Source organism: Gorilla gorilla, chromosome 21 (genome assembly GCF_029281585.2).
Source record: "Gorilla gorilla gorilla isolate KB3781 chromosome 21, NHGRI_mGorGor1-v2.1_pri, whole genome shotgun sequence".
NCBI classification, from domain to species: domain Eukaryota; kingdom Metazoa; phylum Chordata; class Mammalia; order Primates; family Hominidae; genus Gorilla; species Gorilla gorilla.
Genome location: NC_073245.2, coordinates 26,896,321 through 26,968,409, shown reverse-complemented (window position 1 = coordinate 26,968,409; position 72,089 = coordinate 26,896,321). Strand labels below are relative to the sequence as shown.

The 72,089-nt window shown below is 40.7% G+C and overlaps 1 long non-coding RNA gene across 2 annotated transcripts; it reads left to right on the top strand.

Moving 5' to 3' along the window:
• The first annotated feature begins 13,680 nt into the window (after positions 1-13,680).
• On the top strand, positions 13,681-69,274 carry LOC129529015 (uncharacterized). Of its 2 annotated transcripts, none has more exons than XR_008674388.2 (4): positions 13,681-13,797; positions 24,090-24,320; positions 55,592-55,676; positions 68,744-69,274. It is a non-coding gene; the product is annotated as an uncharacterized lncRNA (long non-coding RNA). The 2 variants fall into 2 exon arrangements; XR_008674389.2 differs by lacking the exon at positions 13,681-13,797 and adding an exon at positions 15,893-15,924.
• Positions 69,275-72,089: the final 2,815 nt, after the last annotated feature.

Here is a 72,089-nt window from a genome sequence, read left to right as displayed (position 1 = left end):
TCAAATTTATCATCCAAACCAGGACACTTTGAAGTTTAAAGGTGGACTTTTGGTAATATTTCAGGGTATAGTGACTAAAATTATATCCTCCCAAAAGATATGTTCAAGTCCTAGTCCCCACTACCTGTGAAAATGACCTTATTTGAAAATAGGGCATTTGTAGGTGTATTCAAGTTAAAATGAGGTCATACTGGGTTAGAGTGGGCCCCAAACCAAATGACCTTGTATTCTTATAAGGAAAAGAAAGAGACAGAGACACCCAGCAGGAGCACTATGTAAAGACGGAAGCAGAGATTAGAGTGATGTATCTACAGGTGCCAAAGATTGCTTGCAACCACCAGAAGCCAGGAGGCAAACATGAAGTAGACCCTGCCTTAGGACATCCAAAAGGAACAACCACACTGACACCTAGATTCCAAAGCTCCAAACTCCAGAACTCTAAGAATATAAATTTCTGATGTGGTATTTGGGAATCATTGTAAACCAGCATAATGCTACCAATACTGGGGCATGGCCATCCAAGTTGAAAATAATTTTCGTGTTTCAGGTCTGCATGACCAAGATGATAACAATATTAGCCATGTTTTGAACCAACTAGAGTTACAGCTTCTGCAGAAAAAAAAAATGCTGAGTTGGATTTTGGACACTGAGGACTGAAACACTAATGGATATTCACCTAATTAGAGTTGAAGGTGGAAGCTCAGAAAAGTTTTATACAAACCAGCAGTGCAGGAGAAAGGCCAACCCTTGAGGCTTTCTCATGCATGACTACATTGCTAAACTGGCTTAGTATAGAACTCTTATTTTTCAAAACATTTTCACATCAATTATCCCCATTTGATTTTAGCAGGAACCCTGGGAGGTATAATAATCTTCAATTTATGGATAAGTAAAGTGAGGTTTTGAGAGGCTTAGAAACTCATCCATAGTTATATAAAGAGCTGAGTTATCAGCAGAGTAAGAAGAGGGACCCAGAATATTTCCTTCCTAATCAATTTTAATTTCTACTCTTGTCATGCTGCTCCCATTAATGTTCAAATTCAGAATACTGTAAAATTTTGCTGATTTGGCCAATAGCCACTGAAAAAAAGAATAATGTGAAGTTCTTGAAGAACAAATAAAACAGTTATCTAAACTAATGTGCTTTCAAGTAAAAAAATAAGAACCCTTTATTAAACTATCGAAATTTTGTAGCAATTTCAAATGGGTCATGAATTATAAAACCAGGACTTGAAGAAGAGGCCAAAATAAAGGGAAGCTTCACCAGGAATTTACGTATGACAAACACAATAACAGAAACTCAGATGCAGGTGAGTGAGGCAGGAGAGGGCTAGGGTTGGGTGGTGGCAGTGCTGGGAAGCAAAGTGGGAGGATCTATGAAAGAAGTTATGAAAGCATTAACTCTCTTAGAACACATGAAAGACAGATAGATAGATATCTGGATATTTTGGAGTAGATAGATAGGCAGATATGAGCAGGGCAGGATACGACCCCAAGGAATGTCAGGTGACCATCAGGTGACTGTCATGCCATTGTGAGGCGGCCTCTTCAGGACTGATGGTCACAGCTGGTGCCAGGGAGGGGAAATTTTCCTAACAAACAGGAAACATCTTGAGCTTCTGGGCAATGACTTTCTGATAAGATCCTAGGAATTGAGCAAGTGTGTCCAGACATGCACAGTAAGGGACAAAATGGCAGTTTGACTGGTATATGACCTTCCTTAGGGAGCGCTAGACCAGTAAGGGAAAATTTCCCTAAGAGAGCATGTGTTTAATTTCAACTACCCAATGGCAAATGCGGCCCCTCCCAGATACTGAGGAGTCACTGTACATGCAGCAACTAGCCAACAGCCCACCCAAGGGGAAGGAGGAAGGAAGAAGACCAAGAGAAATAAATAGGAAATAGTAAATCTATAAGATTCCTGAGCCAAAGATGGGGGGCATTCAACCTTCCTAGTTGCCCAAATGTACTTTTCTTTGCTTCAATAAATTCTCGTTTCTGCCTCAAATCTACGTCTGTCTCTTGGTCAAATCCAAGAAGACAAGAACCAATGACTGAAGACACCTCCTAGACTTGCTGCTGGTAACAAAATGAGAACCACTGCAAAAGGTAAAAAGCATAATTCAATAAACCATTTACAGTTTCTGTAAATATACTGAATTCCACAGGAAGGTCTTCTAATTTTATACTTAATTCAACAATTGAAATTCAATTTTAATTTGATTTAAAATACTTATTAATCAGAACTCTTAGGCATTATGGGAATAGACAGGAGAGCATAAGACAGTGATTCTACCCCAGAACTTGCTTTTATTGTGCAGTCAAGGCCTCAAGCTGGTAACAGAGACTACATAAAAAAACCATTGATTTTCCCAGCACAGGTAGTTTGCAGGACAGGGAGAAAAAAACAAACAGCCTCTGTAAGTCCTCTTGAAGAGTCATTTTCCATAGGACCTGAGGTGTATTAACAAAGATGAATGGCTCACACCAGATGAACAATTTTATATCATTGAATTATGTCTATTAAAGTACATTTCATGCCTCTTAATTGTTGAATTAAAGAGGTCTCTTAGAATAGCGATAATATACTCAAACTGGTCATGATTCCTGCTTCAACAGCCATTTTATTAGAGCAATAACTCATAAGGCTGAACTAATCGCTCATTAATTAATACTTAACATTTTTTTTGAGATGGAAGAATCAAGGTGTTCTCAGAGTAATTGCAATGCAGTTTGTGGAATGTGTACCCCAAGCAGCACCCTGCTGGGACACTTCTGTCAAATCAGTTCAGCATTTGCTGTGTATTTATTCAACTGTGTTTGTCCTTACTGGTGGCCTTTTCCCCATGACTACTTGTCCATTATCAGAGATGTAGTGAAGAACTGCAGAGTGATGAATTCCTGGAAAAGAGATTTGTGGTCATAAATATATTCCTTCCTTTTCTGAGGCCCAGAAGGAGCAAGGGAAAAAACATCAGGGAAGCAAGTGGAGAGCTCGGAAAAAAAAAAAAAAAAAAAAATTAAATAAAGACAGAAAAAGAGTTAGAAAGTTAAAAATCAAAGGCAAAAATCAAAGCTAAGGATGAAAAAAAATTGTGGCAAGAATCAGTAGTGTTTATTTAGTTCTACCAGACCTAGACCTTGGTATACAAGGGCCAGGAACAGCTCCCAATGGTCCTGGGAGATGGTGGAAGTACAAGTACAAACACCAGGTTTTGAATCCTCTGTAAACAGAGGCTGTGCTATGCATGAATAGTTAAGGACAAGTACCAGTTAAGGAATTCTGCCTCTGTTATTCTTAAACTAGTCACAAGCTGAGAAATGATGTGTTTCCAGTGAGACCGAGAGACCATGTAACAGTATTTACTAAGATCCTCTAATGGAAGCCAACGTCGCAAGTATAACACAGAAGAATCCCTTGCATCTGTGGTTTGCAAACTATTTTCTGCTGAGCAGAGATGCCTCAGGGTACACTAGCTGAGAGAAAGAGGGAGAGAAGGAAAGAGTGAACCTCCTACTCTTCTCTTTCTCCTGCTTCTGCCTCCACCAAAGCAACCAGCTCCTATCTGTGGGCCTTATGTCAGATTCTGTGCTGCTCAGAAAGAAAATAATTTGAAGAACACTTTAAAAAATATCTGTAGAGAAATGCACCTTCCACACACATGGTATTATTATTATTGTGAATTTTTTTGATGTTGTCACTGTAAGCAACCTAGACTGATGATGGAAAAAACAAATTCTGAAAAATATACTTTAAAAGGCTTATTCTGAGACAATATGAGTGACTGCAGGGTGGATTACACAATCTCAAGAAATACTGAGAAAGTGTGCTGTTTGGTTTTAGTTACAGTTTTTTAGTTGCAGTTTGGTTTTATACATTTCAGGTAAATCGTAAATCAACACAAGGAAGATACACATTGGTTCAGCCCAAAAAGGTGGGACATCTCGAAGCAAGAGCTTACAAGTCATAGGTGAGTTATAGGGATTCTTAAGTTGACAATTGGTTGGGAGAGTTAAGCTATTGTCTAAAGACTTGAAATCAGAGAAAGGAATACCTGAGTTAAGATATGTGGGTTGTGGAGACCAAGATTTTTATTACGTAGGTGAAGCCTCCTAGGTAACAGCCCTCAAAGAGAATAGATGGTAAATGTCTCTTTTCAGACTTTGAAAGTGTCAGACTCTCAGTTAATCTCTCCCAGACCCAAGAAAGGCCTAGAATGGGAGAGGTCTGGCTACATTAATGGAGATTTTCTACAGACACAAATTTTCCCCACAAAAGAGCTTTGCAAGGCTATTTGAATATGTTAACTCTGTGGCAGCCATTTCAAAATATGTCAAGGAAATATATTTTGGAGTTAAATCTTTTTATTTCTTTCAGCATCTGCTATCTGCCATGTGATGCTATACCAGAGTCAGGTTGAAAAGTAAGTCACATTATATAGTGTTAATAAAACCCATCTGATGAGATTTTATGGTTTGTAGGGTGTGACTCCCCATGTCCCTTTGACAGGAATTTGGAGAAGTGAAAAAAGGTCAAAGTTTAGTTCTTAAGACAATTTGCAGAAATGAAGGTATGATAAAAACAATACAAAAGCCTAAGCTTCCAAATCCAATATTTTTCCCACTCTGGCTTTCTGAATCTTTAAAAGGATGCTTTCATTACCTTTTGGGCAGTTAGGAGGGAAAAGTAGAGTTTTTATTTAGTTGAACTTTTTTCCGTGTTTATTGAAATGTCCAGACTTTAAGTGTACAGTGTAAGTTTGCAAAATATAAACACTTCTGGAACTATTACCCAATCAAAATATAGAACATTTCTGTCACCTCTGGTAATTTTCTCATGCCCATTTCTAGCCAGTGGTCCACAGAGTCAACCATTGTTCTGATCTGTATCACTATGAATTAGTTTTGTCCTTGACCATCACATAATCAGATTCACATTCTGTATACCCCTTAGATCTGACTGCTTTCATTCAGCATTTTGAAGATTCATCTGTATTGTTGTTCACATCAGTAATTCACTCATTTTTATTGCTGAGTAGATTTCCATTTATGAATATGGCACAGTTTGTCTATACATTTACCTGTCGATGGACATTTGAGTTGGTTTCAGTTTGGGGCTACTACAAACAAAGCTGCCATGAATATTCTTGCAGTTTGTGCATGTGAGTGTACACGTGTTTTAGTTTATCTTGTGTAAATGCTTAGAAATGGGATTTCTGGTTCACATGATTACTATATGAAAATTGCCAAATAATTCTCCAAGATAACTAGCATTTTACAACCTCCTCCACAGAATTAAATGAGAGCTCCAGTTGTTTTACAACCTTGACAAGATTTGGTGTGAATAGTCTCTTAAAACCTTTAGTCTTTATAATTGGTGTAGTGGTATTTCAGTGAGGTTTAAATATTTTATTTCAGTAGTGACTAATATATATTTAGCCCTTTTTCCATGCGCTTATTGGCCATTCTTACATCTTCTTTTGTGAAGTGGTTATTTAAGCCTTTGACCACTTTTATGGGGTTGTTGTCTTTTTATTATTAATCTGTAGGTGTTCTGTAGCAAGTACGTCTTCCTTTTCCATAGTTTATGGGTTGCCTGTTCACTTTCTTAATGACATCTTTGTCGAGAAGTTTGTAGTTTTGTTGACATTAAATTTTACTTTTTTTTTAACTTTTATACTTAGTACTTTCACAAAAAAAAAATAGGCTACTCCAAAACAGTAAAATATTCTCCTGTTTTTCCTTCTGGAAGATTTATAGTTTTAGCTTTTACATTTAGGTCTATAAACAATCTCTAATTTGGAGGTATGTATGAGGTAGGGATCAAAGTAATTTCCATACAGATATCCAGTTGTACCATTCCCATTTGTTGAAATGAGTTTCCTTTGTTTTTAAATCTCGCTGGATCTTCTGTTTGGAATCATTTTGCCATATATGCACATTCCTATTTCTAGGCTCTCTAATGTGTTTCATTTATTTATGTGTCAATCATTATTGTAGATTTATAATAAGCCTTGAAATCAAGGAGTGTTAAGTCCTCTAATTTTGTTCTTTTCCAAAATTGTAGGTTTTTTATTTTCATAAAAGTTTTGCATTAGCTTTTCAATTGCAGTAAAAATTCTGTTTAGATTTTTATTAAGATTACATCAAAGCTATTGATCAATTTAGAAAGAATTGCCATTTTTAACAACATTGAGTATTCCAATGTATAAACAACACATATCACTTCATTTATTTAGGACTTCTTTAATTACTCACAGCAATATTTGTAGTTTTCAGCATAGTATAGTTTTGTACATCCTTTTTTTAGCTTTTATTTAAATTCGGGGGTACATGTGAAGATTTGTTATATAGGTATACTTGTGTCAAGGGGGTTTGTTATGCAGATTATTTCATCAACCAGGTATTAAGCCTAGTACCCATTAGTTATGTTTCCTGATCCTCTCCCTCCTCCCATCCTCCACCCTCTGATAGACCCCAGTGGGTGTTGTTCCCCTCTATGTGTCCATGTGTTCTCATCATTTAGCTCCCACTTACAAGTGAGAGCATGAAGTATTTGGTTTTCTGTTCCTGCATTAGTTTGCTAAGGATGATGACCTCCAGCTACATCCATGTTTCAGCAAAGGACATTATCTCATTCTGTTTTATGGCTGCCTAGTATTCCATGGTGTATATGTATCATATTTTCTTCACCCAGTCTACCACTGATGGACATTTAAGTTGCAATAAACATACACATGCATGTGTCTTTATGATAGACCGATTTATATTCCTTTAGGTATATACTCAGTAACAGGATTGCTGGGTCAAATGGAAGTTCTGTTTTTAGATCTTTGAGGAATTGCCACACTGTCTTACACAAATAGTTGAACTAATTTGCACTACCACCAACAGTGTGTAAGGGTTCCTTTTTCTCCACAACCTCACCAGCATCTGTTATTTTTTGGCTTTTTAATAGTAGCCATTCTGACTGGTGTGAGATGGTATCTCATTTGTGGTTTTGATTTGCATTTCTTTAATGATCGGTGTTGAGCCTTTTTTCATATACTCACTGGCTGCATGTACGTCTTCTTTTGAAAACTGTTCATGTCCTTTGCCCACCTTTTAATGGGATCATTTGGGTTTTTTTTTGGTAAATTTGGTAATTTTGGTAAAATTTGGTAAAGTCTGTTATAGATGCTGGATATATAGACCTTTGTCAGATGCATAGTGTGCAAAAATTTTCTCTCATTCTGCAGGTTGTCTGTTCACTCTGTTGATAGTTTCTTTTGCTGTGCAGAAGCTCTTTAGTATTTTTATTAGATCTTGTCATTTTTTTTTGCTTCTGTTGCAACTGCTATTGGTATATTCATTATAAAATCTCTGCCCATCCCTATGTTGATGTGATTTGGCTGTATCTCTACCCAGACCTCATGTTGAATTCCCATGTGTTTTGGGAAGGACCCGGTGGGACATAATTGAATCACGGGGATATGTCTTTCCCATGCTGGTCTCATGATAGTGAATAAGTATCACTAGATCTGATGGCTTTAAAAAGGGGAGTTGCCCTGCACAAGCTCTCTTTTCTTGTCCACTGCCATGTGAGACATGCCTTTCACCTTCCACCATGATTGTGAGGCCTCCCCAGCCACATGGAACTGTAAGTCCATTAAACGTCTTTCTTTTGTAAATTGCCCAGTCTTGAGTATGTCTTCATCAGCAGTGTGAAAGTGGACTAAAACAGTAAAGTGGTACCAGAAGAATGGGACATTGCTAAAAAGATATCTGAAAATGTGGAAGTGACTTTGAAACTGGGTAACAGGCAGAGGTTGGAACAGTTTGGAGGGCTCAGAAGAACACAGGAAAATGTGGGAAGGTTTGGAACTCCCTAGAGACTTCTTGAATGGCTTTGACCAAAATACTGATAATTATATGGACAACGAAATCCAGGCTGAGGTGATCTTAGATGGAGATGAGGAGCCTTTTGGGAATTGAGCCAAGGTGACTCTTGTTATGTTTTAGCAAAGAGACTGGCAAGATTTTGCCCCTGCCCTAGAGATTTGTGAAACTTTGAACTTGAGAGAGATGATTTAGGGTATCTGGTGGAAGAAATTTCTAAGCAACAAAGCATTCAAGAGATGACTTGGGTGCTGTTAAAGATGCTCAGTTTTGTAAGGGAAGCAGAGTATAAAAGTTCAGAAAATTTGCAGTCTAACAATGCAATAGAAAATAAAATCCCATTTTCTAAGGAGAAATTCAAGCTGGCTACAGAAATTTGCATAAGTAACAAGGAACTGAATGTTAATCCCCAAGACAATGGGGAAAATGTCTCCAGGGCATGTCAGAGGTCTTCATCGAAGCCCCTTCCATCACAGGCCCAGAGGCTTAGGAGGAAAAAGTGGTTTTGTGGTCCAGACCCAGGGTCCCTGTGCTGTGTGCACCCCAAGGATTTGGTGCCCTGTGTCCCAGCCACTCCAGCCTTGGCTGAAAGGGGCCAGCTTAGAGCTTGGGCAGTGGATTCAGAGGGTGCAAGCCTCAAGCCTTGGCAGCTTCCACGTGGTGTTGAGCCTGCCAGTGCACAGAAGTCATAATTGGGGTTTGGGAACCTCCACTTAGACTTCAGAGGATGTATGAAAACTCCAGGATATCTAGGCAGAAGTTTGCTGCAGGGGTGCAGTCCTCATGGAGAACCTCTGCTGGGGCAGTGTGGAGGCAAATGTGGGGTTGGAGACCCCAGACAGAGCCCCTAAGAGGGCACTGCCTTGTGGAGCTGTAAGAAGAGGGCCACTGTCCTCCAGACCCCAGAATAGCAGATCCACTGAGTGCTTGCACTCTGTGCCTGGAAAAGCCACAGACACTCAACACCAGCCCATGAAAGCAGCCAGCAGGGAGGCTGTACCCTGCAAAGCCACAGTGGGGGTTGCTGCCCAAGACCATGGAAACCCACCTCTTGCATCAGCATGACGTGGATGTGAGACATGGAGTCAAAGGAGATCACTTTGGAGCGCTAAGGTTTGAGTACCCCACTGGATTTCAGACTTGCATGGGGCCTGTAGCCCCTTGTTTTGGCCAATATCTCCCATTTGGAAGAGATGTATTCCCCCAATGCCTGTACCCTCATTGTATCTAGGAAGTAACTAACTTGCTTTTTATTTTACAGGCTCATAGGCAAAGGGATTTGTCTTGTCTCAGATAAGACATTGGACTGTGGACTTTTGAGTTAATGCTGAAATGAGTTAAGACTTTGGGGGACTGTTGGGAAGGCATGATTGGTTTTGAAATGTGAGGACATGAGATTTGGGAGGGGGCAGAGGTGGAATGATATGGTTTGGCTGTGTCCCCACTCAAATCTCATGTTGAATTTTCAAGTGTTGTGGGAGGGAACTGGTGGGAGGTGATTGAATCACAGGGGCAGGTCTTTCCCATACTGTTCTCATGATAGTGAATAAGTCTTTAAAAATCTGATGGTTTTAAAAAGGGTAGCTTCTTTGCATAATCTTTCTTCTCTTGTCTGCTGCCAATGTGAGACATGCCTTTCACCTTCCATCTTGATTGTGAGGCCTCCCCACCCATGTGGAACTGTAAGTTCAATAAATCTCTTTCTTTTGTTAATGGCCCAGTCTTGGGTATGTCTTTATCAGCACCATGAAAACGGACCAATGCAATGTCCAGAATGGTATTGCCTAGATTGTGGTCCAGAGTTTGTATAGTTTTGGGTCTTACATTTAAGTCTTTAATCCATCCTAAATTGATTTTTGTATACGGTGTAAGGAAGGGGTCCAGTTTCAATCTTCGGCATATGGTTAGTTAGTTATCCTAGCACCATTTATTGAACAGGGAATACTTTCCCCATTGCTTGTTTTTGTCAGCTTTGTTGAAGATCAGATAGTTGTAGGTTTGTGGTCTTATTTCTGGGTTCTCTACTCTGTTCCATTGGCCTGTGTGTCTATTTTTGTACCCGTACCACGCTATTTGCTTACTGTAGCCCTGTAGTATAGTTTGAAGTCAAGTAGGATGATACCTCCATCTTTGTTCTTTCTGTTTAGGATTGCCTTGGCTATTCAGGCTCTGTTTTGGTTCCATATGAATTTTAAAATAGCATTTTCTATTTCTATGGAGAATGTCATTGGTAGTTTCATAAAAATAGCATTGAATCTATAAATTGCTTTGTACAGTATGACCATTTTAACAACATTGATTCTTTATATCCATGAGCATGGAATGTGTTTCCATTTGTTTGTGTCACCTCTGATTTCTTTGAGCAGTGGTTTGTACTTCTCCTTGTAGAGATCTTTCACCTCCCTAGTTAGCTGTATTCTTAGGTATTTTATTATTTTTGTGGCATTTGGAAATGGGATTGTGCACCTGATTTGCCTCTTGGCTTGACTGTTGTTGGTGTATGGGAGGGTGAGTGATTTTTTTACGTTGATTTTGTATCCTGAGACTTTGCTGAAGTTGTTTATCAGCTTGAGGAGCTTTTGGGCAGAGACTATGGGGTCTTCTAGATATAGAATTATGCTATCTGCAAACAGGGATAATTTGACTTCCTCTCTTCCTATTTGGATGCCCTTTATTCTTTTCTCTTGTGTGATTGCTGTGACCAGGACATCCAATACTATGCTGAATAGGAGTGGTAAGAGGGGACATCCTTGTCTTGTGCTGGTTTTCGAGGGAAATGCTTCCAGCTTTTGCCCATTCAGAATGATGTTGGCTGTGGGTTTGTCATAGATTGATCATATTATTTTGATGTATGTTCCTTCAATGCCTAGTTTACTGAGAGTTTTTAACATGAAGGAATATTGAATTTTATCAAAAGCCTTTTCTGCACTACTGAGATAATCATGTGGTTTTTGGTCTTAGTTCTGTTTATGTGATGATCACATTAATTGATTTGTGTATGTTGAACCAACCTTGCATCTCAGGAATAAACCCTACTTGATCATGGTGGATAAGTTTTTTGATGTCTTGCAAATCTTTCATTAGGTTTATTCCAATGTAATGTTTTTTGATAATAATGTAAATAATACAGTTATTCTTACTGTCATTTTCAAAATTGACGTTTCTGGCCTAGAAATACATTTGATATTTTTACATTAAACTTACATCCTGTGATCTTGATAACTTAACATATTTGTTCTGAGAGTTTATTAATTCTTTTAGATTTTCTACATATACAATATGCTGTCTCCAAATAAAGAATAGTTTTACTTCTTATTTTCCAATATCTTTAATTTTTATTTATTTTTTCTGCCTTAATGTATTGGCTAGGACTTACAGTACAATGTTAAATAGAAGAAGGAGGGACAACAAAGAGTGCCCCGGACATTTCTTTGCTGTCCTCCCAGAAGGAGGGAAGAGGTCAGCTGGAACACACCCTTTCCTACTGTGTATGGTCTGCTTGGCCACCTTTTCTACACCTCCAGGCCCATTCACTTTCCAAAACACAGTCCCCTGTAAGAACCTCCTTATCATCCTTGGTATTTCAACTTAAATAACATCCTCCCATAGATTCCTTACTTGACAACCCTATCTAAGTAGCATCTGTCTATATATTGTGTGTGCAAGGCACCACACCCCCGATAAATTTTTGACCATAATTATCATTTTTATTTAGTTAGTTGTTTATTATCTGCATCTTACACAAAATTTAAGCTCCCCACAAGCAAGAACTTTGCTTGTCTTCTTTACTAATGTATCTGGGGAACCTAGCAGAGAACCTGCTGTCTAAACAAACGTCTAGCAGACGAATAAATGTGCCTTTTACAAAATACTTGTCCTGCTCAGAGGAGAAATCATAGACACTCCCTTTGCTCCATACAGAGGAAGACAACGAGGAGAGGGGACACATTGCATAAGCCTTGAGCACATCGCTGACAAACCTCAGGTATGAAAAGTGTAGATTTATGTCACAACTTTCCTCTGAAATGTCGCAGGTCTCACGTGAAGAACAGAAACAAGGATATGTGTTCTGCTTCAAGATTAGAACAGGAGGGAAGAGAACTGGTTAGGTCATTATTAGTCAGGGTTCTCTAGAGGGGCAGAATTAATAGGACAGAGGTATATATAAAATGAAGTTTATTAAGGAGTATTAGCTCACATGATCACAAGGTGAGGTCCAACAATAAGCCATCTGCAGAGCAAGGAAGCCAGTCCGAGTCCCAAAGCTGAAGAACTTGGAGTTGGATGTTTGAGGGGAGGAAGCATCCAGCATGGGAAAAAGGAGTAGACTTGGAGGCTAAGCCAGTCTAGTATTTTCACATTCTTCTGCCTATTTTTATTCTGGCCAAGGTGACAGCTAATTAAATGGTGCTCACCCAGATTGAGGGTGGGTCTGCCTTTCCCAGTCCACTGACTCAAATGTTAATCTTCTTCAGCAACACCCTCACAGACATACCCAGGAACAATACTTTGCCTCCTTCAATCCAATCAAGTTGGCACTCTATATTAACCATCACAGTCATGAAGGGACTTGAGGGTCAAGATATCATAGGATTTTGAATGAGGGACTCATAGAATTATATCTGGGCTTAAGAAGGTTGTGTTCAGGGGCCACATGGGCCAATTTTAGAGGAAGCAGCATGCCAGTAAGAAGTCAATGTCTTGGTCCACTCAGTCCATTGGTCCAGGCTATACTAAAATACCATACCTTGGGGGGCTTATCAACAACAGAAATTTATCTCTCACAGTTCTGGGGGCTAGGAAGTCTAAGATCAGGGTGGTGGAAAATTTGGAATCTAGGGAGGGCCTGCTTTCTGTTTCATAGATGGTGCCTTCTTACTCTCATCCCATGGTGGAAGGGGCAAGACAGCTCTCTGAGGCCTCTTCTGTAAGGGCACTCACTAATCATGACCTAGTCACCCTCCAAGGGCTCCATCTCCTAACATCATTACACTGGTGATTAGGGTACATAAACATTTAGACTATAGCAGCCAACAACAAGAGTAAAAGGCAAGGAATAGCGATAGAGTGACAGTGGATGTGGAATCAAAGGGAAATCATCAACAAAATCTGCGATCAATTCAGCATGGGGGCCAAGAGAGCAGAGTAGAGTTAAAAGTGTTGCTTAGTGTTAACTATTAAAAAAAAAAAGTGCAAGGCTCAAATCGTCCTAATCTAAACTGCCCTCTTGACTTCTAGCACAATCTCCAAGCACAATTTGTTGGAAAATCAGGGCTGCCTTTTTGCAACTGTCCTTTGCTTCCTCACTGTTGGAAGTTCTTACAGAAGTCTAAATGAATCCCACATAATGTAAAGCAAAAGGAACAAATAGCTAACTTAAAACTCAGACTTTTTTTTTTTTAAGATTCAGGGAGTACATGTACAAGTTTGCCATGAGTGTATTGCATGATGCTTATGTTTGGGCTTCCAATAATTTCATCACCCAATCAGTAAACCTATAACCCCATAGGTAAAAATTCAGATTTTTTTTTTAATACGATGTTACTTTTTTTTCTTTCTACCATCCTTAGGAAAAGAGAAAACCTCAGTGGCTTTCTTTCTTCTTCACCACATTTGGGTTTTCTTTGGGGAAAAAGCTCAGGATAAAATCAGATCTGCATTAAGCACCTGTTTCTCTGCAAAGTCACAGACATAGCTCTCTGCTTTAGCAGCACTTTTTTTTTTTTGGTTCCCTCCTCAAGAGCATTTGGATAATAAAAGAAAAGGCCATTACCCTACACACACACCCACTACCAGCTGCATTGAGAACACGAATGTGGATTCTGTCAAGTAGTTGGCAGAGGAAGCCTAGCTCCCAACTCCAAGCAGCCACACCACAAATGCCGTCACCTTCAGGCTGTATTTTGTGCCCTCTCTGAGGTGAGTAGTTTGTTTTCAAACTATGTAGATGACGCTAGTATTCAGGTTGGTTTTTCAGTGCTGTCTGCAGGGACTGAAGTTTCAAAAATGAGAAAAGAGGGACTGTCTGAGGGTAGAGGGGGCCATGGGATGTTCAGAATCCTGGTGCCTGGTCTGGCACCAGTGGGCACAGCAAGGCTGGAGCATGGGGTCTCCCTGCCATGGATGCCCAAATAAAAGGATTCTGAGGGCAAAAAGTTGACTTCAAACTTTCCGACTTCGTCACCTTCTCACAGTATCTGGTAACCTTGAGTCTCTTTCAGCTCACATTAAAATGACTCTGCTTCTTTAAAGAGATGTAAAAATGAAGGTTGAATGATGGAACATTACTCCTCAAAGAAGCCCAAATGAATTCCAGATGTACAGAAGAGTGCAGTGGGGAATAGGGAGACGTCTAGTGTCTTTCTCCCAGTTCTGCCATGGATTTGCTGTGTGACCCGGGGAAATCCATATAACCTCTATGACTTTTTGTTTCCTTGTCTGTAAAATGTGGGGATCTGTATAAATGGTCTATGCCATCCCTCTCAGAAAAATAGCAAAATAAAAGACAAAACTAATTCTGTTATCCCTGCCATGCCGACATCTAGTTTCTACTTGAATGTTCCCAGTGACAGGGAGCTTGCTACATTTTAAAATGACTCAGTTTGAGTGCTGGAGGTTTCTTTCTTGTATCTCTTCCTTTCTGTGCGGTGTCAGTACAATAGGAAACCCACTTCTGAAGTGACCATTTCTAGGATCCACATTAATATATTAAAGTTCTAAAAACACCACATCACTTTAGTAAGAGCTATCCAGCATTTATTCACTTGCTGCCAGTTTTCTTGGAATTTTCCTAGCTTGACTCAAAATATTCATGCAAACCAAGCCAAAAAGGAAGAGAAGGCAAAGGAAAACACAGTAGTTCTGTTTTTAATTTTTATTTTTTTCTACCTGAACAATGATAGTTTTTAAGGACAATATTTCTCACAGAATGGAAACAAATTAGAGCTAAAATTCCTGGTTATCTTCATCCAACTCTTCTTTTGATCTAGCAGAGAAACTAAAAACAAGATAAATGATGTGACCTACCCAAGGTCACACAGCTGAGACTAAGCCCACATTTCTGGATTCCTAGTTTTCAACATATAAGTCTATGGATGTTTTCCAAAGGGAGCACAACGAAACGAATTTTTCAAGATATCAGAAGGTGGTTTTGGGGAGAAGGGGAAATGGGGAGTCAGGTTCTATGGTCAAACATATTTGGGAAATGCTAGTTTATTTTGTTTTGTTTTGTTTTATAGCATGGGTTCCCAGAAATTTAACTATGCTATATTGTTGGGACACAGTCAGGAAAGCAGCAATCACTGTAGATTTCTAGCAGAAAAATGTTTAATGCGGGAGATTGGGAGCTTACAACTCTATTGGAAGGGCCTGAAGTCGCAAAGATCAGGTAAAGCCACCATTAGATCCAAAGAGCACCACAGTTAGCAAGCTGCTGTCGCTATCACTACTGTCTCCAGACCTGAGGTGACTAATGTTCAGGGGAATGTCTGGAAAGGACTAGAAAACATTGCATCTCACAAATCTCAGATGTACTCCTGCCACTTGCTGGAGAAACAACAGTAGATCTCTCCCTTTTGCCTTTTACTTTTCATGTAAGTGCTTCTCCATTGGCAGCACCTAGTCTGAACTCTGTTCCCTCTGGAATCTTAGTAATGTAGTTATCAGGCTTCTAGACCCTAGAATGCAGTAGAAATCACAGGAGGGAGTGGTCTATTTTGTTTATTGTTACTTTTGGAAATGTTATCTTCACCCAATTTGAGGTACCCACCAGAAGCCTGTCAGTTCCCTTCCTTGAGCAACTGATTAAGCATTTTCCTTATTGGGCTCTCACGCTGCAAACCACTATGCACTCACCCAATTAGCCTGGGGCCAAACCCCAGACAATTAGGGACAGTCTCTATGTACCGAGTCCACAAAATTATTCAAATTAGTCAATTCACAGGAAGCCTGTGAAACCCGGCTTGCCGTACACCAGATATAAATTGCTCTCTGCATCTTGCAACTCCCTGTGTGGCCCTGCGTGGCAGCCTTCTCTCCTTCAGAGATGTAAGTATAAGAGTTCTGCTCTTCATTTAGTTGAGTATCTTTGTTTTGTGCCCACCATTAAAGAATTTTTGGATTTTATAAAGCAGGGGGCAGGAATGGAGCAGAGTTACCAAAATCAATCTAGTGCAGCTAATAATGTGTATTGAAGCTCTCCAGTGGAGATAGAGTATTTAGTGTTTCCTAAACTTTTTTAACCACATGTCTTCATTTTTAGAGGTAACACTTACTGATACATGTCAAAAGGTATCAAGGTTTCATGAAACTCATTTTGGGCATTATTGTTTTAAATTATAATTTCAAGGGTTCATATACTTTGAAGGCCCTGTGACCCAAAAGGAAGCAGGATTGGTGATGTAGTGGCCTGGGCTATGTTATCAGGGCATTCATGATCACCACTGGATTATAGTGTAATCCATAGTACAGTTGCCATTGTACTATGGATTACACTGTACATAAAGATTGTTATTCTGCCTAGATAGTTCCAGGTGGTAGATTTGTACAGGACTTCCTGAACTCATATTTCTATAATCAAAGCCATCCTCATCTTTGTCTCCTATCCAAATCCTAGTTGATTATCAATATCCAACTCAAGTCCTTTCTTTTCAACAGGAAACTCAATGATTAGCTCAGCTTTCTCTCATCTCTTCATTCTCTGAAATCTTGACACGCTGTCAGCACTTGTCACAAATCTGCCTGTGACATCTCTTGTACTACTTTCCCTGCTCTATTTAACAGCTCTTTTGTGTCATTCTCTTATCCCCAACTGCATTGTAATCTTCTCAAAGGAAGCGTGGATGCTGCTGGGCACCTCCTAAAACCTTTAGAGCAATGCTAAGCACATAATGGGTACACAGATAATTGTGGGAGGGATAAATTAATTAGTTGGCCACTTCACTTTCTAATACAAGGATTTTCTGTTGTTGTTTTGTGTTGTTTTAGAATTTTAGTTGAAGCAGGACCTAGCTTGCATGTGGATATATTTGTTCATGCAGATGAGAGCAAAAGCAGAGTTCCATAAAAACTACTATTATCAAGTGGTAGAAGTGATTTTCCTTATGTAACATTTCTTAGCTATTTTGGTGTTCTTAAACCATGAAGAGCAATGTGACACTTATAAAGTCCTAAGTGACTTTCTTCCTTCCAAGAATTATTTCAGGCTTGGGTTCCCAGCAATTCAGAAGCAATTTCTATTTCTGCCATGTTCATAGTTTGCATCTTCATAGCCTTTAAACTTTTTTTAAATGTATATGGTCTATTTGTCTTCCAACAATGATTCTTATGGTCTGGGTAAAGCTAACACAATATTATTGTCCTTATTTAACCATTGAAGAAACTGAGGGACAGAGATCCCATCTAGTAGGTGGCAAAATCGGGACTTGAAACAAAATCTTCTGCCTCCCAATTTATAGTTCTTTCTAATGTGTTCCAAAGTAAAGAGAAGTGTAAGAATGTATGTATGCATATATGTATGTTATATATGCATGAAATGCATGTACGCATTGTTTTATTAATCAGATAAAGGAAGGAATTTGAATTTTGAAATATCTGATTTTTTCTCCTCATAATAAATTTTCCAGTAGAAAGATAACCATACACACAATTCCCAAATTGATTTTTGTCCCCACATACAAAAATAATAAAATAAAAACGTCTCTCTACTATGTCCCCGAAATCACCTCTAGAACTTTTACAGCTTGCAGGCTGCCTTAGACTATTCATTTGCCATAACAAAATACCATAGATGGAGTGACTTAAATAATAGAAATGTATTGTTCCACAGTTCTAGATACTAGAAGAACAAGATCAAGGTGACAGCATAGTTGGTTTCTGGTGAGGCCTCTCTTTCAGGTTTATAGCTGGCTGCCTTTTTCTGTGTCCTCATGTGGTGGGAGGTAAGGGTTGAGGGAGAGAGAGCCGGCTCTCTGGTGTCTCTTCTTAGAAGGACAGTAATCCTAACACAGTCACAAAGAGATTATGACCCACACACTCATGACCTCTTCTAAACTTAATTATCTCCCCAAGACCCTGTCACCAAATACCATCACATTGGGGATTAGTGTTTCAACATACAAATTTTGGGGGACACAAGTCAACTCATAGCATTCTAGCCCTGCCTCTCCCAAATTTATATGTTTCTCACATGTAAAATAAATTTCTTTTTTTTTTTAATTATTTATTTGACAGAGTCTCACTCTGTTGCCAGGCTGGAGTGCAGTGGCATGATCTCGGCTTACTGCAACCTCCACCTCCCGGGTTCAAGTGATTCTTCTACCTCAGTCTCCCAAGTAGCTGGGACTACTGGCTTGCACCACCAAGCCCAGCTAATTTTTCTGTTTTTAGTATAGATGTGGCTTCACCATGTTGGCCAGGATGGTCTCGATCTCTTGACCTCGTGATCCACATGCCTTGGTTCCCCTAAGTGCCAGGATTACAGGCGTGAGCCACCATGCCTGGCCTTTCATTTTGACAACCCCATACCAGCATTAACTCTAAAATCTAAAGTTTAAAGTCTTATCTAAATATCATCTAAATCAGATGGGGTGAGACTCAAGATACAATTCATCCTGAGGCCAAATTCCTCTCCAGCTGTGAACCTGTGAAAACTGACAAGTTATGTGCTTTTGAAATATAATCGTGGGACAGGCATAGGATAAACCTTCACATTCAAAAAGGAAAGTAGCAGAAGTTCCCAAGCAAATCCAAAACCTAGCACGTCAAATTCCATGAGATCTTAAGGCTCAAGAATAATTCTCTTTGGCTCCATGTCTCACCTTGAAGGCTCACTGGCATGTCAATGCCACTCCATAGCTCTAGGTAGGGGTCCTGCTCCTTCAGCTCTGTCCCCAAGGCTCCAGGTGGGGGGCCTCTGCCTGTTGAAACTGAGGTGGTGGCCCTGATTAGCTCTGAATTGCTTTCAGGGTTATTTTCCACTTCTCTTGAAGAGTAGGGCATGTTCACAGGCAAATAACTCCATGATCCTGTCCTGTCAAAGCCCAAAAGTCCTGCAGCCTTCCTTCATTACGTCTCCATCCCCACGCTGGCAGTGTTTCTGCATGTACCACACCATAAGCTCTTTACTAAGTGTTTATTCAGCCACACACTCAGTATGGCTAACCATGGCTTATGTGGCTCTTTGGAGCAAGCTTCCTCATTTTTCCAGTCCATTGCATGCACAATGTTATATTTTTAGAAGTGGAAGTTATACTTAGAAGTCCTGTGCCACTGGCTGATGCAGGGAAAAGAATCCTGGAAAGTTGTTTTATCCACCACCACCCCTTGTCAAAACTCTTCTTCAAACTCATTCCTTTCATGGACACCAGAATGTAAAAATAAAAATTTAATCATGTTTCCCTGCCATTGACTCTCCAGCAGCAAGACAAAGCCCAATCCTGCCATTTAAGAAACTTCCTTGCTTTTGTCTCTCCAACCTCATCTACCACTTTCAACTTCCAAACTGAATTTTATACCAAATGCAGTCAGTTATCATTATTTGCTGTATTTATGTTCTATAAAGTCACTGTGAACGGTGAATTAGTAAATACTGAACCATTGTTCCTAAGGGGAAATATAAGATTAAGTTCCTAAGAGCCTCTGGTCATATTTTTATCAACCAATTGACACATCCTTGTTTCATTTGTGTTTCTGCTTAAAAACCCCTTATTTAATTTACATTGTGGATTCATTAACATTGAATTCACAGCCAGTGGCACTAGAACTCATGCCTGATCAAAGTTTATCAATCACATGTATTTCCCTGTAAGTCATGTCACAGCCTTTTTGCACCTGAGAATATTAGACAGCATGGCCAATGCTTGGGATCTGTTTTAAACAGCAGAATCACCAACAAAAAGTACAAAAATGTGGAAAATGTGGCACTACATGGACCTTGAGATGGACACTTGTTTACAGTATGAGAGCTAAAATGAGGAGACAGAGCACCATCTCTGCTGGGAACAGCAATGTCAGGTGGCTAAAGTTTTTGCTGCTCTGTACATGTCTTTAAATGATGGTGAAAGTGCAGTATGTATTGATTTGGGGGTTACAAATAAATTTTGGCAAATAGGTGAATTTGCAAATACAGAATACACTAATAATGAGGACCCACTGAACTTGCAATCACCTGCTCTAGTTCACAGTGCTCTGCCTGTGTGTCTGTTTACATCCACATGGGGGTGAAAATGCTGGAAGGTGAGGAAGTACACTCTGTAGATCCACAAGTGGAGGGCACTTGTTAAATATCTGCTGAAATGAACCAAACTTCACAGGTGTTGTATTCTCACAATATGCCAGCCAGGATCCCATCAAGCCAGATTGAGGTATAACAGCCCCTGGCCCTTTGGACACACACAATGAAGCCCTTAAACAGTATGTGGAGTTCTCATGTCAGACCTAATGACTAGAATGAGTGAGAATCTCTTCTGATCACCTTGTTCTCCGTACTCATGACTTAAGTGGGGAGTAGAGGAGCAGGTTGTTTACCTAGCATGGTACAGGACAGTGTGTGGGCTCCTCAGACAGTGAGAGCTTCCTACAAAGATGGCTGGCCCAGTCAGTTGCCTCTAATGTTTAAAATTCTCCTGTTAGAACCTTATTTCTTTAGGTTAAGTATTTTCAGATGAGTATAAAGGAGGGAAATTAACATTTCTGAGGGTCTAGTATGTGTAACAACTTTGCATATTTACTGTCTCTAATCCGTATAACAATCCTATAGAGGAGATAGAAATATCCCCTTTAGAGGTAGCAAAGAGACAGTAAAGTCAAGGGACATGCAGAAGGACACTAAGTGGTGGTCTGGCCAACATTTGTAGTCAGACTTGTTTCATCACTAGCTGGTTATTTTCATTACCCCATTCTACCTTTTAAAATACATTTAAGCACAAATATTTCTTAGCAGGGGTTCATACAGACATTAACACTCACATGTTATTTCTACTAGTTATTTGACAAATATTGGTAGAGAACTTCCAGTGTGCAAAGAAATATGTTGGGACTAGAAGAAATGCAAAGTTGAATCCGGCATGGCGCCTAGATACACAGAACACGTGCATAAATATTTAGAATGCGAGTGGAAATTATACACGTCACAGAAGAAATATCAAAGAGGGCTGTCTCAGCTGGGAGAGTAAGAAAATCTCCATGGAGAAAGAGGCCCATGCTTGAGATTGAGGGAAGAGTGATGTCAGCATGGGAACAGCACAGGCACAGGCCAAGGAATGAGAAAGTGTGGGTTAAAAACTGATGCTCAAGGGAGCTGAATGTAGAAGTAAGTAGGGCACTGTAAGGCAAGATGAAGGAGGATCGTTATAAAAGTGACTTCACTGCCAGGGCCAGACCTTCGCACTTTAATCATTAGGCAGCAGAAGGTCACTCTCAGTGCCTGAGGAAGGGCATGGAGTGATTTGTGAGGTGGCAGTGTGCACTAGTTTGCCAGGGCTCTATAACAAACTATCACAGACCGGGGAGCTTAAACAACAGAATTTTATTTCCTGCAGTTCCGGAGGCTGGAAGTCTGAGATCAAGGTGGTGGGAGGGCTGGTTTCTTTCAGGCCTCTTTCCTTGGCTTGTAGACAGCCGCCTTCTACCTGCATCTTCACATGGCCTTCTCTCTGTGTGTCTGTGTCCTAATTTCCTCTCCTTATAAGGACACCCATCATATTGTATTAAAGCCCACTGTAATGACCTCATTTTAACTTAGGTACCTCTTTAAAGACCCTATCTCTAAGTACGGTCACATTCTGATGTACTGGAAGTTAGGACTTCAGTATATGAAATTCAGCCCATAACACAGTTATGAAGGATCGTGAGAAGGAGAAAGTGGGGAGGCCGGTTAAGGGACGTCACAGCAATTGCGAGCAGACGGTGGCAGTGGAAGAGATAAGGAGGCACACGGTGGACCTTAGTCTGATAGCTTTCCCCTCTGCAAGGAAGACAACAACAACAACAACAAATTTCTGTAAACAGTTCAGTAAGAGAAAAGGAAAGTCAGCTGGAATTAACTTGGCAAGCCTTCCTTAGCCCATAGAGACATCCCCAAAGCCATCACTTCTCACTGCCTCCTGGTAGCATGAGGGTTGCTTCTGATTCTCAACCCACACAGGACGAAATGTCTCATTGCTCTAGTCTCAGAGTGTTTATATTACATTCTCCCATGCCTAGAATCTGAATCAGGGCCAGTGCATTCCTGAGTGACAGCTCCTATGAACTAATTATTAATGTTCCTGGCACAAAGTCCGGGTGGGCATTTATTCTTGTTCCCCAGGCCTGTGATGAATGGAGCTTTGTGCAGGCTGCATAATTTCTTCATTTCTCCATAAGTCTGTGCCTTCTGCTGGCATTTTAAGGAATGTATTTTTATGGAGTTTGGAGCTATTCAGTAATTTTCCAGGAGGGCATATTGCCCAGGCCAGATGGACAGATTTTTTTTCTAGTTCCAGTTAGTGAAGGCCTGTCTGATAAGATCTTATCCCATCCTACTTGAAAGGTGATGCACAATTTACTTGTGAGGTAGGTGGTGAAAAATGACTCTATCAGAAGCTTCTTTTGATGGGCTGGGCTGGGAAGGGCCACCCTTGTGTACCTAAAACCTCCCCAGTCTGGAAGGGAAGTAGAGTCAAGGGAATCTGCAATGATACATGCAAACAATGTCAAAGAAGGGCATTTTTGTCCTAAGATGTACCTATATTATAGTGCAGGATGTGATGGGACAGGACGTTGCGAAGTCACTCTATCTTAGCAAAGCATTATTCAGTTACTACCTTGAGAGCCCAGTGTTTCTCTCTGAATCCATTTGTCTTCAGAAAGAGAAGCCTGATGCAGTGAAGTACGGTAAAGAAGAACAAATTTTGACTTTCCCAAGAGAGTCAACACAGACTTTCAGTTATACTGTATTGTTGGGTCACTTATATTCTATTATATTCTGCAGTTATTGGACCAGAGCCTCCTTGCATGTTGAGTCCTCAGCAAGGTGGTATAAACACCAAATAAGGTGGGCTGGGGGGCAGCATGTATAGTTCTTGGCACAAATGCTGGCACATAGCAGGCACTCCTTGTAAGAGACACTTGACTCTGTTGTATGGCATTCCCTTTCTTTTTTTTTTTTTAAACTGACCTTCTAAAGGGAACCGAGGCCAGAAAATACTTCCAGAAAAAGGTACCTTTCCTCAGGAAGTGGTAATGACACCATCAGTACATAGAAACATCTGGGGTTTTTTTTCTATTTCTTTCCTGTTTTTAGACAAAAACCTGAATAATAATAATTTTATATTGAATAATACAAATTTGAATAATAATTTTTTATCTGCTTCTCAAACTTTAACTTCCTGCTTGAGGGCACGTCTGTGTCAATGGAAAGGTGGTCCCTCTCCGAATTCCCTCTCCTGCTGCTTCTCCTTCTCTCCCTCCAGGCGAGGAGCCCCTGACATCACTTTATTCTGTCAGGTGTTTTGCTGTATATCCTCATTCCTTCTTGCCTCTTCCACCTGCTGCTACTACTAACATAAAACTCTAAAAGCCCAATCATTTTCTCATTCTCACTGCAGGCAAATATCTTGACTTTTACCAGAGACAACACAAAAATTTCCCAAAAAGAAGAAAGTTTTCTTCCCATTTAACCTATAAGAAAATGACGTCACTTGCCTAGAAACCATGACTTGTATTGTTTTTCAAAAAAATCTTACCAAGGTGAAGAAAAGAATTCAGACAAGGAGATTTAACCAACAACTAATCAACCAAAACAAATAAATGTTAGCACAAACCACAAAAGGAAAAAAATAATCAATTGGACTCCATCCAATTTTAAAAGTTCTGCTCTACACGGAATATATAAAGAGGTCTCAAAATTCAATAATAAAAAATGACAGAAAAATAAATGGGCAAAATATCTGAATACATACTTCAGCAGAGAAGATATACTTCCCCAGTTGTCTCAGGAATGAAAAAAAAAATAAAAAGGCAATAAGCCCATGAAAAGAGAGCTAACATAATTTGTCTAAAATAACAGGGGGGACACTCACCCTAGCTTTCAGTGTCCTGGTGAGAGTGAGGAGAAACTCCCACATAGTGCTGGTCAGAATGCAAAGAGCTGCAGCCACTTGGGAAAGTGGTTTGGCAGCATTTTCTGATGTCTATCATTTACTTACCATATGACCCAGCCTTTCTATTCCTAGGTATGTTCACATGAGAAATGAAGACATAAGTCTACATGCAAAAAAAAAAAAGGTTCATGAATGCTTGTGGCAGCTTTAGTTGTCATCTTCAGAACTGGAAACAACCTAATGTCCAGTGTCTGGTGAATGGAGAAACCATAGTAAATCCATAAAATGGAATACTACTCAACAATAGAAAGGACTAAAGTACTGATAGAAACAGCAATATGGATGGATTTCACAAGAATTATGGTAAGTTAAAACAAGTCAAATTCTAAAGCTCCATATTTTACAATTCCAGTTATATGACATTCAGAAAAAGGCAAAACTAAATTAATAGAGAATAGATCAGGGGTTGCCAGGGGTGAAGGTGGAGGTAAGGGTGAATGACCTTAAAGAGGACAAGAAAACTTTATCAGGGTGGTGCAAAATTTCTGTATCTTAATGTGGTAATGACTACCTGACACTATACATTCATCAACATTTATAGAACTACACACCTCAAAAGTGAATTTTTCTCTGTATGAATTATACCTTAATAAATATGTTGCAATGTTCAATGTAAAAAAGGGGGCTGTGACAAATACTCCATTTTACATTCATTCATTCTTCATCTAACCCTTCCCAGGGAGATCCTGTAAGTCAGACATTGCCAGATAGCTCAGGAATCTAGAGATAATGTGATCTTACTCACAGTGTGGTGAGACTCGTAAAAGAAAATGTGGCTGTTTTGTGATAGCATATTCTTTGCTGTGACAGAGAGAGCACACAGAAGTGCTAAGGTTGTGGAGGAAGAAGCACAGGAAAGCTCCCTGCTAAGGATTTATAGGAGCTGAAGCCTGAAGAACAATTAGATGGTGAGGGGGAAGGCATTCCGGTGTAAGGAACAGCAGGAGAAAAAACACAGGGGCAGCAAAGAGCCAAGGGGAGTGGATCCTCTCCTCCTCCCTCAGCAGCTGCTGTGGGGGGGATCAAACAGCCAGACAGAGCTTGTCTGACCAGCACTGACCCCCTAGAAGAACAGAAGGAAGGCTGGTCCCCTGACCCGGTGCCCTCACAGCATAGACATTTAGAAAATTCTTGCTAAATTCTGCCTCACAGTTGAATTCCAGTGATGAACATAGAAAACGTAGAAGTGATAAAAATAGAAAACTACTTTCAAGTAAACGCCACAGTGACAATTATTGAGAAGCAAGAATCTTTGATGGGTGTTAAAATTAATGGATAAAAGTATGATGAGAAGCAGGGTATTTGCATAGTCAAAAAGTATCTTTTTAAAACATTTTAGCACAGGGAAATAGGAACGACAGTGCAGGAACCTCACCAACACCACGTTAATCAAGGGATCAAAATGAGTCATACCAGAAGTTAGGTTGTTACCAGATGCCCACAACGTGATGCACTGAAAGGGCACAGTGGCCCTTCCGTGGTATCCCTGCCACAGATGCTAGCTTAGATCAGGCTGCTATAACAAATTGCAGGAGATGGAGTGGCTTAAATAACAAGTATTCATTTCTCACAGTTCCGGAGGCTGCAAAGTCCAAGACCAAGGTGCCAGCAGATCTGGTGTCTGGTGAGGACCTACTTCCTGGTTTGCACATGGCTGTCTTCCTGCTGTGTCCCTTCATGGTAGAGAGAAGACAAATGGAGGAAGCAAGCTCCCATGTCTCTTCTTCTTCTTTTTTTTTTTTTTTTTTTTTTTTTTGAGACAGGGTTTTACTCTGTTGCCCAGACTGGAGTGCAGTGGTGCGATCTCAGCTCACTGCAACCTCCGCCTCCCGGGTTCAAGTGATTCTCCTGCCTCAGCCTCACGAGTAGCTGGGATTACAAGCGTGCACCACCATGCCTGGCTAATTTTGTATTTTTAGTAGAGACTGGGTTTCACCATGTTGGCCAGGCTGGTCTCAAACTCCTGACCTCAGGTGATCCACTCACCTCGGCCTCCCAAAGTGCTGGGATTACAGGCATGAGCCATAGCACCTGGCAATCTCTTCTTATTAGAGCACTAGTTCCATTCTTGAGGCTCCACCCTCATCACCTAATTACTTCCCAAAAGGCCTGGCCTTCTAACACCGTCATATTACAAGTCAGGGTTTCAGCATGTGAATTTGGGGGAGACTCAAACATTCAATTCATAACAAATGCATAGCCTCACTCTGATTCTGAGAGAAATATCAGACAAACCCAAATTAAAGAGTGTTCCACAAAACAACTGATTTGTATACTTCAAAAGTTCCCAGGCCATGAGAGAAAAAGAAAAACTGTCATAGATTAGAAGAGACCAAGGAGACACAATAACTAATTGCAATGTGGAATCCTGGATTAGATCCTGGACCACAATAAGGACATTAGTGGGAAAACAGGCAGAATTCAAATAACATCTGTAGATTAGTTAATAGTACTGCATTGATGTTAATTTCTTGACTTTGATAGTTGTACCAAATTACATAAGATGTTAGCCTTAAGGAAATCTGGGTAAACGATATTTGGGAGCTCTCTGTAGTATATTTGCAACTTTTCTGTAAGTCTAAACTTAGTTTTTCAAATACTTAGAAAATGTTGTCTGAAAAGGTGCAAGCTAATGTTAGAACTTTATACACCTGTGCACAAGGACATTCCTTCTACTGCTAGCTATTTTTATTTATTCAAGTCTTTCCTCAGACTGAACAAAGTGCAGTTAAGAGTTTCTGTAACTAGGAGCAACAAAGTTATCTCGTAGGACAGAAACATGTTCTTACCTTACCTTTTGTCTTTAAACATCATAGGATTATATATTTAACAGTCATCTCATCCATTCCCAGTTCTCAGGGGTCTCAAACCTAAACTCTCTCCTAGCATATGAGAACTTGTGCTATTACACAACATTCCACATGCCATCAACATTGTGCAATTCTCACAAGTCTTAGTGCAGTCCCACATGCTGCAGAATAGAAGCTACCTGCGGTTTGCTTGAAAGTGGAAGGTTATTCTTCTCAATCAAGGGTTTTTAATTGCAAATAAGGTACCTGCTGCTTGAGTCAGGACTCCGTACAACAGCCAATAGTCTGGTGCTACTGTCAATGCTGGCCTGCACAGGGTCAGTCTTCCATAAAAATGATAAGCCAGGATTTCTCATGTGTGTCTGAGCTCTATTTAGCTCCCTCAGACACTGTGGTTTTGTTTTCTGTTTGAAGAAGTGAAGGTCAAGCAGAAAGAACACATTTTTCTTGATAACCATTAGATAGAAAGCTAAAGTGGGTTTTAAGATCTGATTGAACTTGAAGAGAATAGAATGCATCTCTTCTAACACCACTTGCCAATATAAGGGATTGTCAGCCTTTAGGCAGAGCAGCATTCATTTGCCTTTTCTGACTGTTTCAGTTTCCTGGGGATGATGAACTCTCCTCCACTCTGTGCAGTCTTGGTGGGATAGCACACCCGATTGCTTGCACAGGCATGCTAATAGTTAATGGCGAGTTTGAAGACTTCTTTTGCTAGACCCTTCCTTTTGCTATCCTGGTGCATCCACGTGCATAGCTCATGTTCTGATGTAGAGAGGTTGCTTCATTCTCAGACTTTGAAACTTGAGTTGAGAGATGCAAGGAGGAAAGAAACTGCTGCAGCTGAATTCCTTGAGTGTTGTAGCCCTGGGAGGCTGTGGAGATGCTCCTGGAGAAGGCACTCTGATTCCCTGGGTCTCACCTCTTTCAAACCCAGTTCTTCAACTTTCTTCATCCTGGGAGCTGGACCACACCCTGACAATACATTTTCCTTTAAAAAGCTAGCCAGAGTTGCTACCTGTTATTTGCCACCAGACAATTAAAGAGATCTGGTTGAATCCTTCAAAATAATGAGAAGACCCTTAAGTGGCTCCCAACTCAAAGAAAAGGATCCTCAATACCATGAAGTTTCAGAACCTGTGGTTGTATTCTGAGATTTTTGGAAATATAAAACACAGACATCAACCTTTTAAGCTTTTTAATCACTGAAGTAGTTTCTGAGAAGGAAGAGAATCCTTGAAACATCTAATTACTTACAAAGTATCTTAAACTAGAATTAACTAATTTCAAAGTATCATTTGAAAATGACTGCAATATGCACTTCGTGCCAGTTTATTTATATGTACATTGTGTTTACTAATATAAATGATCAGAGTTCATGAATTTCTCTTGACTGTTGGTATAATTTTCTATCTTGGGACTTAAAAACAATAAAAAGTTACTGAAACACAACCCTAAATGACAGAGGCTTCTGAATGTGAAGTCACTACAAACATTTTTAAAGACCTGCCCTGTTTCTTAAAAGTTAAACACACACTACCATATGATCCAGACAGTTCACTTCTAGATATTCACTCAAGAAAAATAATAGCGTGTGTCCATATAATGTCTTGTACAATGTGTTTATAGCAGCTTGATTTGTAGTAATGTAAAACCGGAAACAACCCAAATGTCCATTAACAGGTGACTGAACAAATAAATTGTAGTATATTTCTACAATGGAATAACACTCAGCAATAAAAAAGGAGACAGGTATAGGGGCCAAGGGAAAGCTTCCCCTTTGCCCTCTGGAGGTTTGCTGGAAAATCAACATACAGAAGGCAGATTAATAGGAGAAATTGTATACAGATTTATTAACATGCATGAGGAGAACCATGGAGTGTTTACCCCAACCCCCTAAATGAGTTGAAGAAGCTTATGTACCTTTTTCATAAGGGAGGGAGGATATGAGGAATGTAGACAATTCTCTTGCAGGACAGTAAGTGAGTATTAGGGAGAAAGAATGAACCAGGGAGACAGGAATTAACTTGTAAATGATTCTCTTTTGAATTTGAATGAGCCTGAGAGGCAGGCATTATCTTGTGGAACAAAATATATAAGATCTTAAAGAAAGGCAAGATGGTTGAGCTTTTATACCATCTTGAGGTTACAGAAAGAAGAGGGCTTGGATGGTGGCAAGTGGGTTATGGCAGTGGGAGAAGAGGAGACGTGGCTAGCAAAGGTGGTCTTGTTATATAGATGAAACCTCTCAGGTGGCAGCCCTCAGAGAGAATAGATGGTATAGGTTTCTTTCAGACTTTAAATGTGTCAACGTCTCAGTTCATCTTTCCTAGATTGGACAAGGGAGGACCTCAGAGAAAGCTTGGCTGCGCCAATGCACATTTTCTCTACAGATGCAAATCTCCCCCACAAAAGATGGCTTTTCAGCCATTTTTATATTTCCAGACCTCCTGAATAGCCATCTTGAAATACATCAGAGAAGCATATTCTGGGGTGTTAATGAAAAAAACAGGCTCTGTAAAATATCTTAAAGAGGTTTATTTTGAACCAATATGAGTGACCACAGCCCACAGAAAACACAAATCCAAGAAACCTTGACTGGTCCTAAGGCAGTCAGGTTATAGTTTGGTTTTTCACATTTTAGGAAGAGAGGAATTGTAGGTAAAATTATACATCAATACGTGGATAGCATTCATTGGTTTAGCCCACAGATATGGGACATCTCAAAGCTTACAAGTCATGTTAGTGGTGGCAGGTAGTCTAGTTATTGGTGGCAAATTCATATAGGTCTTCAGCAACCTCAACTCTTGCCTCTTCAGAAGAAAGAATTCGACTGGTGGACAGAAGGCAGAAAAAGAGACCAAGGCAAGTTTTAGGGCAGGAATGAAAATTTATTAAAAAGCTTTACAGCAGGAATGAAAAGAAAGTAAAGCACAATTAGATGAGGGCCACATGGGCACCTTGGAGGGCAAGTGCGGGGTTTGACCTTTTGACTTGGGGTTTTATATGTTGGCACACTTCCAGGGTCTTGTGTCCCTTCTCCCCTGATTCTTCCCTTGGGGTGGGTTGTCTGCATGTGCAGTGCTTGCTAGCACTTGGGAGGGGAGCATGCACAGTGTGTTTCCCTGAGTTGTATGAATGCTTACCAGAGATGTTCTTCCCTTACCAGCTGTATTTCCTTAAGAGGTCATATACCAGTTACACTCTGCCATTTTGCCTCTTAATGTGCATGTGTGAGCCCACTCACCCAACTCCTGAGTTCTTATCAGGAAGCTGCTGATCACCAGATTCAGGGGTTTTTTTATCTACAGGGAGACTGCCTTTCCCTGGCACTGGCTGCGACCAGTTATTATTTTAGAGACAGTAAACAACTGCCTGACCATCACCTGATGATCACCTGACATTCCTGGTTGGGGACAGGGGTGCTCTCCTTCCCTGCTTATGTCTGCCTACCTGCTATACAGTCATGGGTGGATTTTAGGAAATCTTTAGTTAGCAATTGATTGAAAGAGTTGTGCTTTGTCTAAATACTTGAAGTCAGTACAAAGGAATGCTTATGTTAAGATAAGGGGTCCTACTGTCATGTGATGCTATACCATAGTCAGGTAGTCAGGTTGGATATTAAGCTACATTGTATCAGGTTAATTTTAAAAAGTTTAACAAGATTTTTTGGTTTGTAGGGTGTGACTTAATCCTGGCCTTGCATTGCCTTAGGTCTTTTATACTTCGGTATCTTACTGCCACAAAGAGTCCATTGTCAGTCTTGTGATCTCTACTGAAACATTAATGCTGGTCAGTTATGTGTAAATTCCAAAAGAGAGGGGGTATAATGAAGTGTGTTCAACCTCCCTTCCCATCGTGACTGGGAATTCCATTTTTAAGGTTTTTCTGAGCTCCTCTTGGCTAAGAAAGGGTCTCTTCAGTTGGTTGCAGGTGGGGCTTAGGATGTTGTGAAATATTTTGGTTTCCTTCACATGCAGGAACATGGATAAATCTCAAAATAATTATGCTGAGTGACAAAAGCCAAACAAAAGAAGAGTACATACTGTATATACTCCTTTTATATATCATTCTGGAAGATGCACACTAATCTATGGTAACTATAGCTGATCAATGGTTACTGCGGAGTGGGAAAGAGATGACAAAGGGATGTAAGGAAACTTGTGGGTGACAGATTTATTCAATATCTTGATCATAGTGATGTTTTCACAGATATATTAGTATGTCAGACTATTCAAGTTATTCACTTTTTAAATATGTGCAACTTATTGCATGCCAGTTATTCCTCAATAAAGCTATTGTAAGAATCTAGGTACTTGCCTGCCAGATTTGGTGCTAGATAATCTGGCAGGAATATACAAAATACAATGCTAGCACTCAGAGAGATCTGAGACCATTTAATTCTGGGGTGGGAAGGGGCAATTTTTTTTTTATAAAGAGTAAATATTTCTTGCTTTGTGGGCCATAAGATTTCTGTTACAATACTCATCTCTGCTTACATGGTACAAAGAAAAAAAGGTCACAGATAATATGTAAATAAATGAGAGTGGCTGTGTCCCAATAAAACTTTATTTATGAAAACAGGAAGTGGGCCAGATTTGGTCCATGGGCTTTAGTTTGCTGACTGTAATGTAGTTGAACACATTTATTATACAGAAACTAAGAGATGAATGCTATGTGGACAATAGCAACTTGTAAAAATCAGAAGTTATATACTTCAATATTTTTTATCAACCTCTAGTTATAAAAATATAAGTTAAAACTATATTAGGACTTATGCCAAAATATCACTCCATAGATTGGCAGTGGCAATGGGAAATGTATCTTTCTGGTAGAGAAATCCATAAGCCACCACCTTAACCAACAACAGCATTTATCACAAATAGTGGGACCATCTGATTTTATATGCCTCCTGATGTAATGCAAAATGAATTAGGCAGCATCATTTATGAAGAATTATTACCAACAATGTTTAATATCTTTGTAATTTAATCAAGCCTTTGGATTTTCTTTCTAGCCTGTAAGACATACAAGAGAAATAGGAACAAATTAAATACCTTGAAGAAACAATGAGAGAAATCTAGAATAAGAGACATGCCACAAGATAGCTGGCTTGATCTCTTAAAGAAGTAAATGCTATGGGGAAAAAACATATCTGAGGAAGATCACGCTAGATTAAACATTTGTTGACTTCTGGTTTGAAAAAATATTTCTAGAAAAGATATTTCAGGTAATATTTTGGTTTGAATGTGTCTCCCAAATTTCATGTGTTGGAAATTTAATCCCCAGATTCACATATTAATGGTATTTGGAGGTGGGGCCTTTGAAAGTTAATTAGGGTTAGATATGGTCATCAGGGTGGGACCCCCATGATGAGACTGGTGGCTTAATAAGAAGAGGACAAGTGATCTGAGCTGGCACACTCTCGCCCTCTCTCCATGTGATACCCTTCACCATGTTATGATATAGCAAGACAGCCGTCACCAGGTGCTGGTGCCATGCTCTTGGACTTCCCAGTCTCCAGAAATGTGGGCTAAATAAACTTCTACTCTTTATAAATGATCCAGTCTGTGATATTATGTTACAGCAACATAAAACAGACTTAGACACGTAAAAATGCAGAAATATGACTATAGTCTAGTTATCTAATTAAGATAATATTAATATTACCTAGTTTAGATAATATTATTAAACAATTGTGGCTTTTCTTAGGTAGAATAATAATATTGTGGTTTTGTAGGAGAAAATTCTTATTTTAGAAAACAAATGACAAAATACTTAGAGAAAATGTTTCATGATGTCAGCTACTAAAAATATGTATATATAAAAAGAAATAGGTGCCGGGCACGGTGACTCACACTTGTAATCTCAGCACTTTGGGAGGCCGAGGTGGGTAGATCATGAGGTCAGGAGATGGAGACCATCCTGGCTAACATGGTGAAACCACGTCTCTACTAAAAATAAAAAAAATCAGTTGGGCATGGTGGCAGGCACCTGTAGTCCCAGCTACTTGGGAGGCTGAGGCAGGAGAATGGTGTAAGCCTGGGAGGTGGAGCTTGCAGTGAGCCGAGATTGTGCCACTGCACTTCAGCCTGGGTGACAGGGCAAGACTCCTTCTGAAAAAAAACAAAAAGAAAAGAAAAGAAATAAAACAAATATGGAAATAGGTTAATAATTGCTGAGTCTAGGTGGTGGGGTTATATGTGCTCATTGAACTTCTCTTTTGACTTTCTGTATATTTAAATGTTTTTATAGAAAAAGTTGAGAAAATTGTTTTATTTGATGATATGCCTTGAGAGGAGAATATTCTTATATACACATATTTAAATTATGATAATTGTCCTTTTTCATCAAGACAATAAAAAGAAGGTGAGAGAATATTCTATTACAGGATAAACTAAGAGCTTTATTTATTTATTTTTATTTTTACTTTTACTTTAAGTTCCAGGATACATGAGCAGAACGTGCATGTTTGTTACATAGGTATATGTGTGCCATGTTAGTTTACTGCACCTATTGAACCATTCTCTAGGTTCCCTCCCCTTGCCCCCCACCACCCAACAGGGCCTGGTATGTATTGTTCCCCTCCCTGTGTCCATGTGTTCTCGTATTTCAACTCCCACTTATGAGTGAGGACATGTGGTGTTTGGTTTTCTGTTCCTGTGTTAGTTTGTTGAGGATGATGGTTTCTGGCTTTATCCATGACCTTGCAAAGGACATGATCTCATTAATTTTTGTGGCTGCATAGTATTCCATGGTGTACCACATTTTCTTTATCCAGTCTATCATTGATGGACATTTGGATTGGTTCCAGTGCTGCAGTAAACATATGTATGCATGTGTCTTTATAGCAGAATGATTTATATTCCTTTGGGTATATACCCAGTAATGGGATTGCTGGGTCAAATGGTATTTCTGGTTCTAGATCCTTGAGGAATTGCCACACCGTCTTCCACAACTGTTAAACTAATTTATATTCCTACCAACAGTGTAAAAGCATGCCTATTTCTCCACACCCTCACCAGCATCTATTGTTTCTTGACTTGTTAATAATCAACCTTCTGACGGGCATGAGATGGTATCTCATTGTAGTTTTAATTTGCATTTCTCTAACGATCAGTGATGTTGAGCTTTTTTTCATATGTTTCTTGGCTGCATAAATGTCTTCTTTTAAGAAGTGTCTGTTCATATCCTTTGCCCAGTTTTTGATGGGGTTTTTTTTTTCTTGTACATTTGTTTAAGTTCCTTGTAGATTCTGGATGTTAGATCTTTGTCAGATAGACAGATTGCAAAAATTTTCTCCCATTCTGTACGTTGCCTGTTTACTCTGATGATAGTTTATTTTGCTGTGCAGAAGCTCTTTAGTTTTATGGTTTTAGGTCTTACATTTAAGTCTTTAATCCATCTTGAGTTAATTTTTGTATAAGCTGTAAGGAGGGGGTCCAGTTTCAGTTTTCTGCATATGGCTAGCCAGTTTTCCCAACACCATTTATTAAATAGGGAATCCTTTCCCCATTGCTTGTTTTTGTCAGGTTTGTCAAAGATCAGATGGTTTTAGATGTGTGGCATTATTTCTGAGGCCTCTGTTCTGTTCCACTGGTCGATATATGTGTTTTGGTACCAGTACCATGCTGTTTTGGTTACTGTAGGCTTTTAGTACAACTTGAAGTCAGGTAGTATGATGCCTCCAGTTTTGTTCTTTTTGCTTAGGATTGTCTTGGCTGCACGGGCTCTTTTTTTGTTCCATATGAAGTTTAAAGTGGTTTTTTCTAATTCTGTGAAGAAAGTCAATGGTAGCATGATGGAGATAGCATTGAATCTATAAATTACTTTAGGCAGTATGGCCATTTTCACAATATTGATTCTTCCTATCCATGAGCAAGGAATGTTTTTTCCATTTGTTTGTGTCCCCTCTTACTTCCTTAAGCAGTGGTTTGTAGTTCTCCTTGAAGAGGTCCTTCACATCCCTTGTAAATTTTATTCCTAGGTATTTTATTCTCTTTGTAGCAATTGTGAATGGGAGTTCACTCATGATTTGGCTCTCTGTTTGTCTGTTATTGGTGTATAGGAATGCTTGTGAGATTTGCACATTGATTTTGTATCCTGAGACTTTGCTGAAGTTGCTTATCAGCTTAAGGAGATTTGGGATTGAGATGATGGGGTTTTCTAAATATGCAATCATGTCATCTGCAAATAGAAACAATTTAACTTCCTCTCTTCCCATTCGAATACCCTTTATTTGTTTCTCTGGACTGATGGTCCTGGCCAGAACTTCCAATACTATGTTGAATAGGAGTGGTGAGAGAAGGCATCCTGTCTTGTGCCGGTTTTCAAAAGGAATGCTTCCAGCCTTTGCCCATTCAATATGATATTGGCTGTGGGTTTGTCATAGATATACCTCTTATTATTTTGAGATATGTTCCATCAATACCTACTTTATTGAGAGTTTTTAACATTAAGGGATGTTGAATTTTATCAAAGGCCTTTTCTGCATCTATTGAGATAATCATGTAGTTTTTGTCTTTGGTTCTGTTTATATGATAGATTATATTTATTGATTTGTGTATGTTGAACCAGCCTTGCATCCCAGGGATGAATGTGACTTGATCGTGGTGGATAAGTTTTCTGATGTGCTGCTGGATTTGGTTTGCCAATATTTTATTGAGAATTTTTGCATTGATGTTCATCAGGGATATTGGCCTGAGGTTTTTTTGTTGTTGTCGTATCACTGCCAGGTTTTGCTGTCAGGATGATGCTGGCTTCATAAAATGAGTGAGGGAGGAGTCCCTCCTTTTCAATTGTTCGGAATAGATTCAGAAGGAATAAAACCAGCTCCTCTTGGTACCTCTGGTGGAATTCGGCTGTGAATCCACCTGGTCTTGGGCTCTTTTTTTTGGTTGGTAGGTTATTAATTACTGCCTCAACTTCAGAACTTGTTATTGGTCTATTCAGGAATTTCACTTCTTCCTGGTTTAGTCTTGGGAGGGTTTTTATGTCGAGGAATTTATCCATTTTGTCTAGATTTTCCAGTTTATTTACATAGAGGTATTTATAGTATTCTCTGATGGTAGTTTGTATTTCTCTGCGGTCAGTGGTGCTATCCTCTTTATCATTTTTTTATTGTGTCTATTTCATTCTTCTCTCTTTTGTTCATTTTTAGTCTAGCTAGTGGTCTATTTATTTTGTTATTTTTTTTCAAAGACAGCTTCGGGTTTCATTTATTTTTTGGAGGTATTTCTTGTCTTTATCTCCTTTGATTCTGCTCTGATCTTAGTTATTTCTTGTGTTCTGCTAGCTTTTGGATTTGTTTACTTTTGCTTCTCTAGCTCTTTTAATTGGTGATGTTTGGATGTCAATTTGAGATCTTTCTAGCTTTCTGCTGTGGACATTTAGTGCTATAGATTTCCATCTTAACACTGCTGTTTCCCAGAGATTCTGGTACATTGTCTCTTTGTTCTCACTGGCTTCAAAGCACTTATTAATTTCTACCTTGATTTCGTTATTTACCCAGGAATCATTCAGGAGCAGGTTGTTCAATTTCCAAGTAACCGTGTGGTTTTAAGTGAGTTTCTTAATCCTGTTCTAATTTGATTGCACTGTGATCTGAAAAACTGCTTGTTATGATTTCAGTTCTTTTGCATTTGCTGAGGAGTGTTTTACTTCCAATTGCGTGGTTGATTTTAGAATAAGTGCTATGTGGCACTGAGAAGAATGTAGATTCTGTTGATTTGGGTGGAGAGTTTTGTAGATGTCTATTAGGTCCACTTGATCAAGAGCTGAGTTCAAGTCTTGAATATCCTTGTGAATTTTCTGTCTCATTGATCTGTCTAATATTGACAGTGGGGTGCTAACGTCTTCCACTATTATTGTGTGGGAATCTAAGTCTCTTTGTAAGTCCCTAAGAACTTGTTTTATGAATCTGGGTGCTCCTGTATTGGGTGCATATATATTTAGGATAGTTAGCTCTCCTTGTTGAATTGATCCCTTTACCATTATGTAGTGCCCTTCGTCTCTTTTGATCTTTGTTGGTTTAAAGTCTGTTTTGTCAGAGACTAGCATTGCAACCCCTGATTTCTTTTGCTTTCCATTTGCTTGGTAAATTTTTCTCCATCCCTTTATTTTGAGTCTATGTTTGTCTTTGCATGTGAACTGGGTCTCCTGAATACAGCACACCAAAGGTTCTTGACTCTTTATCTAATTTGCCAGTCTGTATCTTTTAATTGGGGCATTTAGCCCATTTTCATTTAAGGTTAGTATTGTTATGTGTAAATTTGATCCTGTCATCATGATGTTATCTAGTTATTTTGCACACTGTTTGATGCAGTTTCTTCATAGTGTCATTGGTCTTTATATTTTGGTGTGTTTTTGCAGTAGCTGGTACTTGCTTTTCCTTTCCATATTTAGTACTTCCTTTGGGAGCTCTTACAAGGCAGGCTTGGTGGTGATGAAATTCCTCAGCATTTGCTTGTCTGGAAAGGATTTTATTTCTTCTTCACTTATGAAGCTTAGTTTGGCTGGATATGAAATTCCGTGTTGAAAATTCTTTTCTTTAAGAATGTTGAATATTGGCCCCTGCTCTCTTCTGGCTTGTAGGGTTTCTGCAGAGAGATCTGCTGTTAGTCTGATGGGCTTCACTTTGTAGATGACCTGGCCTTTCTCTCTGGCTGCCCTTAACATTTTTTCCTTCATTTCAACCTTGGAGAATCTGATGATTATGTATCTTGGGGTTGATCTTCTTAAGAAGTATCTTAGTGGTGTTCTCTGTATTTCCTGAATTTGAATGTTGGCCTGTCTTGCTAGGTTGGGGAAGTTCTTTTGGATAATACCCTGAAGTGTGTTTTCCAGCTTGTTTCCATTTTCCCCATCTCCTTCAGGTACTCCAGTCAATTGTAGGTTCAGTGTTTTTACACAGTTCTGTATTTCTCGAAGGCTTCATTTGTTCCTTTTCATTTTTTTCTCTATTCTTCTCTGCATGCCTTATTTCAGCAAGATGGTCTTCAAATTCTGATATCCTTTTTTTCTGCTAGGTCAATTCGGCTATTGATATTTGTGTATGCTTCATAAAGTTAACATGCTGTTTTTCAGCTCCATCATGTCATTTGTGTTCCTCTCTAAACTGGTTATTCTAGTTAGCAGCTCCTCTAACCTTTTATCAAGGTTCTTAGCTTCTTTACATTGGATTAGAACATGCTCCTTTAGCGCTGCAGTGTTTGCTATTACCCATCTTCTGAAGCCTACTTCTGTCAATTCATCCATCTCATCCTCTGTCGAGGTCTGCACCCTTCCTGGAGAGACGTTGTGATCATTTGGAGGAGAAGACGAGCTCTGGCCTTTTGGGTTTTCAGCATTTTTTCATTGATTCTTTCTCATCTTCATGAGTCTGTCTAGTTTTGATCTTTGAAGCTGCTGACCCTTGGATGGGGTTTTTTGGGGACTTTTTTTGTTGTTGATGCTGCTTGTTGCTTTCTGTTTGTTTTTCTTTCAATGATCAGGTGCGTTTTCTGAAGGGGTGTTGCAGTTTTCTGGGGGTTTACTTCAGGCCCTTTTCATTTGGTTTGCTCCTGTGCTTGGAGATGTCACTCAAGGAGGCTAGAGAACAACAAAGGTGGGTGCCTGCTCTTTCCTCTGGGATCTCTGACCTCCAGGGGCACCAACCTGATGCCAGTAGGATCGCTCCTGCATAGGGTGTCTGACAAACCCTATTGCATGGCATGGGGAACAGGACTCATTTAACAAAGCACTTTGACTGTCCCTTGGTGGAGGGGATGTGCTTTGCTGTGGGGAAACCCACTCATCTGGGCTGCCCAGATTCTTCAGAGCTAGCAGGAGGAAATGCTGTCTTCTGGTCTGCAGAGATTGCAACCACTCCTCCCTCTAGGGCCTCAGGCCCAGGGAGATCAGAGTTCTGTCCCTGAGCCCCTGGCTGGAGTTGTTGGAGTTCCTGCAGGGAGGCCCTGCCCAGTGAGAAGGGATGGGTCAGGGTCAGGCCTGAAGAGGCACTCTGGCTGTAGTATGCCACAGCTGGTGTGTTGGGCTATGGGGGACACTACTTAGGACAAGCTATCCAGCCTCCCTGGCTCCAGCAGGGGAAAAGCACAGCCTGGAGCTGCAGAGAGGGATGACACCCTTCCTTTGCCTAGGGAGCTTAGTGTGTCAGGCACCCCTCTGTCCCAGAGCTGGCTGCTGCCCTTCCCCCAAGAGGCTCAAATGGCTTAGACAGCAGGCAGCTGCAGCTGTGGTGCTGGTCGTCTCTCCCCGCAGAAACTCAGCAGGTTTAAGCAGATTCTAGCTGAGAGGCTGTTGAGAATCTGCATGGCTCCAGGGTTGGGACCCAAGGCCCTGGTGGCATGGGTTCATGAGTGGGATCTTCTGATACATGGGTTGCACAGTTCCGTGGAAAAAGCACAGTTTCCCTGGCTGGGTAGCACGCTCACTCACCACCTCCCTTGGCTGGGGGATGGGGGCTTCACTGCCCTGTGTGGCTGTCAGGTGGGCAGCTGCACCACACTGCTCTTCCTTCCTCTCCGCAGGTAATGCCAGTCATCTAGACTGTTCTGATGAGAGAACCTGGTTACCTCAGTTGCTGGTGCAAGATTCACATGCTATTATGGTTTTTTTGATGGGAGCCTTTGATGCCACTGCTTCTAGTTGGTCATCTTGGCCCCGCCCCCTACTAAGAGCTTTTTAACATTAAACTATCGTATATTTTCAAATACGCAATTAAAAGAAGAAAAATAATTTTTCAAAAGGAAAACAGTTGTCACAGACCTTTAGTTAAGATGCACATTTGAATGACCAGGGAAATTCTGAAAAACATTTATTGTGGCTTGAATATTTGATACAAGGACAGAATTCATTTAAAAAAAACCCTTATATTCTATAATTGTGGCACTTTTGTAGACTAGAAAAATAACTATAGAATCTCCAGGTGCAGAAAAAGAGTAAATTCTAGTGTTTTCAAATATCCCATGCAAGACATGATACAATGTTGGAAGAAGAAAAATGATCTCCCAGCATTAGGAAAGTAGAAGGGTGGTGGGTGGAACCAGCCACAGTCATGACTCAGGTGGCCTTGGCTGCCTCTTAGAATTTCTGGATATTTGTGCTCTGTGCCTAATGACCACAGTGTTTTAGGCTGCATACATTTTACCTGTTTTTTCACTGTGTATCAACTAATTATTGAGTAAGAAACAAGATAAATCTCTGTAAATTATATCTATTAGAGCCTGACTCTAGGAAAGAAGCACCCCGTTCACAATCCCCTTCACAATCACAATTCTTGAGCATAGCACCTATGTGTGCATGAGGGCTTTCTGTAGCCCTGAGAGTCCAAGTGTGGGGCTCACTGGGAATGCTGGAGAGCTAATACTCCCTAGGAACAGCTTCTAACCAGTAACTGGCAGGACTCAGTAGGTTAACACCCCAGATCCTTTGCCACTTGGTTGGACAGCTCTCAGGCATGTTCTATATTGTCTCCCAAAGGTCACCATCAGGACTGATTCCTGGTTGCCCACAGCGATAATGTGATGAATTCAAACTCTTCCTTGCCCTCTTTCTCTTTCCTGTCTCACTCCTCCCCTCTCTTACCAGTGCTGCCTGGGATCACCTGCTAAATAAGCTACTTGAATTCACTTTTATGTAGGCAAGTATTCTTTTTGGAGATCAACCCAAGATAAGACTTGCAGGCTCCAGAACCCCTGATAACATAGGCACCTACATGAACCAAATACACAGCCCTTTCATATGATGCAGGTACCATCAAGGTTAAATTTGGATTAAAGTGATGTATTAATCCATTCTCACACACTGTAAAGATACTACCCGAGACTGGGTAATTTATAAAGGAAAGAGGTTTAGTTGACTCAGTTCTACATGGCTGGGGAGGCTTCAGAAAACCCATAATCATGGTGGAAGAGGGAACAAGGACCTTCCCCACATGGCAGCAGGAGAGAGAGAAGAATGAAGGAGGAATTTCCAAACACTTATTAAACTATCAGATCTCATGAGAACTCACTCACTATCACGAGAACAGCATGGGAGAAACTGCCCCCCCACCCCCGATCCAATCACCTCCCTTCCTTGACACATGGGGATTACAGGTCTCTCTTCCTAGACATGTGGGAATTACAATTCAAGATGAGATTTGGGTGGGGACACAGAGCCAAACCATATCAAGTGATAATCCACATTTAGCCTCTATTAACAGTAGTGAGCCTATTATCCCAGCACTTTGGGAGGCCAGGGCTGAAGGATCACCCGAGTCCAGGAGTTTGAGACCATCCTGGCCAACATAGTGAAACTGTCTCTACAAAAAAAAAGAAAAAAAAAATGAAGAAGAAGAAGAATTATTACCTGGGTGTGGCAGTGTGGACCTGTAGTCCCACCAACTTTGGAGGGTCCCTTGAGCCCAGGAGTTCAAGCCTGTAATGAGCTATGTTTGTGCCACTGTACTCCAGGCTGGGTGAGAGAGCAAGATCCTCTCTCTATTAAAAAGAAAATAACAAAAGACTAGTTTGGTTCTGTTCCTACCTAATCACCATTTTCTTGTTGAGCTTTCTTACCTTCGTCTGAATTAACATGTGCTTTACTGATGTCTTTTAATTGAATTTTTTTTATAACTTTGAATTCAGGGTGACTATTGACTGTTCATAGTGAATTTTTTTAAGATATAAACTTCACAGGAATTTATGGTGAGTAAAGTAAAATATAGCCTGAACCCCCGTGCCCTGGGCCTTTTATATATGCATATTCATATAGCAAGTAGCAAGAGTAAGCACCGAGCAATCAAACACCATAGCAAGCACAAAACCAACAGCTGACTTAGAAAGAACCCTTGGATTTTTATGCTCTAGGTTTCATTCAATTCACAGTGATATTTTTTAGACCTTAGTGATACAACCAAATTAACACATGTCTACAGTGTCTAGTAGAAACCATTGGTTGGACCAAGGAGAGAGAGAAGGAAGGAAGGAAGGAAGGAAGAAAGGAAGGAAGGAAGGAAGGAAGGAAGGAAGGAAGGAAGGAAGGAAGGAAGGGAGGGAGGGAAAGGGAGGAAAAATCCAAAGAACACAAAGAAAAGCAAGTCTTGGGAAGTAAATAAGTTGCAAGTATTCGCTTACAGAATCCTCGCTACATCTGTATAAAATTATTATTATTATCATCGTATTTTATAGATGAGGAAAGCAAGGCACAAAAAAAGTTTTTAAAAATGGTCCAAGCTGTAAGACCTAATAAGAAGCAGAGCCAGGATTTGGACCAAAACAGCCTAACTACAAAGCTACACCGTGCACACCCTGAAGGTGGAAGAGAGCAGTTTCCATGTCTATGTTAAGCTAAGCCCAGAAATCTCAGTTACTTAGTCACCCCTTTTTGTGGGTCAAGGTTAGGTAAAATTTTCTTTCTACTTTCATGAAGAAAGTTTAGAAAGGAAATTAAGGATGCCAGTGTCAGAAAACTAGGGTAAACTCTGTTTATTTGGTTATCATGGAGTGTTAAGAAATTCTAAATTACATGAAGCCACCAAGTCCTGAAAATATTCAAGCAGTCGTAGGAAGGATACCCAATGTGAGGAAGAGCTAAGGACTCCTCCTAACAGCCGTGGAGAGGCCATGATGGAAGCAGATTCTCCAGCCACTGTTAAACCTTCCAATGATTGCCTGCAGGTGACAGTTTGACTGCAACCTCCTGAGACCATGAGCCAGAACTGTCCATTTAAGCCACTCCCAAATTTCTGATTCACAGAGACTGTGAGGCAATAAATATTTATTGTTTTAAGCCACTAACAGTGTGGTAATCTCCTCTGCAGCATTAGTTAACTAATATAGATTTTGGTGCTGAGAGTGGAGTTTGAACCTGTGTTAATTTGCTATTGTTGGCATAGCAAAGTACCGCAGAGTAGGTGGTTTAAAGAAGAAAGATTTTTTTTCTCACAACTCTGGAGGCTAGGAACCTGAGATCAAGGTGTCAGCAGATCGGTTACCTCTGAGGCCTCCCTCCTGGGCTTGCAGATGGCTGCCCGCCCCCTGTGCCTTCCCAAGATCTGCCTTCTGTGTGTGTGTATCATAATCTCCTCTTCTTGTAAGGTCACCAGTCATATTGGATTAGTGTTGTCAAACGCCAGGGGTTTGGCCTAGGTCCGGTTGCTCACCACAAAGAAAGCCGATCACTGAGAAAATGAGCGTTGCCAAGGATGAAAGGCTTTATTGCAGGTGACATCAGCCAGGAGATGGGGGACAAGTCTCAAATCTGTTTCTCCAACCAATTAAAGTTAAGGGTTTATACAGGAGTCGGTCAACAGACAGCAGGTGCTCAGACAAGGGACCTGGCGTCTTATTGTCTGGACGCAGTGATCTAGGAAGTTTCAGTTTTTTGATACTATCTGGGAGGAAAATTGGATTGGTTTCTCTAGGACCCACCCTAATTACTTCATCTTAACTTAGTAATCTTTTTAAAAACTGATTCTCCAAGTACAGTCATATTCTGAAGTACATGGAGTCAGGATTTCAACATATGAATTTTGAAGGAACAAAATCTAACCCCTAACAGAACCCATTCCATCTCTACCACTTACTAAATGTCATATATTAAAGAAGTTTTGTGATTTTCTCTATAAAATGTAAATGATAATACCCAACTCGGAGGACTGTTTTGGATATTTATGTTTAAGTCACTCAATACTGCGTCTAGCACATAATAGGTGAGCTATCAGTATTTGCTGACACTGACACTCAATGAAACAGCACTCTGTCAACCCATTTTAAAGCATCTGATTGTCAAGCCCACTGCAAACCTTGTTAAACCAATCTCTTCCATTTAAACTAGACTAGTGAAATTTTACTGTGCATTTTTCCATGTGTTTAATTGCACAGAGGAAGGATTAATGGAAATAAACCTTAGAGGTAGAAAATAATTAGAAAATTTTTGCCAAGAAAAAAATGTTGCTTTAATTTAAACTTTAATTTAGCTCTGTGGAAAGGGCTTTTGCTTTCTCTTATTTGAATTTTATTTTAATAATTCACAGGCAGTGCTGTTGACATGCTCTCATGACCAACCTCAAATTTAATTTATTTTCACCAGCCCAAAGCACAGATGCCTGCTATTATCATGGCTGCTGCTGTGCTCAATTTGTTCTTGCAATAGATGAACATAGAAATAAATTGGCTGCGGAGGGTTTTCTGTGCCTTGTTTTATACCCTACTGTGACTCAAGAGATGATAACTTTTATAAAAATTTTGTACAATTTATATAGTTAATTAAAACAGAACTGAGCTGGGCACAATGGCTTGCACCTGTAATCCCAGCACTTTGGGAGGCCGAGGCAGGAGAATCACTTAAGCCCTGGAGTTCAAGACCAGCCTGGGTAACATAGTGAGACCCATCTCTACAAAAAATGTAAAAATATTAACTGGGTGTGGTGGCATGCGCCTGTAGTCCCAGCTACTTGGGCGCTGAAGTGGGAATATTGCTCGAGCCCAGGAGTTTGAGGCTGCAGTGAGCCATGATTGTGCCACAGCACTCCAGCCTGGGTAACAGAGTGAGACTTGATTTCAAAAGAAAAATAAAAAAACTGGATGCTTATCTCTCTCACTTCTAGGTTCCTGACTTCTTAGGTGTGACCACAATTGAAGTGACCTGACCTGAGGGTCCATCTCTTCCACAAGGAATCCATATGAAAGAAGTAACTGCCCTCAGCAGCAACTTTTATAAATAAGACTGACACACACACACACAAAAAGCTTGCTCATTATTATTTAAAGGATGACAACAAAAATCCTATGGTATTTTTTTCTTACACATTTTGTACCATATAAAATGAAAGGAGGGAAAGTGACCAGTGTGGAGTTCTGTGGTTTCTCCTGCATCCCTCTAGGCTACCTGGGAGCACCACAGAGAGCATAATTTTGAGTTAGCAGAAATGGGAAGACCTAGGTAAATTTAGTGTTGTGGAGAGGAAATAATGTAAAGAGCTCCCATCTTCCTTCACTTGAGAGTGTGGGGCTGGGCTGGGGAACAATGTGAGAGAAGGCAGAAGAGTAGTAAAAGCTTGGAGCAGCTACATTGCAGAATGGAATGATAGGGAGCACTGAGGACAAGAGAAATGATTGCTGAGCAGTGTGGTGGCCCTGGTAGGTTGGAAGGCTTATTTTTAGAAGGCTGCCAAGCAGTTGAGGAGGGAAGATTTTCCTCGGCAACTTGGTGTAGGATTGGGCCCACATTAAAGGAGACAGGGCAGAAGCAGAGATTACAATGAGCAAGCAAGAATGGCCAGAGTTGAAGATCCTCGTGGCAGAGCTTTGACCCTCTCTCCTGTGTGGCACTTGGCGAAGTCGGGGATGGTTTTAGTGGAGAACATGTGCTAACCCTTCTCATCCCCCAGGTGTGAGAGCCATTATGCCATGAACAACAGCATCACACATTGGCTGAGCCAAGCCTTCCTGATTGGGCATCAGTGGTTTTCTGAGCTAACATCACTGCTACTTTGCCTCATGCATACAACTCTAAGTTCAAAACCTATCTTTCTTGTTCAGTGACTCCATTTTTAGCAACTTGATGCACACACTTGAGAGCTTGAGGAATGGAGAATCTTGAGGTCAAAGAAGGCTAAAGTGATCATGTGGAGCAGGCATCCCCCACCTCCTCTTTTCTCCACCAATCACAATAACATGCTAGGATAAAGAAAGAAACAAATTAGAAAGTGATCTAATACAACCTTGAGTGAGGCACTCTTTGAGCCTCAGTTTTCTTCCCTATAGAATACAAAATTTAGTTAATAGCAATAACCTATTCTTAGAGAGGGTGATTATTCAATGGCATATAAAGCACTTGGCACTATTGCAGCACACTTAGTTGGTGCTCAATAAATGGTTGCTATGTACTAGGTAATGACCAGACGATGTGCACTATATAACGTTTTGTGCAATTTATGTTGTCTTTGCCTGTGTTCTGCAAAAGCAGATTCTGAGACAACAGCTTATCGACATAGCTGAAAACTCCTGCATTAGGGAGTACAATTCCAGGGAAGCAGAAGTGAGGGAAAGGAGTAGGGCAGAGAAGACAACAGAGCAAGTGTGAGTTAGGGCACTATAGAGATGGCCACTGCTTCATAATAAAACCAGCTAACTGTACTATTTCATGGATCCTGCTTCTGAGAGGCCTTAAGGGCTGCTGAGTCTCAAGACAGTCTGTTGGCAGGGTGGCAAAGGAATAAGAGGAGAATTTATCCACTAGCTTTCATCTCCCGCTGATCAAAAGTCTACCCTATCAGGCATTAACTTTTCTTCATCTTGCCATGCACCCCTGTGAGTGCCAGGCAGGTCTTGATATATCTTAAGCCTCAGTGGCAAGATGGAAGACAGCCCTGTATTGAAGACAAGAGGCTCAAGCTGTGGGCTTGAGACAAGGTACTGCCAGGCAGCTCCTGCACAATGTCTGCTGTGGCACTGACAGTGATGACAGTCTACCTAAAGTTGCTCTCCAAAGTGAAAGCCAGGAAGCAAGAGTCCTGGAGACAGGTGAGCCTGGGATGATCTGAAGAGACGCTAAAAGTTCCTAGCATGCTAGGGGAACCTCTTTTGAATATATTGAATTATATCTTTCCACTTAAATATCTTGGAAATGAAGATATAGCTCCAACCTTTAGGAGTTCCTAACATTCAAGCTTTCTTTTACTTGGCAGGTGTCCTAAAGTGTATCAAAAAGCTGCTGGTAAAAACATCAAGATTTAAGTACCAGAGGGATGCTTAACAAATCAAATATTTTGTAAGAAAAAATCTCTACTATGAATAATTGCCCTTTAACTATTCTATTGTGATATGTTGGATTTTCTACTGAGAAATGCTCATGCACAATATCTTTCTTTTTTATACTATTTTGATTCAGTTGGCTATTAGATTCTTTTGCATTGGGAATTCTTAGCATTCTCTGCTGAAATCTGAAGCCTATTTGTTACACAATATGTCTGACTCACATATCCAGCCTCAAACTACTTGAGAGGAGAGGAATTTCCTTATATGGTTTGTACTCCTCCACGGCATCCCTAGAGCATAACAAATTCTCAATATTTGTTGAGTAGGAGACAACCTAAATGCCAGGCGTTAGATGAATGTTAAATAAATGATGGGGCAACCATACAATGGAATTTCACATAGCACAGTTCTAAAAAAAATAAGAATTTTCTTCTAATACAGATACGAGAAGAAGGAAGACAGTTATTTTAGGTAAAATAAACACATAGCAGAAAAATGTGTATAAAAATCCTATTTTGATTACATGTTCATACACACATGTAGGTGGATATGCATATTTAGAAATCTATCAGGTAAGATTACACAGTAAACTGACAAAGGCTATTATCTCCAGGGATGAGATTGGTAGAAGGTGAAAGAATTTTCTCCTTTTACTTGTACTGTTTGTGTTTTTTAAACAAATATTTATTACTTGTGTAATATAAAAATGAACAAGTAAAAGAAATAATTCTTTGAATTAATCATGTGTATTTGATGATACAGTAGAAAAACAGGCAACTGGGTACAAATAAATACTTAGCTTTGACACTGAATCAGTCAGGTACCATCTCTCATTTCATTCTGCATGGAAAAATTGTTACTTCCATTTTTTTTTAATCCGTATGAGAGCCTTTGGAACCTCTGCATTCTCAACTTCCCCCAAAATAACAGTGTTCTTGGCTGACTTGCTTGGCTATATATCATTGTATTTACAGCATCATCCTTTGTTTTGCAGAGAGTTCTGTTTACAATTCTAATGAAGAGATAAAAACTTTGTAACCAATATAGGTCACTCAGCTATGCATAACTGGGCTGATTGTCTTTGCTTTTTTTAATTCTCAGATTTTCACTTCCTAAATCTGCTCTAAATGGAAATATTTTTATGCACTGCAAACATGTAATAATGTAGTATTCAGATGTTCTTGCATAAATGGTCTCTACACTCTAATCAATCCCACATAGCAAAGCATGATAAATACATATTTAAAGTCCTTGGAAGTGGACAAGGTATTTTAGGCTGTGTTCATTTCTTGAATCTTTTTGTAACATCTCTCCTGATACTTAGAGAATTACTCAAAAAGGAGAGAACCCAGTTTTTCCCAGGAAAGGCAGAGAAATGGGATAAAACATAGCTGTTTCCTGGGTTTACATTACCAACCCTGTCACTCGGACACTCCAACATTTCCTAAGCACCAACAAAAAACCATCTTTGGATCTCAGTTCACCATTCTTCATTCCCCCTTATTTATTTACTTCCTACTATCACTCCCTTTCACCTCACAATCTTCATTCTCAAACCACCAATTACATATAAAAAGTAGATGTATTAGAATGTCAGAACATTTATCTTAGGTATCAGAGAATCCTGTGGAAAAATTTAAGAAATTGATAACATCAAGGAAGGCTACAGGGGTCCTGTGGAAAGAAGAGAAGGATTAAAGGCAGCCCTCTGCTAGTGGAATGCCAAAGAGCCTGAGATCTGATTTAGGAAGAACATTTTGGTATACTAAACACGACTGAACAACACACAGCCCATAAAAATTCCCAAGTAACAAAAGCCGACAACAATTTGAAGGAACAAATATTGATTACCATAGAACCACTGTATCCTCAGATTTTTGACATTCACAACTTTGCTTTTCTAAAGGAAAAAATAATGCAAAGAGTGTGGCCATAACCAATGAGCAGACTTACCCTTTAGATAGAGAAGACCTATAAACCTATAAGGAAAAAAATTGTTATTTTTTGCTATCTTTTGAATGAGATTTGACATTTATTTTAATAATTAATTTAGGCAACAAATGACAATTATCTTATTAGAATCCATGACTTCAGAGCCAGTGGAAATAACAGATACTTTTATATCACATCACAGTTGTTGCAGGGATCTTGAAACACTGCTCACATTTACCACTATTCAAAATTATGGTAGTTGATTGATTTGCCACTAGACCCCATTAATGAATGTGTTAATAAGAAATCAATATATTGCAATACCAAAAATTGTATATTTTGATACCTGTATTTTAGTATAATTGGCTTCCTTTGCAATTCTACATGTTTTACTTTTTACTGTAAAAATACTATTCTGAGAAGGGATTGACAGACTTCAACAGATTTCAGAGGCATGAGAGAACCAGTTAAGACCAGAAAAACCAGCCAATTAAGTTCAGCCAAAATTGTTCACCCATGCAATAGTAATCTTAATACTGTTGTTTTGAGCCATTAACTTTGGGGGTGCTTGATTAAACCACAATAAATAACTGGCATGTATCCCTACTAATATCTATTTAACATTTTTTCTTGAAATCAACTTTTTCCTTTAAATAAATCAATGTTTAAACAGTCTTTATTGCACTACAGCAAATAGAAAAACATTTTTATTTGACTCAAATAGAAGCAAACTAAAAACAAATACAAGGAAAACATTAAGTATTGTTACTAAATTTTGGCTAGATAGATATGTTGTCTGGGAAGGCTCTTTATTAAATAAAAAAAGAGGTGAGTAAGTGCTGGAGAGTGATAAAGACACATTGCCTCCCAAGTGAGACTTCACCTTGATAAAGGCAGAGGGACCGAGGAAGAAGTGTGTGATTCAACCTTATTTCATCTCCTGCTCCTTTTCCTCTTATAAGCAGGAATCTCAGTGGGTGGTCTTGGCCCACATTTTGGAAAGCATTGATCTCATCACACTTGCAGAAAAAATTGTATCTTTATGTAGATGTATTAATTCATCCTTACACTGCTATAAAGAACTGCCTGAGTCTGGGTAATTTATAAAGAAAAGGGGTTTAATTGACGTACAGTTTCTCATGGCTGGGGAGGCCTCAGGAAACTTATAATCATGGCGGGAGGGGAAGCTGGCATGTCTTACATGGCAGCAGGCAAGAGACAGCATGTGAAGGAGGAACTGTCAAACGCTTATAAAACCATCAGATCTCCGAGAACTCACTCACTATCATGAGAACAGCGTGGGGGAAACCGCTCCCATGATCCAATTACCTCCTACCAAGTCCTTCCCTCAACACATGGGGATTACAGGGATTACAATTCAAGATGAGATTTTGGTGGGGACACAGAGCCAGACCATATCAGTAGATGAGTGCTTTATATCATAATATGAAAATGAAATGGCATAAATCTAAGAGTGCTTGGGCTATACTGTAGGCATTCACCCAGACTATGACTGTGAGGGCTCTAGGATACTGCAAACCAACAAGTTTATCACATGGATAAGAACACTGAGGCCCAATGAGATTAGACGTTGGCCAGGGCCATTCAGGGAGTCAGAGGCAAAGCCTCACATGTAAAAAAATAATTTTGAATAATTTCACTCCTGCCACGAGAGGACAGAGAACACAGCTTTCAGAATTCTATAGACATCCAGATCTCATGTGTTAAATTAGGGAACTGGTATAAAAGGCCCAGAATCCATCCCACCCCAAGTTCTACCTTTCTATGACCCCATGAGTTTCAATGCTGCAGCACAAAGAACCCAAATAATTCACTAAGGAATAATAAAGGAAGAGAGCAAGGAATTAAAGAACATTGACTTACACACGGAGAAAATTATTCAGTTTTCACGGTCTTCCATCCCTCTGCTTTGGTCAAGGTGAAGTGTTTTGCATTAAGCCCAGCACATATAACAATAAATGCCATCTATAGTTAGTATTGAAAATGGTAATATTAAATAGTAGAGCAGGTTAAGAACTTGGGCTCTGAATGTGAATTTTGTCCCCCCTGCCCATCCTAAATTTCCTAGGCTGACAACTGAATTTACTTCTCTGTGCCTCAATTTCTTCAACTGTAAAATGTGCATTTAAAAGTATTTGCATCAGAGGAACATTAATGGAGGTAATACATGAAAGTATTTAGAATGCTGTCTAGTACCTAGTAAATATATTGCATAGCAATAACAAGATTGCATAAGTAATCAACAAACATTAACCCATGATGATAATAATAATGATAATTAGATAAATCAATGTATCAGCAGCAAACCATTGTTTAGAAAGAGACTTTGAGTAAACTTCTCCTTCTAAAACAAATTCTCACTATTCTTTGATGTGTCAAATGTAGAACCATGACATTGTCTTTTGGATTCATATTATGATTAATTCCGGAAACATATGTCCAGAGAATACATGGCTTTTGCTATTTCTGATCATTTTGACTTTGTGACAACATTTTAATCCCTGTGCAGAGATCCACCAGTGCAGAGAAAATGTATATGAGAGTTTTGAGAGTGTGAAAACATTTAAGATTTCCATCACCCTCACCACACTTCTCTCCCTGTTACTCAGCTCCTTTTCCCCTCTATATCGCTATGATAATCTGCAACGTATCTACATTCTAGCTCCAACAGCAACCCTGGCATTTGAATAAGATTCATGCATGGCATGCTATTTTGGTAAAATTCATTTTCCAAAAACAGCATTATAAGAAAGTGAGGCCAAAAAGAACTCACTGTTCTCTCTCACACTGGCACATTGAGGTGTCTGCTTAACCTGCCTATTGGCTCAGGTATTTCAAACCATGGTACATTTTTTTCTATTTTGCTTTAAATGGCATCACTGCGTTAGCCTGTTGCCAAGTCGGACTTAAGTTAAAGTAAGGTATGCAAAGAGATGATACTGTTTCTCTAGGTCCTAATGTGAAATTAGGTAGGTTAATGGGTTGCTATGGTGATCATTTTTAGCAATGAAAATGAATAATGGTAAAGAGAATATGTTTTAGAGTCAGATTTTTTAAAGTCCAAAATCACATTATGTCACTTGTTATATGTTTAGCTGACTTTCAGCAATTTACTTGGCCTTTCCCAGTACATGTTCTCATGGGTAAAATGATCAAAATAATACCTACCTTGGGGAATTATTATCTTAATTAGTTCTCAGAATAACTCTGTAGTGTAGGTATCACGAGGACCATCTTATAGACAAGTCATATAATTTGCCCAAAGTCACATGGCTAGTTAATGGCACAGCTGAGAGACCCAAATCATGATTTCTGGGGGCTAACTGGGCTCAGCTAGGTGGTTTTCACATGGGGTAGTCATGCAGCTGCAGTCAGATGTTAACTGATCTAGAGTCATCTCAAAGGCTTCCTCACACACATGCCTGGTCTTGATGCTGGCTCTTGACTGGGACTTCAGTCTGGCACTGTCAGCCAAAGGAGCCACATATGATCTCATCATGTGGCCTCGGCCTCCTCATAGCATAGTGGCAAGGTTCCAAACCTCACAAGTAAAGCAGCATCACTTTCTATTCATTGAAAGGAAGTCAATAAAGCTGGTCTATATTCAAACATCTTGTATTCAAGATGACAGTAGATTAATATCTTCAAAGTGGTGACAGAAAATATGTGAATCCTAGAATTATATATGTAGCTGAACTGATAACAAATCATAGTTTTCTTTTTTAAACAGATCCAATTTAGGATGTTTAAAATTGGTCATGTAATTTTTTCAGTAAAACATCAATATCTCTTAGTTTATTGGTTTTTGTTAGCAGGTTTTGTGACTTAGCATGAAATATTTTTTATCAACACAGGAAGGTAGAAAAAAAGAACAACAAAGAGAATAGAGCTATAAAATAATAAAGATAAAAGCAGAAAGTAGTAAGATACAAAACATAACAAAAATGAAATATAGTTAAGATAACTAAAAATGTATATTTTGAAGACTACTCAAACACTATGAACCTTTGGCAAGTATGAGCCCAGAAATGACACAAGGGGCAACCAGAGGACAACTCTGAAAGGCAGGAGGGCAAAGGAGTCTGGTTAGGAACCCCAGAACTGGGGGGAAGAACACTGAAGCAGGACATCTTAGGACCACCCCCACAACAGCAGAAGGCAACCCAACTTAGCAACAGAATGAGATTGAGGTGGTCTCATTCCTCCCCCAGGACACCTTGGAGCACTGCTGACAACACCAGGTGAGCCTGAGAGCAAGTGTGAGGGTGATTGACAGGGAGCCCTGCTAAAGGAAGTGGGCAAATGAAGTGCTGCCTTTCCCCATTGAACCTGAGACTTATTTCCCTTACTGGGAGACATCAAGATGTCTGGGCAGCCCAGGCAAGAGAGACACCACTATAACAAGCACTTGACCCAGGACACCTATTTTCCCTCATGGGCCTGACACTCTCTTTCCCCATCTAGAGACACTGGGCAGCTAGTCACCACCAATGAGAAGATTCAAAACAAGCACCCACTCCGGGAAGCACTCATCATCATCAATGTCAGCAGATACTTTATTGCCCCATTTAGAGCATAGGTGGCCTGGCCTAGGGAAACTCCTACACCCCATCAAGTGGCACTAGTAGGGATTACTAGTGTCACATTTTGAGGAGCGCCCACATCACCACGCCACGCAGACCAAAATATCACCATACAGTCTCTGAAAATTAAATTGTCACTGAAACCAACAGCCCATAAAGGTAAACCAGGACCTGCACACCAAACCTAAACAGAGTGCCTGCACACATTCAGGCTGCTTGCTGTGGTTTGGATATGGTTTGTTTGGCCTTGCCAAGTCTCCTCTTAAAATCTGGTCCCCAATGTTGGAAGTAGGGCCTGGTGGCAGGTGTCTCTTTCCTGAAGGCAGATCCTTTAGGAATGGCTTGGTGCCATTCTTATGGTAATCAGTGAGTTCTTGCTCTATTAACTCTGAGGGAACCGATTGTTAAAAAGAGCCTGACACCTCCTCCCACTTCTGGTGCTTCCTTCCTCTTGACAAAAAAAAAAAAAAAAAAAAAAATCAAGTTAAGATAGATTTCTTAAAATGGGTTTGAACAGCCCATGGGAAAACAATAAAAAACAAAGAAAGGAATGAAAAAGATGTGAAACAAATGAAAAACACATAATAAAATTGCTATGGGATCTTTGGGGTGCTGATTTTCTGGCCAGAAACCTCTGTGGCCAGCAGCACCTTTGCCCAAGTTGTTGCCCTGCATCCAGGAAGAATGAGGTAAACAGACAAGTGAAGGGTAAACAAGACAAGCATGAGCTTTATTGTTACGACAGCTCAGAGGACCTGCAGTCGGTAGTGGGTAGCTCTTCTCTATAGCCAGGTTGTCCCATGGAGTGTTCAGCTCTCAGCAGGGAGGAGGCCCTGGAGAGAGTAGCTCCTCTCTGCTACTGGTCTTCTCAACATCTGCTGCTCTCAGCAGGGAGGAGGCCCTGGAGAGAGTAGCTCCTCTCTGCTACTGGTCTTCCCAACATCTGCTGCTCTCAGCAGGGAGGAGGCCTTAGAGAGGATTGCTTCTCTTTGCAACCAGTAGTTCCCATGTCTCTGCAGGTCTCTGAAGCTCTCAGCAGAGAGGGTAGCTCCTCTCTGTAGCTGGTTGTCCAGAGGTCTCTTCATCCTCTCCATCCTCTGCCCTGCTGTGCCTGAGCCTGGGGCTTTTAAGAACCTCAGAAGGGAGAAAGTGTGTGCTGATTGGTACCTGGGCAGCCATGGGTGGGGCTGGAAGAGGCACCACAAGTCCCCACTCCCACCTGCAGGACTGGGATCCCAGCCCTCGGCCTTCAGACCTGAAGGTGAGGCCTTACTGGGACCCATCCCCTTCTGCCCAGGAGCTTGTCTGTCTCCCACAGCCATCCATGGTGCCCAGGCTGCTGGCACCAAAGGGCACCTGCAGGACAGCACCCAGTCACCCTCAGCTTCCCCTCCTGCACTTCTAGGTGCCCAAAGTCCAGAGGGGACTGGGGTGCCAGGGTGTTGGCATGTCAACACTGCCCCCAAGACTGGGCATACCTGGCCAGGCTGTGACAGCACCTGGGCTTGTCCTTAACCCTGCTCAAAGATCAGAGCAGGTGCCAGGAGCCAGGAGAAGCCAGGCAGTGGGAACTGGAACCTGCATGTCTGCAATGGTGTGGGGTGCCTTCCCAGGCCCCCCAAGCATGCAGAAATGCCTGGGTCTGCAGCCCTGGTCTGGGCAGCTGCAGCTGTACCTCAGGAGGCAGGGTTCCTGCCTGCTGCATGGAGCTGGAGGCCCGAATCCATAGCTATGACTTGGGTGGCAGCAGCGCCTCCCAGGAGGGTGGGGACCCTGCCTCCTCCTAACTCCCAAGAGCACAAGGGTGCTGGGTTGCAGCCACAGCTTGGGCAGCTGCAGTTATACCTGGGGAGCTCCCGCCCCACCAACTTGGAAGGGGCAGGGCTCCCACTTTTCCCCAGCTCCCACTACCTCCATGGAACACTGCACCCCTGGCCATGCCCCTTCACAGTCTGGGGTGGGGGCTCCAAGTCCTTGCTGGGCCTGGGCCAGCATCTGGGACAGGGGTGATGTTGCCGTCAGCTCCCCCTGTGGCCCTGATGCTCCTGATGGCAGGGGTGGGTGGGGGCAGACGAAATGGCAGACTTAAGTCCTAACGTATCAATAATAACACAAAGGTTCTCTACCTAGTGACTGGATCTGGTTTGATGAGGCAGACACTCACACAAGTCAGGCAAAGTGGATTGGATTTATTACTCACAGATAGGCAGCAAGGCTCAACTGGAGCCTAGGATCCATGACAAGCAGGTCCTCCATGGTCCAGGAAAGCTGCCCAGGGCAGATGGAGTCTTGACTGCATTTGCTCCACATTGCACTGCAGCTGAGGGACCCAAACCTGCTGTGCCCTGGGTTTACATTCCTTGGGTGACACTTGGTATCTTGAGCTCAAGCCTTGCAGGACACCTTGTTCTAGGAGTTAGGACACAGTCTGCGTTGTTCCAGACATGATCTCCTTATCTCAAGATACCTCATTCTTAATATAGACTACCTGAGGATTGCAAGCAAAAGTGGAAGAGCTGGGTCAGCCATTGTCATCCAGGGACTAGTCCTCCTGCAATTGCTTTAAATGTAAGTTATCTAAATAAACTGATTAAAAGGCAGAGATTGGCAAAATGGATAAACAAAATGACCAACTTTATGCTGTTGATAAGGAACTGATTTCAAAATCAACAGCATAGATAAGTTGAAAGTAAAGGATGAAAAAAGGTGTGTATGCAAACATTAATCAACAAAAATGAGGTCAGCCTCCATGTATTACCATAGCTATTTTTCTAGAACATAAGATTGTGTGAAATAAAATTAAATTGGAAAATAATACATAAATTTGAATCCAAATATAATAACATATATGTAAAATAGCACTCATTTTCTCCAGGTACATTTTTACATGTTCAAGTGAACAGAAAAAGATTTGGGAGTTTATAATCCACACTGTTTTAAAAAAAATGGTTGTTTTGGGGAGGGTTGAAGGGGTTGGCAATTGGGGAGAGCTGTGATGAAAGGGAAATGTTTTAACTTAATGTAAGGAGGGTATATTCACATATTTCTCAGGTGATTCTTTTTTTTGTAATAAACACCTGGCAATGGCAGTTTGGATGAGTGGTAACACCTTCTCTCACTGCAGTCTCCAGCGTCATCATTGCCTACATTAATATCCTCTTGAGCTAAGGTCAGCAAATGCCAGATCTGTATAAACACAAAAGATCTTTAAGAGTTTAATGAATGACGGGGGCAGTTCCAAGATGGCCGAATAGGAACAGCTCCAGTCTATGGCTCCCAGCGTGAGCAACGCAGAAGACGGGTGATTTCTGCATTTCCAACTGAGGTACCGGGTTCATCTCACTGGGGCTTGTCAGACAGTTGGTGCAGGACAGTGGGTGCAGCCCACCAAGCATGAGCCAAAGCAGGGCGAGGCATCGCCTCACCTGGGAGGCACAAGGGAGCAGGGAAGTCCCTTTCGTAGCCAAGGGAAGCTGTGACTGACGACACCTGGAAAATCAGGTCACTCCCACCCTAATACTGCACTTTTCCAACGGTCTTAGCAAATGGCACACCAGGAGATTATATCCTGTGCATGGCTTGGAGGGTCACATGCCCATGGAACCTCGCTCATTGCTAGCACAGCAGTCTGAGATTGAACTGCAAGGTGGCAGGGAGGCTTGGGGAGGGGGGCCCACCATTGCTGAGGCTTGAGTAGGTAAACAAATTGGCCAGAAAGCTCGAACTGGGTGGAGCCCACTGCAGCTCAAGGAGGCCTGCCTGCCTCTGTAGACTCCACCTCTGGGGGCAGGGCACAGCTGAACAAAAGGCAGCAGAAACCTCTGCAGACTTAAATGTCCCTGTCTGACAGCTTGGAAGAGAGCAGTGGTTCTCCTAGCACAGAGTTTGAGATCTCAGAATGGTCAGACTGCCTCCTCAAGTGGGTCTCTGACCCCCGAGTAGCCTAACTGGGAGGCACCCCCCAGTAGGGGCAGACTGACACCTCACATGGCCAGGTACCCCTCTGAGATGAAACTTCAAGGGGAACAATCAGGCAGCAACATTTGCTGTTCAACAATATTGCTGTTCTGCAGCCTGTGCTGCTGATACCCAGGCAAACAGGTCTGGAGTGGACCTCCAGCAAACTACAACAGATTTGCAGCTGAGGGTCCTGACTGTTAGAAGGAAAACTAACAAACAGAAAGGACATCCACACCAAAACCCCATCTGTACGTCACCATCATCAAAGACCAAAGGTAGATAAAACCACAAAGATGGGGAAAAAAAGAGCAGAAAAGCTGAAAATTCTAAAAATCAGAGCACCTCTCTCCCTCCAAAGGAACACAGCTCCTCACCAGCAATGGAACAAAGCTTGATGGAGGATGACTTTGACAAGTTGAGAGAAGAAGGCTTCAGACGATCAAACTTCTCCGAGCTAAAGGAGGAAGTTCAAACCCATTGCAAAGAAGCCAAAAACCTTGAAAAAAGATTAGACGAATGGCTAACTAGAATAACTGGTGTAGAGAAGTCCTTAAATGACCTGATGGAGGTGAAAACCATGGCATGAGAACTATGTGACAAATGCACAAGCTTCAGTAGCCGATTCAATCAGCCGATTCAATCAAGGGTATCAGTGATTGAAGATCAAATGAATGAAATGAAGCGAGAAGAGAAGTTTAAAGAAAAAAGAGTAAAAAGAAATGAACAAAGCCTCCAAGAAATATGGGACTATATGAAAAGACCAAATCTACGTCTGATTGGTGCACCTGAAATTGACAGGAAGAATGGAACCAAGTTGGAAAACACTCTGCAGGATATTATCTAGGAGAACTTCCCCAACCTAGCAAGGCAGGGCAACATTCAAATTCAGGAAATACAGAGAATGCCACAGAGATACTCCTCGAGAAGAGCAACTCCAAGACACATAATTGTCAGATTCACCAAAGTTGAAATGAAGGAAAAAATGTTAAGGGTAGCCAGAGAGAAAAAGGTCGGGTTACCCACAAAGGGAAGCCCATAAGACTAACAGTGGATCTCTCGGCAGAAACTCTACAAGCCAGAAGACAGTGGGGGCCAATATTCAACATTCTTAAAGAAAAGAATTTTCAACCAAGAATTTCATATCCAGCCAAACTAAGCTTCATAAGTGAAGAAGAAATAAAATCCTTTATAGACAAGCAAATGCTGAGAGATTTTGTAACCACCAGGCCTGCCCTACAAGAGCTTCTGAAGGAAGCACTAAACATGGAAAGGAAAAACCGGTACCAGCCACTGCAAAAACATGCCAAATTGTAAAGACCATTGATGCTAGGAAGAAACTGCATCAACTAATGACCAAAATAACCAGCTAACATCATAATGACAGGATCAAATTCACACATAACAATATTAACCTTAAATGTAAATGGGCTAAATGCTCCAATTAAAAGACACAGACTGGCAAATTGAATAAAGAGTCAAGGCCCATCAGTGTGCTGTATTCAGGAGACCCATCTCATGTGCAGAGACACACATAGGCTCAAAATAAAGAGATGGAGGAAGATCTACCAAGCAAATGGAAAACAAAAAAAGGCAGGGGTTGCAATCCTAGTCTCTGATAAAACAGACTTTAAACCAACAAAAATCAAAAGAGACAAAGAAGGTTATTACATAATGGTAAAGGGATCAATTCAACAATAAGAGCTAACTATCCTAAATATATATGCACCCAATACAGGAGCACCTAGATTCATAAAGCAAGTCCTTAGAGACCTACAAAGAGACTTAGACTCCCACACAATAATAATGGGAGACTTTAGCACCCCACTGTCAACATTAGACAAATCAACAGACAGAAAGTTAACAAGGATATCCAGGAATTGAACTCAGCTCTGCACCAAGCAGCCCTAATAGACATCTACAGAACTCTCCACCCGAAATCAACAGAATATACATTCTTCTCAGCACCACATTGCACTTATTCCAAAATTGACCACATAGTTGGAAGTAAAGCACTCCTCAACAAATGTAAAAGAACAGAAATTATAACAAACTGTCTCTCAGACCACAGTGCAATCAAACTACAACTCAGGATTAAGAAACTCACGCAAAACTGCTCAACTACATGGAAACTGAACACCTGCTCCTGAATGACTACTGGGTACATAACGAAACGAAGGCAGAAATAAAGATGTTCTTTGAAACCAATGAGAGCAAAAACACAACATACCAGAATCTCTGGGACACATTTAAAGCAGTGTGTGGAGGGAAATCTATAGCATTAAATGCCCACAAAAGAAAGCAGGAAAGATCTAAAATTGACACCCTAACATCACAATTAAAAGAACTAGAGAAGCAAGAGCAAAAAAATTCAAAAGCTAGCAGAAGGCAAGAAACAACTAAGATCAGAGCAGAACTGAAGGAGATAGAGACACAAAAAAACCTTCAAAAACTCAATGAATCCAGGAGCTGGTTTTTTGAAAAGATGAACAAAATTGATACACCACTAGCAAGACTAATAAAGAAGAAAAGAGAGAAGAATCAAATAGATGCAATAAAAAATGATAAGGGGATATTACCACCAATCCCAAAGAAATACAAACTACTATCAGAGAATACTATAAACACCTCTATGCCAATAAACTAGAAAATCTAGAAGAAATGGATAAATTCCTGGACACATACACCCTTCCAAGACTAAGCCAGTAAGAAGTTGAATCCCTGAATAGACCAATAACAGGCTCTGAAATTGAGGCAATAATTAATAGCCTACCAACCAAAAAAAGTCCAGGACCAGACGGATTCACAGCAGAATTCTACCAGAGGTACAAGGAGGAGCTGGTACCATTCCTTCTGAAACTATTCCAATCAATCGAAAAAGAAGGAATCCTCCCTAACTCATTTTATGAGGCCAGCATCATCCTGATACCAAAGCCTGACAGAGACACAACAAAAAAAGAGAATTTTAGACCAATATCCCTGATGAACATTGATGCAAAAATCCTCAATAACATACTGGCAAACCGAATCCAGCAGCACATCAAAAAGCTTATCCACCATGATCAAGTGGGCTTCATCCCTGGGAGGCAAGGCTGGTTCAACATACACAAATCAATAAACATAATGCAGCATATAAACAGAACCAAAGACAAAAACCACACGATTATCTCAATAGATGCAGAAAAGGCCTTTGACAAAATTAAACAGCCCTTCATGCTAAAAACTCTCAATAAATTAGGTATCGATGGGACATATCTCAAAATAATAAGAGCTATTTATGACAAACCCACAGCCAATATCATACCGAATGGGCAAAAATTGGAAGCATTCCCTTTGAAAACTGGCACAGGACAGGGATGCCCTCTCTCACCACTCCTATTCAACATAGTGTTGGAAGTTCTGGCCAGGGCAATCAGGCAGGAGAAAGAAATGAAGGGTATTCAATTAGGAAAAGAGGAAGTCAAATTGTCCCTGTTTGTAGTTGACATGATTGTATATCTAGAAAACCCCATCGTCTCAGCCCAAAATCTCCTTAAGCTGATAAGCAACTTCAGCAAAGTCTCAGGATACAAAATCAATGTGCAAAAATCACAAGCATTCCTATACACCAATAAAAAACAAACACAGAGCCAAATCATGAGTGAACTCCCATTCTCAATTGCTTCAAAGAGAATAAAATACCTAGGAATCCAACTTACAAGGGATGTGAAGGACCTCTTCAAGGAGAACTACAAACCACTGCTCAACGAAATAAAAGAGGATACAAACAAATAGAACATTCCATGTTCATGGATAAGAAGAATCAATATCGTGAAAATGGCCATACTGCCCAAGGTAATTTATAGATTCATTGCCATCCCCATCAAGCTATGACTTTCTTCACAGAATTGGAAAAAACTACTTTAAAGTTCACATGGAACCAAAAAAGAGCCCGTGTTGCCAAGACAATCCTAAGCCCAAAGAACAAAGCTGGAGGCATCACGCTACCTGACTTCAAACTATACTACAAGGGTGCAGTAACCAAAACAGCATGGTACTGGTACCAAAACAAAGATATAGACCAATGGAACAGAACAGAACCCTCAGAAATAATACCACACATCTACAACCATCTGATCTTTGACAAACCTGACAAAAACAAGAAATGGGGAAAGGATTCCCTATACAATAAATGGTGCTGGGAAAACTGGCTAGCCATATGTAGAAAGCTGAAACTGGATTCCTTCCTTACACCTTATACAAAAATTAATTCAAGATGGATTAAGACTTAAATGTTAGACTTAAAACCATAAAAACCCTAAAAGAAAACCTAGACAATACCATTCAGGACATAGGCATGGGCAAGGACTTCACGTCTAAAACACCAAAAGCAATGGCAACAAAAGCCAAAATTGACAAATGAGATCTAATTAAACTAAAGAGCTTCTGCACAGCAAAAGAAACTACCATCAGAGTGAACAGGAAACCTACAGAATGGGAGAAAATTTTTGCAATCTGCTCATCTGACAAAGGGCTAATATCCAGAATCTACAAAGAACTCAAGCAAATTTACGAGAAAAAAACAAACAACCCCATCAAAAAGTGGGCGGAGGATATGAACAGACACTTCTCAAAAGAAGACATTTATGCAGGCAACAGACACATGAAAAAATGCTCATCTTCACTGGCTATCAGAGAAATGCAAATCAAAACCACAGTGAGCTACCATCTCACACCAGTTAGAATGGCGATCATTAAAAAGTCAGGAAACAACGTGCTGGAGAGGATGTGGAGAAATAGGAACACTTTTACACTGTTCATGGGACGGTAAACTAGTTCAACCATTGTGGAAGACAGTGTGGCAATTCCTGAAGGATCTAGAACTAGAAATACCACTTGACCCAGTCATCCCATTACTGGATATATACCCAAAGGATTATAAATCATGCTGCTATAAAGACACATGCACACATATGTTTATTGTGGCATTATTCACAATAGCAAAGACTTGGAACCAACCAAAATGTCCATCAATGATAGACCGGATTAAGAAAATGTGGCACATATACACCATGGAATACTATGCAGCCATAAAAAAGATGCATTCATGTCCTTTGTAGGGACATGGATGAAGCTGGAAACCATCATTCTCAGCAATCTATCACAAGGGAAAAAAAAACCAAACACCGCATGTTCTCACTCATAGGTGGGAGTTGAACAATGCGAACACTTGGACACAGGAAGGGGAACATCACACACCAGGGCCTGTCTTGGGATGGGGGGGAGGGGGGAGGGATAGCATTAGGAGATATACCTAATGTAAATGATGAGTTAATGGGTGCAGCACACCAACATGGCACATGTATACAGATGTAACAAACCTGCACGTTGTGCACATGTACCCGAGAACTTAAAGTATAACAAAAATAAAAATAAAATTAAAAAAAGAGTTTAATGAATGAATAACGAGATTTGCTGAGTGGCATGTAAAGAAATGACAAAGTTGGTTATGGACTTTGGGAAAAGCTCCCAGCCATGAGGACTGTATATCCATTCACTGAGCAGATATTTATTCTAAATCTAACTGCATTCCTGGAGCTGGAGCATCCAGAGTGAACAAAACCCAGTCCCTGCCATATGGAGAGAACTTTTTAATGGAAGGAGGCAGTAAATAGCTAAATAGACAAAGAAAGCACATTTTATGCAGTAATATTTAGTCTGAAGAAAACTAAGGCAGGGTGAGAACAGGAGAAGCCTTATTCGATGTGGTGATTGAAGAAGGCCTTTCTGGGTAGGTAACATCCAATCCATGTTTTAGGAATCGGAGTGGACCACTCAGGGATGTAGGGGAGAGCTTTTGAGGCAGAGGGAACAGCACATGCAAAGGTCCTGAAGTGGAATGGTCCTCAGTGTGTTTGAGAAGCAGCAAGGGCCCCACGGCTGAAGAATGCTACATCACCCAGGGATTTGGGGGCCATGAGAGAACGTCAGAGTTTATTTTGAGATGAGAAGCCACTGGGGGATTTTGGGCGGAGGAGCGACATGATCCAGTTCACATCAATCTAGAATGGTGAAAAAGGTTTCCTATTGAAAGAATTTGAGGGAAATACAGACTGGACTCTACCATTTATCCTCAGTTTCAGCAGCCTTTCTAAGCCCCTACCATTAATTTATCTGGTTATCCTGCAGTTGATCCCCACAATACTAAGTCACTAGAAAACCTTTCCAACAGAAAGATGCTTTCTCAATTCTCCAAAAATACAAAGTATTTCTAACTTCTCAACCTCTGGAAAATTCCCAAAAGTCCAATACAAATCCAAACTTATTGGGAAACTTGATGAAATAATTGAACCAAATAATAGAGTGATAGTAATAACTCTCATTATTGAACACTAACTACATTTCAGACATTGAACCAAGCCCTTTATGTTTTATTTAGTATTTATGATCCTAACAACACACTGATGTGGGTATTACCATTGTCTTCTTACGTCTAGCAAACTGAACCTAAAGCAGATAAACTTGATAAGATCGTATAACTAATGAAACTCGTACTTAAAGTTGCTTCTGAGACAGTATCTCATATCACCCTCACTCATAAGCCCTCTGCCACCCCAGCCTTCACTCTACTAAATATGTCAAGGGCTTTGCCTCCAGCAGGGGCCTGGGCTCTTGCTATACTCAGCTGGCTACTCAGCATTCAGGGAAGCCATTCCTAATTGTCCATTCCAAGGCTCCCCACTCTTCCCAGCCACTCTGAATTCTACCACTTCACTTTACTTTCTTCACAGCACACACCACACCCTTAAATCATCTTGCCATTCATTTCCTAATTTCTGCCTTCCTCCACGAGAATGTAAATGCTGCAAATCCAACACATAGTACATAATCTATAAATATTCATTGACTGAGTGAATGAATGACTGTGCCTGGGTATATCTGACATCAAATCCATGCTTTTCTCACCATATCAAGTTGCCTCCTGGCTTACAGTCTACAAACATTCCCTTTGTCATCTATTGTGGCTAAAAGCAGCAGTAACTATGCTAAAAGCAGCAGTAACTACACACACACACACACACACACACACACACACACACACACACACACACATACAGAGAGAGAGAGAGAGAGGTCTCCCTCATTCTCTAGCCCAGGCTAGAGTGCAGTGGTAGGATCAGTGCTCACTGCAGCCTTGAACTCCTGGGGTCCAGTGATCTTCCTGCCTCAGCCTCCCAAGTAACTAGGACTACAGATGCTCACCACCATGTCTGGCTAAGTTTTTTAAAAATTTTAAATATTTTAGAAAAAACAGCCAGGTGTGGTGGCACATACCTGTAGTCCCAGCTACTCAGGAGGTTGTGGCAGAAGAATCACTTGAACCTCGAAGGCGGACATTGCAGTGAGCTGAGATCACACCACTGCACTCCAGCCTGGGCGACAGAGCAAGACTCTGTCTCAAAAAAAAAAAATTAAATATTTCATACAGGTAGGATATCACTATGTCGCCCAGACTGATCTCAAACTTCTGGCCTCAAGTGATCCTTCGGCCTCAGCCTCCCGAAGCACTGAGATTACAGGCAACAAAAATGCTTTTTGGTGAAGTTTGAGCCAAAATGGCACCATATTGTTTTACTATATATTTAAATGTCCATGTCTATAGAGAACAAGAGTCTAAGAGTACAGGAACTGAATAATTGGCAGAACTGGCATTATCGAGGAGCTTTGACTTTTCCAGTTGCAAGGAGCACCCTATCCCCTTACTGAAGATTCATTTATGGTCTTCAAGTCTCCTTATTACACTAGTTCCCTGATGGATAGATTGACTACATCTTTCTTTCAGTCCACCTTAAAGTCACAAGCTGGATTAGGAGACTCAGAGGTCTCCCCAGTATGGAGCTGCCACACGAGGGAGCTCCCACTTCTCACCCCCGTTCGTTGCCAAGCTTTTTCATCCATGGCATCAGATAGATGGACTTATTCAGCCTTCTTTTTTGTCACTTGCTGCTTTGGGGGTACCTCACATACTCGCTGTTCTCTCTGCAGCATCTCCCTCCTTTACCCGCAACACTTTCTTTCCTAAATATTGCCTTCCCTTAGCTTTGCTGAGCTACTCACCCTTTCCCCACATCCAACCTAGTCTTGTTTGGAAACAGAGTGATAGGAGCTTCCTGCTTTCCCTCCCTGCACTGTATGCATGAAGCTCTGACAAATCCCAGGGTAGGAAAATATGTGCTGGGTTTCAGAACCGCGCTGGAAAGAGTTGGTTTGATGTTTTATTTTTGGTATTTTGAATGCATCTACTGATTTGGAGGAGTGAGATTCCATTGGGTGCTCTGACTCCTGCAGAAACCATCTTTCAGCTTGGCAATGATAGATTTCTTTTCCTCGCTGAAGTCTGTCACATATAAGCTTCAAATATAAATTGAATGTCATAATACTAGGTATTTGGTATGCTTACCAAGTGCCATGTTCTGTGTTTATTTACTTCTCACAGCAACCTCATAAAATACGATTTATTATTCCGATTTCATACTTGAGAACACGAACCAAGAAAGATTACACAACCTGTCTGTGATGTCTCCCTCTAAGTCTCTTTCTTTCTCCAAATCATATAAAAATGAACAATGTAAATTTATAAAAACCAGTCTCCAGGCTCCTGGCCTTTCTCCCACCTCACCCTCTCTCTCCAGCCACACTACCCCAATTTGGAACTATCCCAGTTCCCAAATCCTTATTAAAAATTCACATTTCAGATGGGTATCACATTGCAACTTCTCTTGCATATCAAAAAGGGAGTTCGAATAGCCAAGTGGAATACAGATGAAGAAGGCAGCTTTCTAGTTATCAGATGGAAGTTTTTTTAATGCATTTTTCAAAATTTTTAATTATGAAACATTTCAAGCATGCAGACTACCACTTCTCTGTGAACATACACACACCATTACCATGCATGACCAGACCATCACCACCAGAGGTAACTACTATCTGGAAAGTAGTACATCTATTTCCTATTACAAGGTTTTGTGCTTTCTAATATACATACATACACACACACGTGCAGCACCCACATATAAAACCACAACTGTGTGTGTATTATATATATGTATATAATTGCATAATATACTGCAATATAGGCATAAGCAGTAATAGAAGTCTTCATTTTAGTCACTTGCCCCTTTGGAGGTAGCTCACATATATAGGCATAAGCAGTATATCATACTACTTTGCATATACAATACACACACACACACACACACCCCACTTGTGTGTGTGTGTATACATATATATGTATATATATATGCGTATATATGTGTATATATATGTGTACATATATGTGTGTGTGTGTGTGTATATATATATATATGTATATATATAGTTTGTTTGTTTGTTTTGCGACAGAGTCTCCCTCTGTCGCCCAGGCTGGAGTGCAGTGGCGCGATCTTGGCTCACCGCAAGCTCCGCCTCCCAGGTTCACGCCATTCTCCTGCCTCAGTCTCCCGAGTAGCTGGGACTACAGGCGCCCGCCACCACGCCCCGCTAATTTTTTGTAGTTTTAGTAGAGATGGGGTTTCACCGTATTAGCCAGGATGGTCTCCTGAACTCGTGATCCACCTGCCTCGGCCTCCCAAAGTGCTGGGATTACAGGCGTGAGCCACCACGCCCAGCCGTGTGTATATATATATTTTACATATACAAAAGATATATTGTATATATAAAGTAGCATGATATACAACTTATGCCTATATAGCATTATATAATGCTACTTTATATACACAATTATATTTATGTAATATACAGAGATATATGGACTTTAGCAAGATATGTTATTTTGTGTTTGAAATTTTACATACATTGTATCACACAGTATTTGTGTATCCTGTTGCACCTGTCTTTCTTTTTATTTTATTTTATTTTATTTTATTTTATTTTATTTTATTTTATTTTATTTTATTTTATTTTTGAGACAGGTTCTCACTCTGTCTTCCAGGCTGGAGTACGGTGTTGCAATATTTGTTCACTGCAATCTCAAACTCCTGGGCTCAAGTGATTCAAGTGATCCTTCCACCTCAACCTTCTGAGTAGCTGGGACTACAGGCACATGCCATCATGACTGGCTGTTTTTTTTTTTTTTATTTTTTATAGCAACAGGGTCAGAGTTTTTGCCCAGACTGATCTCAAACTCCTGGCCTCAAGTGATCCTCCTGCCTCGGCCTCCCAAGGTACTAGAATTATGGTGTGAGCCACTGCACCTGGCCCCTGTTGCAACTTTCTTTTGCTTTTTTTTTACACATTATGTTTTTGAAACTTATTTTACTGTACATATAGCTCTACTTATTCATTCACTCTGCTTTCGTATGGGCATAGTGATAACTGCCATTTATGAAGCGCTTTCTGTGTATCAGGCACTATTTAAGCATTTAAGTGTATTCCTTTATTTAATCCTTGAAACAGTGTTACATGGGAAGCATGTACATTTACAGGTGGAGGAAGTTGGGGAGTGCAATGGGGCAATGATTCCCCCAAGGTCATAGAGCTAGTAATTGTCTCATCTGGAGTCTGACTCCAAAGCCCAAGATCTAATTCGTAGGCCATCCTGCCCATTCCACAGGCTATTTGTCCATTCATTCCACTATGTAGACTCACTTGGCATTGAGGTAGACTTTCAGAGGAGGAAGAAAACAACAGTTAGTACTCCTGAGTTCTTCACTGTCATCTGCACCACTCCACACACACCTAAAAGACAGTGGGTCACTTGAGTGAAAAGCTATGGGTAACTCAAGCTGTAAAACAAAAGTTGAAAGCTGACAGCTATAGTCAGACCTCGAAATTTTTTCTTTGTTAATCTGAAATTGTGTGTAGGGTGGATGCTGGAATCAGGGGCCCACCAGGTGTCAGGGCAGTTGGGGCCCCACTGTCCGGGAGCTGGCATTTTGGTCATAGAGCTCACAGAATGATCAGGGTTGCACAAATAAGGGGTGTGCTATGCATGGTGTGCCTGCCACAAAGGAGGGCAAAATGAAGAGAGAAGATGAATTACATCACTGATTTTCCTCTTGCAGCCTCTGTCTCTGCTGTCTCAGTGTCTTTACTGAATTGCGAGCTGCTTCTCAAGGGCTGGAGCTGTGTCCATGTCAGCTCATCCTTGGCATTTTATTAACACCTGTCCTTTCCATGCATGTAGAGGTCACTTGATTAATCCTGATAAGTTTCCATAGTGTCTTGGCAGTTTGGGGTAACAGGTAACATAAATTCAGTTTGGAAAGCTTAAAGACAGAGGAAAATTTATTAACTCATGAAATGAAGGAAAACGAACAACATAAGTAACTGTACAGGCAGAAACACAGCTGGGCATTAGGAAAATCTGGAGCCATTAACTTAAAGTCTCACCTCTGCTCTTCTCTATAGTTTTCATCATTGCCTCTTGATAAAATAAGAGCCTCCCTCCAAATGGGATTAATTACAGAACTCACTTCCTTGGGTGGTTTTGAGGATTAAATGAGTTAATACATATAAAGCCACTAGCATTGTGTTTCATACATAGTAAGTGCTCAATAGAGGTTCACTAGTGTTTGCTATTATTGTTATAAATGAAACAATTTTTATAATGATGATGCCTGTGTGACCAATTTTGTGCTTTATGTGTTTTATATTTTTTGTGTGTGTTTATTTATTATCTGTCTCCCCACATCTACCAGATTCTAACTGCCTACCACGAAAGAAGACACATCATCTTCTCTATTCAGTGCCATAGCCTCAGAGTCTAGGACAGTGCCTGACGCAGAGGAGCCCTCAGCTTCAGAAAGTAGAGCAAGATTGTCTCATCTTTCTTGTTAAGAAGTCCAAAAATCACAGAGAAGGGTCTGATTGGCCCAACGTGGGTCAGGTGCCCACCCTTAGACCAATCAACTGAGGCCAGAAGGACAGAGGTATGCTGTATAAAACACCTGCTTCTCGTTAGCTGTAATGAGAGGAGGAAGAGGAGCTGGAGCCAGACAATCCAACTGACATCCACTATGATTCATGAGAATCCTTTTTAACACCAGATTAGAAACTGGTCATTTATCTATAGTGACCATCTTAAGCTTTCAAAATACCCATAATAACCTTGTAATCTCAAAGTTGAGACATCCTTATGTTACTTGTGAAATTGTTATATACAGTTTTGGGAGACAAAAAATAACATTGAAGAATAAATACATAAAATTTAGTTTGCAATAAAAATGCCACCTGAGGAAAACTATTTTGCCAATCCAGATCTCAGTTCTTCAGTCCCCGCTTGTCTTCCAGTTCTCTGTCGTTGTAGTGATTCATTCCCCTACCTCCCCCAGGGGCCTGGGATGGCTTTTTTGAGACAGGGTTCACAGGGTCTCACTCTGTCACCCAGGCTAGAGTGCAGTGGCACAACCATAGCTCACTGCAGCCTCAGCCTCCTGGGCTTAAGCAATCCTCAGCCTCCCATGTAGCTAGGACTACAGACACACACCATCATCCCCAGCTAACTTTTTAAATTTAAATTAAATTAAACTAAATTAAATTTTTGAGACAGGGTCTCGCTCTGTCACCCATGCTGGAGTGCAGTGGCTGTATCACAGCTCACTGCAGCCTCTACCTTCTGGGCTCAAGTGATCCTCCCACCTCAATCTCCCGAGTAGCTGGGACTACAGGCACATGACACCATGCCCAGCTAATTTTCATTTTGTTTTTTTCTAGAGGTGAGGTCTCACCACGTTGCCTTGCCTGATCTCAAGCTCTTGGGCTCAAGCGACCCACCTGATTGGGCCTCTCAAAGTGCTGGGATTACAGGTGTGAGCCACTGCACCTGGCCTGGGATGACTTTAAGAGATGGTTCCACATGTCATTTTATGTACGTCTTCCCTGGTAGCCAGGGTAGGATGCCTCACAATAGTGGCACAGTACCTAATTAGCTAAGGAAGAACAGAGTGGAAATCGGTTGATTGTCACCAAGTGGCTTGTCCCACCTGGGGAGCAAAAGAGTGGGGAGCAGGATGCCAGGCAGTTGGATTACACTGTCCCTAAAATAAGAGGACCTCCAAAAACCTCTCTACCTGTTTGGGGTACCCTGTAGATGTTTCTCACAAGAGAAATCCCTTGGCCTCTCAGATTGAAAATGTTCTAAACATGCTGGCCAGTATTACACCCTCTCCCTTTACTGTCCTTTGTGGATGTATTTGAGGATAGGAGAGTGGTTTTTGAACCCAGCTTCATTTCAATATCAACAGAGGACTTTTAGAAAATACAGGCTCCTGAGCTTTCCCCCAGATCTATTTAATCCAAACCTCAGGTACAGGGGGCCCTAGAATCCTGTTTCTCAATAGCTCCCTGAGTGACTCTATGCAACAGGGGTTCAGAAATGGTCCTTGACTAGGAATCAAGATGTCACGTTCTAGTCTCATTCTGTCACTCACCTTATTTTTCCTCTTGGTGCCTCAACTCTTCTATCATAAAATGAAGAGTCAAATGAGCCACCTCAAAGATTTCTTTGATGCCAGTAAATAATCCAGCCTATGTATAGATTTTCCAGGATAGAGAGCAGGCAAATTCTTCTGCTATTGCCTAAAGATCGCAGATCCACCCTGAGGCAGGGAGATAAAAAGGCACTAAATTTAGTGCTATCAGAGCAGAGATTCAGCTATGAGGTCTTCAGAAGCCATAGCTGACTTTCATGCACCGAAAGGACATGCTGCTCCCCTGGACGTGAGCCCGCAGAGGCTACAACATCTTTGTGTTGGTCCCAGCCCTGGAAGGCACATCAGGAAGCTCTCTGGGGACTGTCATTTGTTATGTGATTTCCTTTACTTATCTCTGCATCTTGCTTTTCTTTACTAATATTCCTGAATTCATGGCAACTCTCTTTATTGATGGTGTAAAACCCTCGTCTTGTTTTATTAAATCTCCTCTTGTCCTGCTTCCCCAGTTTCATTTCCCTATCCCACCTCATAGGCAAACATGCTAATGGTTTGACATCCATCCTTTTGTTTGTATGTGTTCTTGTAAAATGCAAGAAATGTTTTTATGTTTATATAAATGGAGTTGGGCTTATAAGTCTCATTTTACACAGCATTATATTTGTAAGCTCCCTGTGTGGCTGGTGGCACCTCCAGGCCTCTGCTCCCAGAAGCCGGCATGATCGTATTTTTCATCCGTCCCGTGGTAGGCATGTGGATGATCTCTAAACCACTGCCCCACCAACACCACAGAGAATGTTGCAGGGGCATCTTTCCTGTTTCCTGTGGACCTTGGGGACAGTTTATTTGGGACCTATGACCCAGAGTGGAATTGCTGAGTTATGTGATAGGAATGTACTTCTGTTTTCAGAGTCCTGACAGATTGCCCTTCAGAAGTGCAGTCTCCTTACAGCACATGCCATCCCTGCTTTCCTCCTCAATAAAACATCACTCCCACCCCCATGAAGTGCAGGAAATTCCACCAATAGAAATCCCTTCAGGTCATAAAGTCTTTTAGGCTTTCAAGGGTTCTTCTAACAAAACTCAAATATCCCTCTGTATGAAACACAGACATGTTTTTCTTCTCTTTGGGTTTTTATGAAGATCACATAAATAACTCATCAGAAGTGCCAAGCCCAAGTGTCTGGCACATTCATGGGGCTCAATACGTTTTGATTTCTTTCTTTGAATACAGGAACTGCCAAAAAACCCAGTTATTAACAACACCTGGGAAGGGAGAGGAATTGAGAGGGTGAGGAGTAGCTGCCTATAGGGCATAGCTGCTGGAGGAAGGAGGAGTCTGGAATAGCAGAGTTGTCCTCACCCTCAGGAGTGTTCCCTGGGCCAGGCCCCACCTGAGACCCCAGGTCACCTTGAGTGCAATGAGAATCACTTGGAGGGCTTATGACAACACAGGAGGCTGGGCCTACAAAGAGTTCCTGATTCAGGAGGTCTGGATGGGCCTGAGAATCTGCCCTTCTGACAAGTTCCAAAGTGATGCTGCTGCTACAGCTGCCACAGATGGGGGACCGTGCTGCACTGCCTAAATCTTCATTTAACTCAGAGACTCTGTTTA